Source organism: Fringilla coelebs, assembly GCF_963513975.1.
Source record: "Fringilla coelebs genome assembly, chromosome: 34".
Lineage (NCBI taxonomy): Eukaryota > Metazoa > Chordata > Aves > Passeriformes > Fringillidae > Fringilla > Fringilla coelebs.
This window is the reverse complement of record NC_140060.1, coordinates 1,144,510-1,197,204: the sequence shown is the minus strand read 5'-3', so window position 1 is coordinate 1,197,204 and position 52,695 is coordinate 1,144,510. Positions and strand designations below refer to the sequence as shown.

Genomic DNA, 52,695 nt, shown 5'->3' with positions numbered 1-52,695 from the left:
GATGAAGGGTGATGATGATGATGACGATGATGATGATGACAATGAAGGATGGATGAAGGATGATGATGATGATGATGATGATGATGATGACAATGACGATGAAGGCTGGATGAAGGGTGATGATGATGACTATGATGATGATGATGATGACGATGACGATGATGATGATGATGATGACTATGATGATGATGATGATGATGACGATGATGATGATGATGATGATGACCATGATGATGATGATGACGATGATGATGATGACCATGATGATGATGATGACGATGATGATGACTATGATGACGATGATGATGATGATGATGAAGGATGGATGAAGGGTGATGATGATGATGATGATGATGAATGATGGATGAAGGATGACAATGATGATGACGATGATGATGATGATGACTATGATGATGATGATGACGACGATGACGATGATGATGACAATGACGATGATGATGATGATGATGGTCCCTCCCCTCCCCTCCCCCAGCTGGACGGGTCCCCTCTCCCGCTGCCCTTCTGCCTCCCGGACGGCTCCGCCTGCGTCGGCCCCGCCCCCGGCCCCGCCCACGGCCCCGCCCTGCTGCTGCTGACCCCTGACCTGGGCGTGGCCGCCGGCCCCGGCGACGCCCTGCAGGTGAGGGCGGGGCCTCGGCTGCGCAACCGCACCCGCGGGCTCTGCGGGGACTTCGACGGGGACCCCCGCAACGACCCCCGGAGTGACCACAGTGACCATGAGAGTGACCACAGGGACATCAAGAGTGACCACAGTGACCACAGAGACCCCCGCAACGACCCCCGGAGTGACCGCCAGAGTGACCACGGGAGTGACCACAGGGACATCAAGAGTGACCACAGTGACCACAGAGACCCCCGCAACGACCCCCGGAGTGACCACGGGGACACCTGGAGTGACCACAGGGACATCAAGAGTGACCACAGTGACCACAGAGACCCCCGCAACGACCCCCGGAGTGACCGCCAGAGTGACCACGGGAGTGACCACGGGAGTGACCACAGTGACCACAAGAGTGACCACAGGAGTGACCACAGAGACCCCCGCAATGACCCCCGGAGTGACCACGGGAGTGACCACGGGAGTGACCACGGGAGTGACCACAGTGACCACAGGGACACCAAGAGTGACCACAGGAGTGACCACAGAGACCCCCGCAACGACCCCCGGAGTGACCGCGGGAGTGACCACGGGAGTGACCACGGGAGTGACCACGGGAGTGACCACAGGAGTGACCACAGAGACCCCCGCAACGACCCCCGGAGTGACCACAGTGACCATGAGAGTGACCACAGTGACCACAGAGACCCCCGCAACGACCCCCGGAGTGACCGCGGGAGTGACCACAGTGACCATGGGAGTGACCACAGGAGTGACCACGGGAGTGACCACAGGAGTGACCACGGGAGTGACCGCGGAGACCCCCGCAACGACCCCCGGAGTGACCGCCAGAGTGACCACGGGAGTGACCACAAGAGTGACCACAGGAGTGACCACAGAGACCCCCGCAACGACCCCCGCAGTGACCACAGGAGTGACCATGGGAGTGACCACGGGAGTGACCATGGGAGTGACCACAGGGACACCCGGAGTGACCACAGTGACCACGGGAGTGACCATGGCGACATCAAGAATGACCACGGGGACACCAAAAGTGACCACAGTGACTGGAGGAACACCGGGAGTGACCGCAGGAGTGACCGCAGTGACCGCAGGAGTGACCGCAGTGACCGTGGGAGTGACCACGAGGACACCAAGAGTGACCATGGGAGTGACCACAGGGACACCCAGAGTGACCACAGTGACCACGGGAGTGACCGCAGGGATATCAAGAATGACCACAGTGATGGCAGGGACACCCTGAGTGACCACAGTGACCGCAGGGACACTGGGAGTGACCATGGGAGTGACCACAGGGACACCCGGAGTGACCGCAGGGACACCCTGAGTGACCACAGGGACACTGGGACTGACCGTGGGGACAGCGGGAGTGACCACGAGGACACCGGGAGTGACCATGGGGACCACAGGGACACCCGGAGTGACCATGAGGACACCAGAAGTGACCACGAGGACACCGGCAGTGACCACGGGGACCACAGGGACACCAGGAGTGACCGCACGAGTGACCACAGGGACACCAGGAGTGACCGCACGAGTGACCACAGGGACACCCGGAGTGACCGCAGGGACACCCGGAGTGACCGCAGGGACACCTGGAGTGACCATGAGGACACCAGGACGTGTCCCCAGGGCCGCTGCCGTGAGTGGGACAGGGACAGGGACAGGGAGGGGGACAGGGACAGGGACAGGGGACAGGGTGGGGGTGGGGACACGGGACAGGGACAGGGTGGGGGTGGGGGCGGCTGGGCCTTCACGGGTCCTTGCAGGACCTTGATGTGGCCTGGGTGACCTTCTCGTGTCCGGCCTTGACCTCTGTGTCCATCCCAGTGTCCATCCCAGTGTCCATCCCTGTGTCCATCCCAGTGTCCATCCATGACCTCTGTGTCCATCCCTGTGTCCATCCCAGTGTCCATCCCAGTGTCCATCCCTGTGTCCATTCCTGTGTCCATCCCAGTGTCCATCCCAGTGTCCATCCCTGTGTCCATTCCTGTGTCCATCCCTGTGTCCATCCCTGTGTCCACCCCTGACCTCTGTGTCCATCCCTGTGTCCATCCCAGTGTCCATCCCAGTGTCCATCGCTGTGTCCATCCCTGTGTCCATCCCAGTGTCCATCCCTGTGTCCATCCCAGTGTCCATCCCAGTGTCCATCCCTGTGTCCATCCCTGTGTCCATCCCTGTGTCCATCCCAGTGTCCATCCCAGTGTCCATCCCTGTGTCCATCCCAGTGTCCATCCCAGTGTCCATCCCTGTGTCCATCCCAGTGTCCATCCCAGTGTCCATCCCTGTGTCCATCCCAGTGTCCATCCCAGTGTCCATCCATGACCTTTGTGTCCACCCCTGTGTCCATCCCAGTGTCCATCCCTGTGTCCATCCCAGTGTCCATCCCTGTGTCCATCCCAGTGTCCATCCCTGTGTCCATCCCAATGTCCATCCCTGTGTCCAACCCTGTGTCCATCCCTGTGTCCATCCATGACCTCTGTGTCCATCCCTGTGTCCATCCCAATGTCCATCCCTGTGTCCATCCCAGTGTCCATCCCTGTGTCCATCCCTGTGTCCATCCCAGTGTCCATCCCAGTGTCCATCCCTGTGTCCATCCCAGTGTCCATCCCAGTGTCCATCCCTGTGTCCATCCCAGTGTCCATCCGTGACCTCTGTGTCCATCCCAGTGTCCATCCCAGTGTCCATCTCTGTGTCCATCCCAGTGTCCATCCCAGTGTCCATCCCTGTGTCCATCCCTGACCTCTGTGTCCATCCCAGTGTCCATCCCTGTGTCCATCCCAGTGTCCATCCCAGTGTCCATCCATGACCTCTGTGTCCATCCCTGTGTCCATCCCAGTGTCCATCCCTGTGTCCATCCCAGTGTCCATCCGTGACCTCTGTGTCCATCCGTGACCTCTGTGTCCATCCCTGTGTCCATCCCAGTGTCCATCCCTGTGTCCATCCCAGTGTCCATCCCAGTGTCCATCCCTGTGTCCATCCCAGTGTCCATCCCAGTGTCCATCTCTGTGTCCATCCCAGTGTCCATCCCAGTGTCCATCCCAGTGTCCATCCCAGTGTCCATCCATGACCTCTGTGTCCATCCCTGTGTCCATCCCAGTGTCCATCCCTGTGTCCATCCCAGTGTCCATCCGTGACCTCTGTGTCCATCCGTGACCTCTGTGTCCATCCCTGTGTCCATCCCAGTGTCCATCCCTGTGTCCATCCCAGTGTCCATCCCAGTGTCCATCCCTGTGTCCATCCCAGTGTCCATCCCAGTGTCCATCCCTGTGTCCATCCCAGTGTCCATCCCAGTGTCCATCCCTGTGTCCATCCCAGTGTCCATCCCAGTGTCCATCCCAGTGTCCATTCATGACCTCTGTGTCCATCCCAGTGTCCATCCATGACCTCTGTGTCCATCCCAGTGTCCATCCCAGTGTCCATCCCAGTGTCCACCCTTGACCTCTGTGTCCCCCTGTGACCCCATGGTGACCCCCATTGTCCCCCTTGGTGACCCCTCTGATGACCCCTTGGTGACCCCCCTATTGTCCCCTTGCGGTGACCCCATGGTGACCCCCCTGATGACCCCTCGGTGACCCCATGATGACCCCCCGTTGTCCCCCATGATGACCCCTTGGTGACCCCTCAGTGACCCTTGGTGACCCCCCATTGTCCCCCATGATGACCCCTCGGTGATCCCCTGGTGACCCCCCGGTGTCCCCCCCCGGTGATCCCCATGGTGACCCCCCTGATGACCCCATGGTGACCCCCCTGATAACCCCTTAGTGACCCCCCTGATGACCCCATGGTGACCCCCATGGTGACCCCCATGGTGACCCCTTGATGACCCCATGATGACCCCATGGTGACCCCCATGATGACCCCCCTGATGACCCCTCGGTGACCCCCCTGTCCCTCCCTGTTGTCCCCCCCTCGGTGACCCCATGGTGACCCCTCGGTGACCCCTCGGTGACCCCCCCGCTGTCCCCGCAGCCCCCCCGCGTCCCCCGGCCCCCGGCGCCCCCCCCCGGCCCCCCCGGGAACTGCAGACAGGTGAGGAGGGGGAGGGGCGGGGCGGGAGGAAGGGCGGGGGGAGGGGGAGGGGGGGATGGGGGGAGGATGAGGATGGTGAGGGGGGGATGAAGGGGAGGATGAGGATGGTGGGATGAAGGGGAGGATGGGATGAAGGGGAGGATGGTGAGGGTGGGATGAAGGGGAGGATGAGGATGGTGGGATGAAGGGGAGGATGAGGATGGTGGGATGAAGGGGAGGATGGTGAGGGTGGGATGAAGGGGAGGATGGTGAGGGTGGGATGAAGGGGAGGATGGTGAGGGTGGGATGAAGGGGAGGATGAGGATGGTGGGATGAAGGGGAGGATGGTGAGGGTGGGATGAAGGGGAGGAGGAGGATGGTGGGATGAAGGGGAGGATGAGGATGGTGGGATGAAGGGGAGGATGGTGATGGTGGCATGAAGGGGAGGATGAGGATGGTGGGATGAAGGGGAGGATGAGGATGGTGGGATGAAGGTGAGGGTGAGGATGGTGAGGGTGGGATGAAGGGGAGGATGGTGAGGGTGGGATGAAGGTGGGGATGAGGATGGTGGGATGAAGGTGAGGATGGTGAGGGTGGGATGAAGGTGAGGATGGTGATGGTGGGATGAAGGGGAGGATGGTGAGGGTGGGATGAAGGTGAGGATGGTGATGGTGGGATGAAGGGGAGGATGGTGAGGGTGGGATGAAGGTGAGGATGGTGATGGTGGGATGAAGGGGAGGATGAGGATGGCGGGATGAAGGGGAGGATGAGGATGGTGAGAGTGGGATGAAGGAGAGGGTGAGGATGGTGGGATGAAGGGGAGGATGAGGATGGCGGGATGAAGGTGATAGTGAGGGTGGGATGAAGGTGAGGATGAGGATGGTGAGAGTGGGATGAAGGGGAGGATGAGGATGGTGGGATGAAGGGGAGGATGAGGATGGTGGGATGAAGGGGAGGATGGTGATGGTGGCATGAAGGGGAGGGTGAGGATGGTGGGATGAAGGGGAGGATGAGGATGGTGGGATGAAGGGGAGGATGAGGATGGTGGGATGAAGGGGAGGATGAGGATGGTGGGATGAAGGGGAGGATGAGGATGGTGGGACGAAGGGGAGGATGGTGAGGGTGGGATGAAGGGGAGGAGGAGGATGGTGGGATGAAGGGGAGGATGAGGATGGCGGGATGAAGGGGAGGATGAGGATGGTGGGATGAAGGGGAGGATGAGGATGGTGGGATGAAGGTGAGGATGGTGAGGGTGGGATGAAGGTGAGAATGAGGATGGTGGGATGAAGGGGAGGATGAGGATGGTGGGATGAAGGGGAGGATGAGGATGGTGGGATGAAGGTGAGGATGGTGAGGGTGGGATGAAGGTGAGAATGAGGATGGTGGGATGAAGGGGAGGATGAGGATGGCGGGATGAAGGGGAGGATGAGGATGGTGGGATGAAGGGGAGGATGAGGATGGCGGGATGAAGGGGAGGATGAGGATGGCGGGATGAAGGGGAGGATGAGGATGGTGGGATGAAGGGGAGGATGAGGATGGTGAGGGGGGGATGAAGGGGAGGATGAGGATGGCGGGATGAAGGGGAGGATGAGGATGGTGGGATGAAGGTGAGGATGAGGAGAGTGTATGAAGGCGAGAATGGTGATGGTGGGATGAAGATGATGAAGATGGTGGGATGATGAAGATGATGATGGTGGGATGAAAATGATGATGATGGTGGGATGAAGATGATGGTGGGATGATAGCTATGATGAAGGTGGGGTGGTGTGATGAAGATGATGATGATGGTGGTGCGATGAAGATGATGATGATGGTGGGACGATGATGACAATGATGGGATGATGATGATGATGGTGGTGAGATGATGATGATGAAGAAGGCGGGATGATGATGATGATGGGATGATGATGAAGATGGTGGGATGAAGATGATGGCGGTGGGACAATGACGATGATGATGATGAAGGCAGGGGGGTGGTGTGATGAAGATGATGATGATGATGGTGAGATGAAGATGGTGGGATGAAGATGATGATGGTGGTGGGATGATGACGATGATGATGAAGGCAGAGGGTGGTGTGATGAAGATGATGATGATGATGGTGGTGGTGGGATGAAAATGATGATGATGATGATGATGGTGGTGGGATGATGATGATGATGATGATGAAGGCAGGGGGGTGGTGTGATGAAGATGATGATGATGATGATAATGGGATGATGATGATGGTGGGATGATGATGATGATGATGATGAAGGCAGGGGGGTGGTGTGATGAAGATGATGGTGGGATGATGATGGTGGGATGATGATGATGATGGTGGGACGATGACGATGATGATGGAATGAAGATGATGATGAAGATGGTGGGATGATGATGATGATGGTGGGATGAAGATGATGATGATGGGATGATGATGACGATGGTAGGATGAAGATGATGACGATGATGATGGTGGGATGATGATAGTGGGACGATGATGATGATGGTGGGATGATGATAGTGGGATGATGATGATGATGGTGGTGGAATGATGATGGTGGGATGATGATGATGATGATGATGATGATGATGATGATGGTGGGATGATGATGGTGGGATGATGATGGTGGGATGATGATGATGATGATGGTGGAATGATGATGGTGGGATGATGATGAAGGGATGAAGATGATGATAATGGTGGGATGATGATGATGATGAAGGCGGGGGGTGGTGTGATGAAGATGATGATGGGATGATGATGATGATGATGATGATGATGAAGGCGGGGGGTGGTGTGATGAAGATGATGATGGGATGATGATGATGATGATGATGATGATGATGAAGGCGGGGGGTGGTGTGATGAAGATGATGATGGTGGGATGAAGATGATGAAGGCAGGGCGGTGGTGTGATGAAGATGATGATGATGGTGGGATGATGATGATGATGATGATGATGATGAAGGCAGGGCGGTGGTGTGATGAAGATGATGATGATGGTGGGATGATGATGATGATGATGATGATGATGATGATGAAGGCGGGGGGTGGTGTGATGAAGATGATGATGATGGTGGGATGATGATGAAGATGATGGTGTGATGAAGATGATGATGATGATGATGATGATGATGACGATGATGAAGGCAGGGGGGTGGTGTGATGAAGATGACGGTGATGACCACAGAGTGACCCCACCCCGTGTCCCCCCAGGCCGCCTGCTGGAACCACTGGGAGCACTGGGAGCGCCACTGGGAGCCCCACTGGGAGCACTGGGAGCACTGGGAGGACCCCTGGGAGCCCCACTGGGGGGACTGGGAGGACTGGGAGCCCCACTGGGAGCACTGGGAGGACTGGGAGGAGCCGTGGGAGCCCCACTGGGAGCACTGGGAGGGCCACTGGGGGGACTGGGAGGAGCTGTGGGGGGGCCACTGGGAGGACTGGGAGGACCCCTGGGGGGACTGGGAGGGCCACTGGGAGGACTGGGAGGGCCACTGGGGGGACTGGGAGGAGCCGTGGGGGGGCCACTGGGGGGACTGGGAGGGCCACTGGGGGGACTGGGAGCACTGGGAGGACCCCTTGGAGCCCCACTGGGAGCACTGGGAGGAGCCGTGGGGGGGCCACTGGGAGCACTGGGAGCGCCGGTGCTCCCCGGGGCCATCCTGGGGCCGTGAGCTGGGGGGGGGACTGGGAGCACTGGGAGCACTGGGAGCCCCACTGGGAGCACTGGGAGCACTGGGAGCCCCACTGGGAGCACTGGGAGCACTGGGAGCCCCACTGGGAGCACTGGGAGCACTGGGAGTCCCACTGGGAGCACTGGGAGCACTGGGAGTCCCACTGGGAGCCCCACTGGGAGCACTGGGAGGAGCCATGGGGGGGCCACTGGGAGCACTGGGAGCACTGGGATGGACTGGGAGCACTGGGAGCTCCACTGGGAGCCCCACTGGGAGCACTGGGAGCACTGGGAGCCCCACTGGGAGCACTGGGATGGACTGGGAGCACTGGGAGCTCCACTGGGAGCCCCACTGGGAGCACTGGGAGCACTGGGAGCCCCACTGGGAGTACTGGGATGGACTGGGAGCACTGGGAGCTCCACTGGGAGCCCCACTGGGAGCACTGGGAGCTCCACTGGGAGCACTGGGAGCCCCACTGGGAGCACTGGGAGCTCCACTGGGAGCACTGGGAGCCCCACTGGGAGCCCCACTGGGAGCACTGGGAGCCCCACTGGGAGCACTGGGATGGACTGGGAGCCCCACTGGGAGCACTGGGAGGGCCACTGGGAGCACTGGGAGCACTGGGAGCACTGGGAGCCCCACTGGGAGCACTGGGAGGAGCACTGGGAGCACTGGGAGGGGGGGTGGGGACAATAAAGCCACTGATGTCACCTGGAGGTCACTGGTGTCACTGGGAGGCCCCACTGGGAGGGAACTCGGATGGACTAGGATGGAACTGGGATGGACTGGGAGGGACTGGGAGGGAACTGGGATGGACTGGGAGGGACTGGGATGGACTGGGAGGGACTGGGAGGGAACTGGGATGGACTGGGAGGGACTGGGAGGGAACTGGGATGGACTGGGGGGGACTGGGATGGACTGGGAGGGACTGGGAGGGAACTGGGATGGACTGGGATGGACTGGGAGGGAACTGGGATGGACTGGGAGGGACTGGGAGGGACTGGGAGGGAACTGGGATGGACTGGGAGGGACTGGGATGGACTGGGATGGAACTGGGATGGACTGGGAGGGACTGGGAGGGAACTGGGATGGACTGGGATGGACTGGGAGGGACTGGGAGGGATTGGGAGGGAACTGGGAAGGACTGGGAGGGACTGGGAGGGGTCCCAGGTGTGGGAGGGACACCAGGTCTACCCAGGGGATTTTGGGGGTGCCAGGTGACATTTGGGGGGTGCCAGGTGACATTGGGGGGGTCCCAGGTGACATTTGGGGGGGTCTCAGGTGACACTGAGGAGTCTCAGGTGACATTTGGGGGGTCTCAGGTGACATTGGGGGGTCCCAGGTGACTTTAGGGGGTCCCAAGTGACACTGGAGGGTGTCTGAGGTGACATTGGGGGGTCCCAGGTGACACTGGGGGGGTCCCAGGTGACACTGGGGGGTCCCAGGTGACATTTGGGGGGTCTCAGGTGACATTTGGGGGCTCTAAAGTGGCTTTAGGGTGGCCCAGGTCACATTTGGGGGGTGCCAGGTGACACTCGAGGGACCCAGGTGACACTGGGGGGGTCCCAAATCACCCTAGAGGGTCCCAATTGTGGCGAATTCTGCTGTCCCCAAACCCCCCCAAATTGTCCCCAAACCCCAAATGTCCCCAAATGTCCCCAACCCCCCCAAATGTCCCCAAACCCCAAATGTCCCCAACCCCCCCAAATGTCCCCAAATGTCCCCAACCCCCCAAATGTCCCCAACCCCCCAAATGTCCCCTACCCCCCAAATTGTCCCCAAATGTCCCCAATCCCCCAAATGTCCCCAGATGTCCCCAACCCCCCCAACTGTCCCCAACCCCCCCAAATGTCCCCAGATGTCCCCAATGTCCCACCGTGTCCCCAACTGCCCCAAATTGTCCCCAAGTGTCCCCAACCCCCCAAATTGTCCCCAAATGGCCCCAAATTGTCCCCAAACTCCCCCCCAATGTCCCCAAATTGTCCCCAAGTGTCCCCAAACCCTCCCAAATGTCCCCAACTGTCCCCAACTGTCCCCAAACCTCCCCAAATGTCCCCAAATGTCCCCAAACCCCAAATGTCCCCAAACCCTCCCAAATGTCCCCAAATGTCCCCAAACCCCAAATGTCCCCAACCCCCCCAAATGTCCCCAAACCCCAAATGTCCCCAACCCCCCCAAATGTCCCCAAACCCCAAATGTCCCCAACCCCCCCAAATGTCCCCAAACCCCAAATGTCCCCAACCCCCCCAAATGTCCCCAAATGTCCCCAAACCCCCCCAAATGTCCCCAAACCCGAAATGTCCCCAAACCCCCCCAAATGTCCCCAACCCCCCAAATGTCCCCAGATGTCCCCAAATGTCCCTAACCCCCTCAAATGTCCCCAAACGTCCCCAACCCCCCAAATGTCCCCAAATGTCCCCAAACCCCAAACCCCCCAAATGTCCCCAAACCCCAAATGTCCCCAACCCCCCCAAATGTCCCCAAATGTCCCCAAACCCCCCCAAATGTCCCCAAACCCGAAATGTCCCCAAACCCCCCCAAATGTCCCCAAACCCCAAATGTCCCCAAATGTCCCCAAACCCCCAAATGTCCCCAAACCCCAGAAATGTCCCCAAATGTCCCCAAACCCCAAATGTCCCCAACCCCCCAAATGTCCCCAAACCCCAAATGTCCCCAAACCCCAAATGTCCCCAACCCCTAAATGTCCCCAAATGTCCCTAAACTGCCCAAATGTCCCCAAATGTCCCCAAACTGCCCAAATGTCCCCAAATGTCCCCAAACCCCCAAATGTCCCCAAATGTCCCCAAATGTCCCCAAACCCCCCTAAATGTCCCCAAATTGTCCCCACACATCCCCAAGTTGTCCCCAAATTGTCCCCAAGTGTCCCCAACCCCCCAATGTCCCCAAATGTCCCCAACCCCCCCAAATGTCCCCAACTGTCCCCAACCCCCAAATATCCCCAAATTGTCCCCAAATTGTCCCCAAATGTCCCCAAACCCTTCCAAATGTCCCCAACTGTCCCCAAATGTCCCCAACTGCCCCCAAATTGTCCCCAAACACTCCCAAATTGTCCCCAAATTGTCCCCAAACCGTCCCTAAACCCCCCAAATGTCCCCAAATACCCCCAAATGGTCCCCAAATTGTCCCCAGCTGTCCCCAAACCCCCCCAAATGTCCCCAAATGTCCCCAACCCCCCCAGGTGTCCCCAGGTGTCCCCAAGCCGAGGCCAGGCCCAGTTTTTAACCCTTTATTGGCGGTGGTGCCGCGCGTCCCCTCGGGGGGTGACAGCCGTGTCCCCTGCCCCTCCCCCCGCGGTGTCCCCTCCCCCCGGGGGTGTCCCCAGGTGTCCCCAGGTGTCCCCAGGTGTCCCCAGGTGTCCCCTGCCGTGTCCCCGCGCTGGCACGCTCAGATCTTGCCGGGGAAGGTGCCCTCCTCACGGGCCTCGTCCCACGCCGTCACCTGGGGACAGCAAGGGGACATTGGGGACATTGGGGACATTGGGGACATTGGGGACATTGGGGACATTGGGGACATTGGGGATGTTGGGGATGTTGGGGACACTGGGGACAGTGGGGACATTGGGGACATTGGGGACATTGGGGACATTGGGGATGTTGGGGATGTTGGGGACATTGGGGGGGTTGGGGACATTGGGGACATTGGGGACATTGGGGACATTGGGGACAGTGGGGACAGTGGGGGGGTTGGGGACATTGGGGACATTGGGGGCACTGGGGACATTGGGGACATTGGGGACATTGGGGACATTGGGGAGTTGGGGACATTGGGGACACTGGGGACACTGGGGACATTGGGGACATTGGGGACATTGGGGGGGTTGGGGACATTGGGGACACTGGGGGGGTTGGGGACATTGGGGACATTGGGGGGGTTGGGGACATTGGGGGGGTTGGGGACATTGGGGACATTGGGGACATTGGGGACATTGGGGACATTGGGGACATTTGGGGGGGTTGGGGACATTGAGGACATTGGGGACATTGGGGACATTGGGGACATTGGGGGGTTGGGGACACTGGGGACATTGGGGACATTGGGGACACTGGGGACATTGGGGGGTTGGAGACATTGGGGACATTGGGGACATTGGGGACACTGGGGACATTGGGGGGTTGGGGACAGAGAGGACACTGGGGGGTTGGGGACATTTGGGGACATTGGGGACACTGGGGACAGTGGGGACATTGGGGACACTGGGGGGGTTGGGGACATCAGGGACATTGGGGACATTGGGGACATTGGGGGGGTTGGGGACATTGGGGACATTGGGGACATTGGGGGACATTGGGGACATTGGGGACATTGGGGACAGCCATGAGGACATTGGGGACATTGGGACACTGGGGACATTGGGGACACTGGGGTCAGCAACGGGGACATTGGGGACATTTGGAGACACTGGGGACATTGGGGACACTGGGGACATTGGGGACATTGGGGACACTGGGGACACTGGGGACATTGGGTCACTGGGGACATTGGGACACTGGGGACACTGGGGACATTGGGACACTGGGGACATTGGGACACTGGGGACACTGGGGACATTGGGACACTGGGGACATTGGGGACACTGGGGACACTGGGGACATTGGGACACTGGGGACATTGGGACACTGGGGGGTTGGGGACATTGGGACACTGGGGACACTGGGGACATTGGGGACACTGGGGACATTGGGGACACTGGGGACACTGGGGACATTGGGACACTGGGGACATTGGGACACTGGGGACACTGGGGACACTGGGGACACTGGGGACATTGGGACACTGGGGACATTGGGGACACTGGGGACACTGGGGACATTGGGACACTGGGGACATTGGGACACTGGGGACACTGGGGACATTGGGACACTGGGGGGTTGGGGACATTGGGACACTGGGGACACTGGGGACATTGGGACACTGGGGACATTGGGACACTGGGGACATTGGGGACATTGGGACATTGGGGACATTGGGGACATTGGGGGGGTTGGGGACACTGGGGATATTGGGGGGGTTGGGGACATTGGGGATACTGGGGACAGCCATGGGGACACTGGGGACACTGGGGACAGCAATGGGGACAGCAACGGGGACATTGAGGACACTGGGGACATTGGGGACACTGGGGACAGACAAGGGACACTGGGGACCCTTGGGGGTTTGGGGACGTTGGGGACACTGGGGACAGTGGGGACAGCAATGGGGACACTGGGGACATTGGGGACATTGGGGACAGACAGGGGACACTGGGGGGTTGGGACATTGGGGACATTGAGGACACTGGGGGGTTGGGGACATTGGGGACATTGGGGACATTGGGGGGGTTGGGGACATTGGGGACAGACAAGGGACACTGGGGACATTGGGGACAGCAAAGGGGACAGTAGGGACAGCAATGGGGACATTTGGGGACATTGGGGACAGCAAAGGGGACAGTAGGGACATTGGGGACAGCAAAGGGGACATTGGGGACAGCAAAGGGAACAGTGGGGACAGCAATGGGGACATTTGGGACATTGGGGGGTTGGAGAGATTGGGGATGTTGAGGGGATTGGTGACATTTGGTGACATTTGGTGACATTTGGTGACACTTAGGGACAGTACTCACCCAGGAGGTGGGGCACAGGGACTTGTAGACGCGGAAGTACCACTGGCACGGGGTGGCATCGGCCCCGCGGGCGTCCATGGCGCGCTGGCACCGCTGGAAGTCTGGGGACAGAGGGGACATTGGGGACATTGGGGACATTGGGGACATTGGGGACATTGGGGGGATTGGGGGGATTGGGGACAGTGAGGTGACAATGGTGGCATCGGCCCCGCGGGCGTCCATGGCGCGCTGGCACCGCTGGAAGTCTGGGGACAGTGAGGGGACAGTGAGGGGACACTGGGGACATTGGGGACATTGGGGACACCGAGGTGACACTGGTGGCATCGGCGCCGCGGGCGTCCATGGCGCGCTGGCACCGCTGGAAGTCTGGGGACAGAGGGGACATTGGGGACAGTCAGGGGACACTGGGGACATTGGGGACATTGGGGACATTGGGGACATTGGGGGGATTGGGGACACTGAGGTGACAATGGTGGCATCAGCCCCGCGGGCGTCCATGGCGCGCTGGCACCGCTGGAAGTCCGGGGACAGAGGGGACATTGGGGACAGTCAGGGGACATTGGGGACATTGGGGACATTGGGGGCATTGGGACATTGGGGACATTGAGGATACTGAGGGGACATTGGGGACATTGGGGACATTGGGGACACTGAGGTGACAATGGTGGCATCAGCCCCGCGGGCGTCCATGGTGCGCTGGCACCGCTGGAAGTCTGGGGACAATGAGGGGACATTGGGGACAGTCAGGGGACATTGGGGACACTGAGGTGACAATGGTGGCATCGGCCCCGCGGGCGTCCATGGTGCGCTGGCACCGCTGGAAGTCTGGGGACAGAGGGGACAGTGAGGGGACAGTCAGGGGACATTGGGGACAATGGGGACAGTGGGGACACTGAGGTGACATTGGGGACAGCAATGGGACAATAGGGACATTGGGGCATTGGGGACAGTCAGGGGACATTGGGGACATTGGGGACATTGGGACACTGGGGACACTGGGGACATTGGGGACAGTGAGGGGACATTGGGGACAGCAATGGGACAATGGGGACATTGGGGACAGCAATGGGACACTGGGGACATTGGGACACTGGGGACACTACGGTGACATTGGGGACATTTGGGCATTGGGGACACCAAGGTGACATTGGGGACATTGGGGGATTAGGGACATTGGGGACACTAAGGTGACATTGGGGACACGGAGTGGCCGGAGCAGGGAAGAAAAACCCCAAATTTGGCATTTTTTGGGCATTTCTGGGACATTTTTTGGGTTTTTTTAACGGGAATTTTTAGATTTTTGTAATTTTGGGGTTCCCCAGGAGGATTTTGGGGTGAATTTGGGGGATTTTGGGGTGAATTTGGGGGATTTTGGGGTGAATTTGGGGGATTTTGGAGTGGATTTGGGGGATTTTGGGCTGAATTTGGGGGATTTGGTTATTTTGGGGTTGACCAGGAGGATTTTGGGGTGAATTTGGGTTTTTTTGGGGTTTTTTGGGTGTTTTTAAAGCCCTACCCAGGCAGTTCTGCCAGCAGTTCCTGCTCTGGTTCTGAGATAAAAACTCCAAATTTGGGCATTTTTGGGACATTTTTTGGGGTGAATTTGGGGGATTTGGTTATTTTGGGGTGAATTTGGGGTTTTTTGGGTTGAATTTGGGGTTTTTTGGGCCCTACCCAGGCAGTTCTGCCAGCAGTTCCTGCTCTGGTTCTGGCTGAGGAATCGAGATAAAAACCCCAAATTTGGGCATTTTTGGGGCAATTTTTTGGGTTTTTTTGGGTGGAATTTCAGGAATTTTTTAATTTTGGGGTTCCCCAGGAGGATTTTGGGGTGAATTTGGGGTTTTTTGGGTTGAATTTGGGGTTTTTTGGGCCCTACCCAGGCAGTTCTGCCAGCAGTTCCTGCTCTGGTTCTGGTTGGGGAATCGAGATAAAAACCCCAAATTTGGGCATTTTTGGGCCATTTTTTGGGGGTTTTTTTGGGGTGAATTTCAGGAATTTGGTTATTTTGGGGTGAATTTGGGGCTTTTTGGGGTTTTTTGGGGTTTTTTTGAGCCCTACCCAGGCAGTTCTGCCAGCAGTTCCTGCTCTGGTTCTGGTTGGGGAATCGAGATAAAAACCCCAAATTTGGGCATTTTTGGGGCATTTTTTGGGGTTTTTTTGGGGGATTTTGTAATTTTGGGGTTTCCCAGGAGGATTTTGAGGTGAATTTGGGGCATTTTGGGTTGAATTTGGGGTTTTTTGGGGTTTTTTGGGCCCTACCCAGGTAGTTCTGCCAGCAGTTCCTGCTCTGGTTCTGGTTGGGGAATCGAGACAAAAACCCCAAATTTGGGCATTTTTGGGCCATTTCTGGGCCATTTTTTGGGGCATTTTTGGGGTGAATTTGTAATTTTGGGGTTTCCCAGGAGGATTTTGGGGTGAATTTGGGGTTTTTTGGGGTGAATTTGGGGTTTTTTGGGGTTTTTTGGGTCCTACCCAGGCAGTTCTGCCAGCAGTTGCGGGTCTGCTTCTGGTTGGGGAATCGAGATAAAAACCCAAATTTGGGCATTTTTGGGGCATTTTTTTGGGGTTTTTTGGGGGGATTTTGGTTATTTTGGGGTTCCCCAGGAGGATTTTGGGGTGAATTTGGGGTTTTTTGGGGTGAATTTGGGGTTTTTTGGGCCCTACCCAGGCAGTTCTGCCAGCAGTTCCTGCTCTGGTTCTGGTTGAGAAATTGAGATAAAAACCCCAAATTTGGGCATTTCTGGGGCATTTTTTGGGTTTTTTTTGGGGTGAATTTCAGGAATTTTGTTATTTTGGGGTGAATTTGGGGTTTTTTGGGTTGAATTTGGGGTTTTTTGGGCCTACCCAGGCAGTTCTGCCAGCAGTTCCTGCTCTGGTTCTGGTTGGGGAATCGAGATAAAAACCCCAAATTTGGGCATTTTTGGGCCATTTTTGGGGCATTTTTTGGGGTGAATTTGGGGGATTTTGTAATTTTGGGGTTCCCCAGGAGGATTTTGGGGTGAATTTGGGGTTTTTTGGGTTGAATTTGGGGTTTTTTGGGCCCTACCCAGGTAGTTCTGCCAGCAGTTCCTGCTCTGGTTCTGGTTGAGAAATTGAGATAAAAACCCCAAATTTGGGCATTTCTGGGGCATTTTTTGGGGTTTTTTTGGGGTGAATTTCAGGAATTTTGTTATTTTGGGGTGAATTTGGGGTTTTTTGGGTTGAATTTGGGGTTTTTTGGGTGTTTTTAAAGCCCTACCCAGGCAGTTCTGCCAGCAGTTGCGGGTCTGGTTCTGGTTGGGGAATTGAGATAAAAACCCCAAATTTGGGCATTTTTGGAGCAATTTTTGGGGTTTTTTTTTGGTGGAATTTCAGGAATTTTGTTATTTTGGGGTGAATTTGGGGTTTTTTGGGTTGAATTTGGGGTTTTTTGGGCCCTACCCAGGCAGTTCTGCCAGCAGTTCCTGCTCTGGTTCTGGTCGGGGAATCGAGATAAAAACCCCAAATTTGGGCATTTTTGGGGCATTTTTTGGGGTTTTTTTGGGTGGAATTTCAGGAATTTTGTTATTTTGGGGTGAATTTGGGGTTTTTTGGGGTTTTTTGGGGTTTTTTGGGCCCTACCCAGGCAGTTCTGCCAGCAGTTGCGGGTCTGGTTCTGGTTTAGGAATCGAGATAAAAACCCCAAATTTGGGCATTTCTGGGGCAATTTTTTGGGGTTTTTTGGGGTGAATTTCAGGAATTTGGTTATTTTGGGATTCCCCAAGAGGATTTTGGGGTGAATTTGGGGTTTTTTGGGGTTTTTTGGGCCCTACCCAGGTAGTTCTGCCAGCAGTTGCGGGTCTGGTTCTGGTCGGGGAATTGAGATAAAAACCCCAAATTTGGGCATTTTTGGGGCAATTTTTTGGGTTTTTTTTGGGTGAATTTCAGGAATTTTGTTATTTTGGGGTTCCCCAGGAGGATTTTGGGGTGAATTTGGGGTTTTTTGGGTTGAATTTGGGGGATTTTGGGCCCTACCCAGGCAGTTCTGCCAGCAGTTCCTGCTCTGGTTCTGGTCGGGGAATCGAGATAAAAACCCCAAATTTGGGCATTTTTGGGGCATTTTTTTGGGGTTTTTTTGGGTGGAATTTCAGGAATTTGGTTATTTTGGGGTGAATTTGGGGTTTTTTGGGTTGAATTTGGGGTTTTTTGGGCCCTACCCAGGTAGTTCTGCCAGCAGTTGCGGGTCTGGTTCTGGTTGGGGAATCGAGATAAAAACCCCAAATTTGGGCATTTTTGGGGCATTTTTTTGGGGTTTTTTTGGGGGATTTTGGGTTTTTTGGGTTCCCCAGGAGGATTTTGGGGTGAATTTGGGGTTTTTTGGGTGTTTTTAAAGCCCTACCCAGGTAGTTCTGCCAGCAGTTCCTGCTCTGGTTCCGGTTGGGAAATTGACACAAAAAACCCCAAATTTGGGCATTTTTGGGGCATTTTTGGGGCAATTTTTTTGTTTTTTTGGGGGGATTTTGTAATTTTGGGGTTCCCCAGGAGGATTTTGGGGTGAATTTGGGGATTTTTGGGGTGAATTTGGGGTTTTTTGGGTTGAATTTGGGGTTTTTTGGGCCCTACCCAGGCAGTTCTGCCAGCAGTTCCTGCTCTGGTTCTGGTTGGGGAATCGAGATAAAAACCCCAAATTTGGGCATTTTGGGGGCATTTTTTGGGGTGAATTTGGGGGATTTTGGTATTTTGGGGTTCCCCAGGAGGATTTTGGGGTGAATTTGGATTTTTTTGGGGGTTTTTTGGGCCCTACCCAGGCAGTTCTGCCAGCAGTTGCGGGTCTGGTTGTGGTTGGGAAATCGAGACAAAAAACCCCAAATTTGGGCATTTCTGGGGCATTTTTTGGGTTTTTTTGGGGGGATTTTGTAATTTTGGGGTTGCCCAGGAGGATTTTGGGGTGAATTTGGGGGATTTTGGGGTTTTTTGGGTCCTACCCAGGCAGTTCTGCCAGCAGTTGCGGGTCTGGTTCTGGTTGGGGAATTGAGATAAAAACCCCAAATTTGGGCATTTCTGGGGCATTTTTTTGGGGTTTTTTGGGGTGAATTTCAGGAATTTTGTTATTTTGGGGTTCCCCAGGAGGATTTTGGGGTGAATTTGGGGTTTTTTGGGTTGAATTTGGGGTTTTTTGGGCCCTACCCAGGCAGTTCTGCCAGCAGTTCCTGCTCTGGTTCTGGTTGGGGAATCGAGATAAAAACCCCAAATTTGGGCATTTCTGGGGCATTTTTTTGGGTTTTTTTGGGGTGAATTTCAGGAATTTTGGTATTTTGGGGTGAATTTGGGGTTTTTTGGGGTGAATTTGGGGTTTTTTGGGCCCTACCCAGGTAGTTCTGCCAACAGTTCCTGCTCTGGTTCTGGTCGGGGAATCGAGACAAAAACCCCAAATTTGGGCATTTTTGGGGCATTTTTTTGGGGTTTTTTGGGGTGAATTTCAGGAATTTTGTAATTTTGGGGTGAATTTGGGGTTTTTTGGGTTGAATTTGGGGTTTTTGGGGTTTTTTGGGCCCTACCCAGGTAGTTCTGCCAGCAGTTGCGGGTCTGGTTCTGGTTGGGGAATCGAGATAAAAACCCCAAATTTGGGCATTTTTGGGGCATTTCTGGGCCATTTTTGGGGGTGAATTTGGGGCATTTTGGGGTTTTTGGGGTTCCCCAGGTGGATTTTGGGGTGAATTTGAGGTGAATTTGGGGTTTTTTGGGGTTTTTTCAGCCCTACCCAGGCAGTTCTGCCAGCAGTTCCTGCTCTGGTTCTGGTTGGGGAATCGAGATAAAAACCCCAAATTTGGGCATTTCTGGGCCATTTTTTTGGGGTTTTTTGGGGTGAATTTGGGGGATTTTGGTTATTTTGGGGTTCCCCAGGAGGATTTTGGGGTGAATTTGGGGGATTTTGGGGTTTTTTGGGCCCTACCCAGGTAGTTCTGCCAGCAGTTGCGGGTCTGGTTCTGGTTGAGAAATTGAGATAAAAACCCCAAATTTGGGCATTTTTGGGGCAATTTTTGGGGTTTTTTTGGGTGGAATTTCAGGAATTTTGTAATTTTGGGGTTGCCCAGGAGGATTTTGGGGTGAATTTGGGGTTTTTTGGGGTTTTTTGGGCCCTACCCAGGTAGTTCTGCCAGCAGTTGCGGGTCTGGTTCTGGTCGGGGAATCGAGATAAAAACCCCAAATTTGGGCATTTCTGGGGCAATTTTTTGGGTTTTTTTGGGTGGAATTTCAGGAATTTGGTTATTTTGGGGTGAATTTGGGTTTTTTTGGGTTGAATTTGGGGTTTTTTGGGCCCTACCCAGGTAGTTCTGCCAGCAGTTGCGGGTCTGGTTCTGGTTGGGGAATCGAGATAAAAACCCCAAATTTGGGCATTTTTGGGGCATTTTTTTGGGGTTTTTTTGGGGGATTTTGGGTTTTTTGGGTTCCCCAGGAGGATTTTGGGTTGAATTTGGGGTGAATTTGGGGTTTTTGGGGCCCTACCCAGGCAGTTCTGCCAGCAGTTCCTGCTCTGTTTCAGGTCGCTAAATCAAGATAAAAACCCCAAATTTGGGCATTTTTGGGGCATTTTTGGGGCATTTTTTTGGGTTTTTTTGGGGGGATTTTGTAATTTTGGGGTTGCCCAGGAGGATTTTGGGGTGAATTTGGGGTTTTTTGGGGTTTTTTGGGCCCTACCCAGGTAGTTCTGCCAGCAGTTGCGGGTCTGGTTCTGGTTGGGGAAGCGGCTGTCGAACGGCGCCGTCTTGTAGCGGCAAAGCTTCAGCTTGATGTCCTCTGCCATGGCTAATTAGCCTAATTAACGACACTAATTAACACCCCCGCTCGTTAATCATCCCCCTAGAGATGTTAATTAGCAGCCTGAGGGGGTTAATTGGGGGTAAGGGGCGCTAATTGCTGAAAAAACAGGAAAAAATTCGAATTTTGGAACCTCTTTTGTGCTGTTAATTAAATTAATTAATGACTAATTAATTAGTTATTACATCCTTTAAGACCTATTTTACTAATTGCCACTACCTAATAAGTATCACTATTTATTGCCTATTTATTATTAGTATTTATAAACTAATTAACTCAATCTAACCACTTAATTAGGTAATTAATTATTAATTAAGCCCTCTTGCTACTGAAAACCAAATAAATAATTGATAAATATAATTAGAAGCTAATTAACCACCTACATAGCTAATTAGCACCTGCTTACTTAATTATCCACCTGCTTAATTAATAAATTCCTTAATTGTTAATTAATTCCTCCCTGTGATGATAAATAAAAGAAATAAAAACAGCAAAAAGATTGAAAAGTCATCAGTGATGCTAATTAGCAGCTAATTAATTAGTCAGCTGGCTGTTTAGCTGTTAGTTAATTAATTACCAGCCCAGCCTGTTAATTAGTTCATTAATTGTTAATTAATTTCTCCCTACAACGATAAATAATGGAATAATGTGGAGATCAAAATAACTGATTAAAAAATCATTAAGTATGCAAATTAGCAGCTGATTAATTAGCCAATACACTGGCTACAACCTAATTAGTTAACTACTAACCTAACCTGGTAATTAACTAATTGATTTATTAGTAATTAATCACTAATAAGCCCCACCCAGCAACGCCAAATAAGGAAATAAAAGAGGAAGGAAATCGACACAAGGAGAAATTAAAAGCTCATTAATTATGCAAATTAGAACCTGATTAACAAGTAGAAGCACTCATTAGCATCTGGCTAATTAATTAGTCTCCTAGCCTATTAATTAGCTGATTAAGCTGTTAATTAACCCCGCCCTGCAAGGACAGGAAGGGACTGGAACAGAAATGGGAGTGGCCAAGGCTTAATGAGCATTAATTATGCAAATTAGCGGTTAATTATTTAAATCCCAGCCTGAGCGGCGTGGAATTAATTAGCGACCTAACGAGCTGATTAATGAGCTCATTAATTATTAATGAGCCCCGCCCCACCCTGCCCAATGAGGGGATGAAGCAGAGGCGGGAGGGGCGGAGCTCGTTAATTATGCAAATGAGCAGCGGATCCATTCCTGCCCTCCCGGTGCTCCCAGTATAAACCAGTTCATCCCAGTTCAAACCAGTTCATCCCAGTTCAAACCAGTCCATCCCAGTAACCCCTTCAGACCCCTCCCAGTGCTCCCAGTATAAACCAGTTCATCCCAGTTCAAACCAGTAACCCCCCCAGACCTCTCCCAGTTGCTCCCAGTTCCCTCCCAGTTCCATCCCAGTCCATCCCAGTTCAAACCAGTATCCCAACCAGGGCTCCCAGTTCATCCCAGTAACCCCCCAGACCCCTCCCAGTCGCCTCCCAGTTCATCCCAGTCCCTCCCAGTTCAAACCAGTAACCCCCAGACCCCTCCCAGTGCTCCCAGTTCATCCCAGTCCCTCCCAGTTCAAACCAGTAAACCCCTCACTCCCATCCCAGTCCATCCCAGTAAGCCCTCAGACCCCTCCCAGTGTTCCCAGTCCATTCCAGTCCATCCCAGTGCTCCCAGTTCATCCCAGTTGCTCCCAGTCCCATCCCAGTAACCCCCCAGACCCCTCCCAGTTCATCCCAGTGCTCCCAGTTCATCCCAGTCCCTCCCAGTTCAAACCAGTAACCCCCTCACTCCCATCCCAGTCCATCCCAGTAACCCCTCAGACCCCTCCCAGTGCTCCCAGTCCATTCCAGTCCATCCCAGTTTGATCCCAGTTCATCCCAGTTCCTCCCAGTCGCATCCCAGTAACCCCCCAGACCCCTCCCAGTTCATCCCAGTCCATCCCAGTAACCCCTAAAACCCCTCAGACCCCTCCCAGTCCCTCCCAGTTCATCCCAGTAACCCCTCACAGCCCCCCCAGTCCCTCCCAGTCCCTCCCAGTCCCTCCCAGTTCCCCCCAGTTCCTCCCAGTCCGGCCCGCCCCGCCCCCACCGCTCCCCTCACGACCCTCACACCCCCCCCAGTCCATCCCAGTCGCTCCCAGTCGCTCCCAGTCCCTCCCAGTCCATCCCAGTACCCTCCCCAGCGCTCCCAGTCGCTCCCAGTCCCTCCCAGTCCATCCCAGTAGCCCCCCCAGCGCTCCCAGTCGCTCCCAGTCCCTCCCAGTCGCTCCCAGTTCTCCCAGTACGTCCCAGCTCTCAAAGTCACTTTCACCCCCGCTCGCCGCTCGCCGGAACCAACGAGTCACGCCGGAAAGGACGGAGCGCCGCCGGAAATGACGTCACTAAAGGCCATAGAGAGCGGCTTTCGGGCCGGAGCGTCTCCTCTCGGAAAAAAAATGGCGGCGACGCCGACCCGCGAGTCCGCCGGAACTGCCCCGAAACGGCGCCAAAACGCCGCGAGCCGCCAGAAAAAACCGTTAAAGCCCCAAAATCTCCATTTTTTACCCCCAAATCGCCGCTTTCCACCCCAAAATCTCCATTTTTGTCCAAAATCTCCATTTTTTACCTCAAAAGTCCCCTCGCGATCCTCCTTGGGGCGCTCTGAGGGAACTTCCGCCCAAAAGTGGGCGGGGCTTGAGCGTCAGGAGCGGGAGGCGCATGCGCGGTGCTGGGAAAGGCGGAAGTAGCTGGTGGCGTCATTTCCGGTTCCGGCCGAGGCGCGGGAGCCACGCGTGGAGAGAGCGGCGCAATGAGGCCGGGTGGGAACTGGGATGGACTGGGGGGAACTGGGAGGGACTGGGATGGACTGGGAGGGACTGGGATGGACTGGGATGAACTGGGAGGGACTGGGATGGACTGGGAGGGACTGGGAGGGACTGGGATGGAACTGGGATGGACTGGGAGGGACTGGGAGGGACTGGGACAAACTGGGAATGGGGCTGGGGGGTAACTGGGATGGACTGGGACAAACTGGGGTGGACTGGGAGGGACTGGGGGGAACTGGGAGGGACTGGGATGGAACTGGGATGGACTGGGGGGGAACTGGGATGGACTGGGGGGAACTGGGAATGGGGGTGGGGGGAACTGGGATGGACTGGGACGGACTGGGATGGACCGGGAGGGACTGGGATGGGACTGGGAGGGAACTGGGATGGACTGGGAGGGACTGGGAGGGAACTGGGAGGGACTGGGAGGGAACTGGGGGGAACTGGGAGGGAACTGGGATGGACTGGGGGGGACTGGGACGGACTGGGACAAACTGGGATGGACTGGGGGGGACTGGGAGGGACTGGGAGGGAACTGGGATGGACTGGGAGAGGTTGGAGGGGTTACTGGGATGGACTGGGAGGGACTGGGAATGGGGCTGGGGGGGACTGGGGGGAACTGGGATGGACTGGGAGGGACTGGGACAAACTGGGAATGGGGCTGGGGGGGACTGTGAGGGGACTGGGAGGGACTGGGATAAACTGGGAGGGAACTGGGATGGAACTGGGAGGGGACTGGGAGGGAACTGGGAGGCACTGGGATGGACTGGGAGGGACTGGGAGGGGTGAAAAGGAGATTTGGGGTTACTGGTTTATACTGGGAGGGAACTGGGTAAGATTATGGGGGAACTGGGATGGACTGGGAGAGGGTTTGGGGGGGAGCGGGATAAACTGGGATGGACTGGGAGCAACTGGGAGGGACTGGGAGGGACTGGGGGGAACTGGGACAGACTGGGAGGGACTGGGAGGGAACTGGGAGGGACTGGGATTGAACTGGGAGGGACTGGGAGGAGATTGGGATGGACTGGGAGCAACTGGGAGGGACTGGGATTGAACTGGGACAGACTGGGATGAACTGGGAGAGGATGGAGGGGTTGCAGGCTGGGACTGGGTTATACTGGGAGGGACTGGGACAAACTGGGAGGGAGCCAGAGCTGAACTGGGACAGACTGGGAGGGAACTGGGAGAGGATTTGGGGGTGACTGGGATATACTGGGACAAACTGGGATGGACTGGGTTATACTGGGAGAGGCGTTGGAGCCAAACTGGGAGCACTGGGAGCCTCCTGGGCTGCTCCCAGTCCATCCCAGTATAACCCAGTTCAATCCCAGTTTGTCCCAGTCCATCCCAGTCCCTCCCAGTTTGTCCCAGTTCATCCCAGTCCATCCCAGTCCCTCCCAGTTCCCTCCCAGTCCATCCCAGTTCCCTCCCAGTCCATCCCAGTTCAATCCCAGTCCCTCCCAGTCCCTCCCAGTCCATCCCAGTCCCTCCCAGTTCAATCCCAGTCCCTCCCAGTCCATCCCAGTCCATCCCAGTTCAATCCCAGTTCCCTCCCAGTCCCTCCCAGTCCATCCCAGTTCAATCCCAGTCCATCCCAGTTCAATCCCAGTTCCCTCCCAGTTCCTCCTAGTCCATCCCAGTCCCTCCCAGTTCAATCCCAGTCCCTCCCAGTCCTCTCCCAGTCCCTCCCAGTATATCCCAGTATATCCCAGTCTGACCAGTTCCCCGCAGGTTTCAGCCCCCGGGGAGGACGCGGCGGCTTCCGAGGCAGAGGTGAGTCCCAGTATAAACCAGTATGGACCAGTATGGACCAGTATGGACCATTAACCCCGGGCTGCCCATACTGGGAGCCCCAGTCCCTCCCAGTATAAACCAGTATGGACCAGTAATCCCAGGGCTGCCCGTGCTGGGAGCCCCAGTCCCTCCCAGTATAAACCAGTATAACCCAGTCCCTCCCAGTATATCCCAGTATCCCAAGTCCCTCCCAGTACATCCCAGTATAACCCAGTCCTTCCCAGTCTCCCCAGTTCCCATCCCACTTCCTCCCAGTATAAACCAGTATAACCTAATTTCCTTCCCAGTATAACCCAGTATATCCCAGTATCGCCAGTTCCCCTCCCAGTATAACCCAGTCCCTCCCAGTGTATCCCAGTTCCCCTCCCAGTCGCTCCCAGTATAAACCAGTATAACCCAGTTTCTCTCTCAGTATAATCCAGTATATCCCAGTATCTCCAGTTCCCCTCCCAGTATATCCCAGTACATTCCAGTATAACCCAGTATATCCCAGTATCCCCAGTTCCCCTCCCAGTCCCCCCTGTTCCCCTCCCAGTATATCCCAGTACAAACCAGTATAACCCAGCTTCCCTCCCAGTATATCCCAGTATCCCCGGTTCCTCTCCCAGTATATCCCAGTACATCCCAGTATAACCCAGTTCCCAGTCCCTCCCGGTACATCCCAGTATAACCCAGTATAGCCCAGTTTCCTTCCCAGTTCCTCCCAGTCCTTCCCAGTACATCCCAGTATAACCCAGTTCCCTTCCCAGTCCCTCCCAGTCCATCCCAGTATAACCCAGTTCCCTTCCCAGTCCCTCCCAGTACATCCCAGTATAACCCAGTTCCCTTCCCAGTCCCTCCCAGTACATCCCAGTATAACCCAGTTCCCTTCCCAGTCCCTCCCAGTCCCTCCCAGTCCATCCCAGTATAACCCAGTTCCCTTCCCAGTCCCTCCCAGTCCATCCCAGTATAACCCAGTTCCTCCCAGTACATCCCAGTCCATCCCAGTCCCTCCCAGTATACCCCAGTACACCCCAGTATAACCCAGTTCCCTTCCCAGTCTCTCCCAGTATATCCCAGTCCCTCCCAGTACATCCCAGTATAACCCAGTCCCCTCCCAGTCCCTCCCAGTACATCCCAGTATAACCCAGTTCCTCCCAGTACATCCCAGTCCATCCCAGTCCATCCCAGTATAACCCAGTTCCCTTCCCAGTCCCTCCCAGTATAACCCAGTTCCTTCCCAGTCCCTCCCAGTCCCTCCCAGTATAACCCAGTTCCCCCCCGCAGGTTCCGGTTTCACGCCCCGCGGAGGGGGCGTGGCCCGCGGAGGGGGCGGAGCCAGAGGAGGGGGCGGAGCCAGGGGCGGACCCCGTGGGCGTGGCCGAGGCCGAGGGGGCGGGGCCAGGGGCGGAGCCCGCGGTGGCTTCAAAGGCGGGAAAAAAGTGACGGTGGAGCCGCACCGGCATGAGGGTAACTGGGAGGGACTGGGATGGACTGGGAGGGACTGGGAGGGGACTGGGAGGGACTGGGAGGGACTGGGATAAACTGGGAGGGACTGGGAGGGACTGGGAATGGGGCTGGGGGGACTGGGAATGGGGCTGGGAGGGACTGGGGGGGACTGGGAGGGACTGGGATATACTGGGAGCGACTGGGGGGACTGGGATGGACTGGGGGGGACTGGGAGGGACTGGGGGGGACTGGGAATGGACTGGGAGGGAACTGGGATGGATTGGGTTATACTGGGGGGACTGGGATGGACTGGGGGGGACTGGGATATACTGGGAGGGACTGGGAGGGTAACTGGGAGGGACTGGGATGTACTGGGAGGGACTGGGATGGAACGGGGCGGGACTGGGATGGACTGGGAGGGAACTGGGATGGATTGGGTTATACTGGGATGTACTGGGAGGGACTGGGATATACTGGGAGGGACTGGGAGGGACTGGGAGGGACTGGGAGGGACTGGGGGGGACTGGGAGGGACTGGGATATACTGGGAGCGACTGGGGGGACTGGGATGGACTGGGGGGGACTGGGAGGGACTGGGGGGGACTGGGAATGGACTGGGAGGGAACTGGGATGGATTGGGTTATACTGGGGGGGACTGGGATGGACTGGGGGGGACTGGGATATACTGGGAGGGACTGGGAGGGTAACTGGGAGGGACTGGGATGTACTGGGAGGGACTGGGATGGAACGGGGCGGGACTGGGATGGACTGGGAGGGAACTGGGATGGATTGGGTTATACTGGGATGTACTGGGAGGGACTGGGATATACTGGGAGGGATTGGGATGGACTGGGGGGGTAACTGGGTTATACTGGTTTGTACTGGGAGTGACTGAGGATGGGGCTGTGAAGCAGCTGAGGGTCCCAGGTGTACCCCAGGTGTATCCCAGGTGTATCTCAGGTGTGTCCCAGGTGTACTCACCTGTCTCAGGTGTATCCCTGTAGTATCCCCAGAGTATCCCAAGTGTACTCACCTGTGTCAGGTGTGTCCCAGGTGTACTCACCTGTTTCAGGTGTACTCACCTGTCTCAGGTGTATCTCAGGTGTATCCCAGGTGTACTCACCTGTCTCAGGTGTATCCCAGGTGTACCCCAGGTGTATTTACCTGTCCCAGGTGTATCCCAGGTGTACTCACCTGTCCCAGGTGTACCCCAGGTGTATTTACCTGTCCCAGGTGTACCCCAGGTGTACTCACCTGTCTCAGGTGTATCCCTGTAGTATCCCAGGTGTACCCCAGGTGTGCTCACCTGTCTCAGGTGTGTCCCTGTTGTACCCCAGGTGTACCCCAGGTGTATATTCTCCTGTCCCAGGTGTATTCACCTGTCCCAGGTGTGTTCACCTGTCTCAGGTGTGTCCCAGGTGTATCCCAGGTGTACCCCAGGTGTATATTCACCTGTCTCAGGTGTATTCACCTGTCTCAGGTGTACCCCAGGTGTGTTCACCTGTCTCAGGTGTATCCCAGGTTTATTTACCTGTCCCAGGTGTATATCAGGTGTACTCACCTGTCTCAGGTGTACTCACCTGTCTCAGGTGTGTCCCGGTTGTATCTCAGGTGTGTTCACCTGTCTCAGGTGTACCCCAGGTGTATCCCAGGTGTACTCACCTGTCCCAGGTGTACCTCAGGTGTATTCACCTGTCTCAGGTGTATCCCTGTACTATCCCCAGAGTGTCCCAGGTGTATTTACCTGTCTCAGGTGTACTCACCCGTCTTAGGTGTGCTCACCTGTCTCAGGTGTATCCCTGTACTATCCCCAGAGTGTCCCAGGTGTATTTACCTGTCTCAGGTGTACTCACCCGTCTCAGGTGTGCTCACCTGTCTCAGGTGTATCCCTGTACTATCCCCAGAGTGTCCCAGGTGTATTTACCTGTCTCAGGTGTACTCACCCGTCTCAGGTGTGCTCACCTGTCTCAGGTGTATCCCTGTACTATCCCCAGAGTGTCCCAGGTGTATTTACCTGTCCCAGGTGTACTCACCTGTCTTAGGTGTGCTCACCTGTCTCAGGTGTATCCCTGTACTATCCCCAGAGTGTCCCAGGTGTATTTACCTGTCCCAGGTGTACTCACCTGTCTTAGGTGTACCCCAGGTGTATTTACCTGTCTCAGGTGTACGTACCTGTCTCAGGTGTGTCCCGTTTCCCCCCCCCGCCCAGGTGTATCCCAGGTGTACCCCAGGTGTACTCACCTGTCCCAGGTGTGCTCACCTGTCTCAGGTGTGTCCCGTTCCCGCACCTGCCCAGGTGTGTTCATCTGCCGGGGCCGCGAGGACGCGCTGGTGACGCGGAACCTGGTGCCGGGGGAGTCGGTGTACGGCGAGAAACGCATCAGCGTCGAGGTACTGGGAGGGACTGGGAGGGACTGGGGGGGACTGGGAGGGACTGGGGATACTGGGAGGAACTGGGGGGAACTGGGAGGGACTGGGAATGGGACTGGGAGGGAACTGGAATGGGACTGGGGGGACTGGGGATACTGGGACGGACTGGGAGGGACTGGGAATGGGACTGGGAGGGACTAGGAGTGGGACTGGGATGGAACTGGTTTGTACTGGTTTGTAGTGGGAGGGACTGGGAATGGGACTGGGCATACTGGTTTGTACTGGTTTGTAGTGGGAGGGACTGGGAATGGGACTGGGCATACTGGTTTGTACTGGTTTGTAGTGGGAGGGACTGGGAATGGGACTGGGCATACTGGTTTGTACTGGTTTGTAGTGGGAGGGACTGGGAATGGGACTGGGCATACTGGTTTGTACTGGTTTGTAGTGGGAGGGACTGGGAATGGGACTGGGCATGCTGGGAGGGACTGGGAATGGGACTGGGGATACTGGGACGGACTGGGAGGGACTGGGAATGGGACTGAGGACACTGGTTTGTACTGGGAGGGACTGGGAATGGGACTGGGAGGGACTGGAAATGGGACTGGGGGGGACTGGGGATACTGGTTTGTACTGGGAGGGGCTGTGAATGGGACTGGGAGGGACTGGTTTGTACTGGGAGGGACTGGTTTGTACTGGGAGGGACTGGTTTGTACTGGGAGGGACTGGGGTTACTGATCCACACTGGTCCGTACGGGTCCATACTGGTCCATATTGAGTTATACTGGTGTATACCTGTTTATACTGGTCTATACTGGTTTGTACTGGTCCGTACTGGTTCATACTGGTTTATACTGGTCCATAGTGGTTCATACTGCTCCGTACTGGTCAATACTGGTCCGTACTGGTCCATACCGATCAATACCTGTCTGTACTGGTCCGTACCAGTCCATACTGGTCTATACTGGTTCATACTGGTTTATACTGGTCCGTACTGGTGCCTACTGGTCCGTACTGGTCTGTACTGGTCCATACTGGTCCATACCGATCAATACCTGTCTGTACTGGTCCGTACCAGTCTATACTGGTCTATATTGGCCCATACTGGTCTGTACTGGTCTGTATTGGCCCATACTGGTATGTGCCATTCTAAATCTGTTTACGCTGGTCCATACTGGTTTATACTGGTTTATAGCGGTTCATACTGTTTCATACTGGTGTGTACTGGTGCAGGAGGGCGAGGCCTCGGTGGAGTACCACGCCTGGAACCCGTTCCGCTCCAAACTGGTTTATACTGGCCCGTACTGGTTCATACTGGGTTATGCTGGTTTATAGCAGTCTATACTGGTTCATACTGGTTTATACTGGTCTGTATCATTCCAAACTGGTTTATACTGGTGTGTACTGGTGCAGGAGGGTGAGGCCTCGGTGGAGTACCGTGCCTGGAACCCGTTCCACTCCAAGCTGGTTTATACTGGTTTATAGTGGGTTATACTGGTTCATACTGGTTTATACTGGTTTATACTGGTGTGTACCATTCCAAACTGGTTTATACTGGTGTGTACTGGTGCAGGAGGGCGAGGCCTCGGTGGAGTACCGCGCCTGGAACCCGTTCCGCTCCAAGCTGGTTTATACTGGTTTATAGTGGGTTATACTGGTTCATACTGGTTCATACTGGTTCATACTGGTTTATAGCGGGTTATACTGGTTTATACTGGTTCATACTGGTTTGTACTGGTGCAGGAGGGCGAGGCCTCGGTGGAGTACCGCGCCTGGAACCCGTTCCGCTCCAAGCTGGTTTATACTGGTTTATAGCGGGTTATATTGGTTTATAGTGGATGATACTGGTTTATAGTGGTTTATACTGGTTCATACTGGTTCATACTGGTTCATACTGGTTTGTACTGGTGCAGGAGGGCGAGGCCTCGGTGGAGTACCGTGCCTGGAACCCGTTCCGCTCCAAGCTGGTTTATACTGGTTTATAGCGGGTTATACTGGTTCATACTGGTTTATAGTGGTTTATAGCAGTCTGTACCGGTTCATACTGGTTCATACTGGTTCATACTGGTCTGTACTGGTGCAGGAGGGCGAGGCCTCGGTGGAGTACCGCGCCTGGAACCCGTTCCGCTCCAAGCTGGTTTATACTGGTTTATAGCGGGTTATACTGGTTTATACTGGTTTATAGCAGTTTGTACTGGTTTACACTGGTTTATACTGGTTCATACTGGTTTATACTGGTTTGTACTGGTGCAGGAGGGCGAGGCCTCGGTGGAGTACCGCGCCTGGAACCCGTTCCGCTCCAAGCTGGCCGCCGCCATCCTGGGCGGCATCGACCGCATCCACATCCGGCCAGGTGCCAAGGTGCTGTACCTGGGCGCCGCCTCGGGCACCACCGTCAGCCACGTCTCCGACATCGTGGGGCAGGTACGGCACACCTGGGCACACCTGGGCACACCTGGGCACACCTGAGTACAGGTACAGACACACCTGGGCACACCTGGGCACACCTGGGCACAGGTACGGCACACCTGGGCACACCTGGGTACACCTGCATACAGGTACAGACACACCTGGGCACACCTGAGCACAGGTAACACACACCTGGGCACACCTGGGCATACCTAGGCACAGGTACGGCACACCTGGGCACACCTGGGCACACCTGGGTATCGCTAACACACACCTGGGCACACCTGGGCACACCTGGGCACACCTGGGTATAGGTAACACACACCTGGGCACACCTGTGCCCATGCCCATCCGGCCAGGTGCCAAGGTGCTGTACCTGGGCGCCGCCTCGGGCACCACTGTCAGCCACGTCTCCGACATCGTGGGGCAGGTACGGCACACCTGGGCACACCTGGGCACACCTGGGCACACCTGGGCACACCTGGGCACAGGTAACACACACCTGGGCACACCTGGGCACACCTGGGCACAGGTACGGCACACCTGGGCACAGGTAACACACCTGGGCACGGGTACAGACACACCTGGGCACAGCTGGGCACAGGTAACACACATCTAGGCACACCTGGGCACACCTGTGCCCATGCCCATCCGGCCGGGTGCCAAGGTGCTGTACCTGGGCGCCGCCTCGGGCACCACCGTCAGCCACGTCTCCGACATCATGGGGCAGGTACGGCACACCTGGGCACACCTGGGCACAGGTAACACACACCTGGGCACACCTGGGCACAGGTACAGACACACCTGGGCATACCTGGGCACACCTGGGTAGAGGTACAGACACACCTGGGCACACCTGGGCACACCTGGGTACAGGTACAGACACACCTGGGCACACCTGGGCACACCTGGGTACAGGTACAGACACACCTGGGCACACCTGGGCACACCTGGATACAGGTAACACACATCTGGGCACAGCTGGGCACACCTGTGCCCATGCCCATCCGGCCGGGTGCCAAGGTGCTGTACCTGGGCGCCGCCTCGGGCACCACCGTCAGCCACGTCTCCGACATCGTGGGGCAGGTACGGCACACCTGGGCACACCTGGGCACAGGTAACACACACCTGGGTACAGGTACAGACACACCTGGGCACACCTGGGCACACCTGGGTACAGGTAACACACACCTGGGCACAGGTAACACACACCTGGGCACACCTGTGCCCATGCCCATCCGGCCGGGCGCCAAGGTGCTGTACCTGGGCGCCGCCTCGGGCACCACCGTCAGCCACGTCTCCGACATCGTGGGGCAGGTACGGCACACCTGGGCACACCTGGGCACACCTGGGCACACCTGAGTACAGGTACAGACACACCTGGGCACACCTGGGCACACCTGGGCACAGGTACGGCACACCTGGGCACACCTGGGTACACCTGCATACAGGTACAGACACACCTGGGCACACCTGAGCACAGGTAACACACACCTGGGCACACCTGGGCATACCTAGGCACAGGTACGGCACACCTGGGCACACCTGGGCACACCTGGGTATCGCTAACACACACCTGGTCACACCTGGGCACACCTGGGCACACCTGGGTATAGGTAACACACACCTGGGCACACCTGTGCCCATGCCCATCCGGCCAGGTGCCAAGGTGCTGTACCTGGGCGCCGCCTCGGGCACCACCGTCAGCCACGTCTCCGACATCGTGGGGCAGGTACGGCACACCTGGGCACACCTGGGCACACCTGGGTATCGCTAACACACACCTGGGCACACCTGGACACACCTGGGCACAGGTACAGACACACCTGGGCACACCTGCTGACCTTGGGTGGCCATCGCTGACCTTGGGTGGCCCTTGGTGACCTTGGGTGGCCATTGGGTGACCCTTTGGTACCTTGGGTGACCGTTGGTGACCCCTTGGTGACCTTGGGTGGGCAATGGTGACCTTGGTGACCCTTGGTGACCCTTGGTGACCCTTGGTGACCTTGTGTGGACACTGCTGACCTTGGTTGACCTTGGTGACCCTTGCTGACCTTGGTGGCCCTTGCTGACCTTGGGTGGACACTGCTGACCTTGGGTGGCCATTGGTGACCTTGGGTGGACATTGGTGACCTTGGGTGACCCTTGGTGACCTTGGGTGGACACTGCTGACCTTGGGTGGCCATTGGTGACCTTGGGTGGACATTGGTGACCTTGGGTGACCCTTGGTGACCTTGGGTGGACATTGGTGACCTTGGGTGGTCGTTGGCGACCTTGGGTGACCTTGGGTGACCTTGGGTGGACATTGGTGGCCCTTGGTGACCTTGGGTGGCCATTGGTGGCCCTTGGGTGGCCATTGCTGACCTTGGGTGACCTTGGGTGGTCATTAGGGACCTTGGGTGACCTTGGTGACCTTGGGTGACCATTGGTGACCTTGGGTGGCCTTGGTGACCTTGGGTGACCCTTGGTGACCTTTGGGTGGACACTGCTGACCTTGCTGACCCCTGGTGACCCTGGGTGACCCTTGGCTGACCCTTGATGGCCCTTGGGTGGCCTTTGGTGACCTTGGGTGACCCTTGATGACCTTGGGTGGCCATTGGTGACCTTGGGTGGCCTTGGTGACCCTTGGTGACCTTGGGTGGACATTGGTGACCATTGCTGACCTTGGGTGACCTTTGCTGACCTTTGGTGACATTTGCTGGCCTTGGGTGGTCATTGGTGACCTTGGGTGACCCTTGGTGATCTTGGGTGGTCCTTGGGTGGACACTGCTGACCCTTGCTGACCTTTGCTGACCCTTGCTGACCTTGGGTGGCCATTGGTGACCTTGGGTGACCATTGCTGACCTTGGTGACCCCTGCTGACCTTGGGTGGCCATTGGTGACCCTTGATGACCCTCGGTGACCCTTGGTGACCCTTGGTGACCTTGGGTGGACATTGGTGACCTTGGGGACCTTGGGTGACCTTGGGTGGACACTGCTGACCCTTGGGTGGCCCTTGCTGACCTTGGTGACCCTTGGTGACCTTGGGTGGCCGTTGCTGACCTTGGTGACCCTTGGTGACCTTGGGTGACCATTGGTGACCCTTGGTGACTTTGGGTGACCCTTGGTGACCCTTGGTGGACATTGGGTGACCCTTGGTGACCCTGGGTGGACACTGCTGACCTTTGCTCACCCTTGCTGACCCCTGCTGACCCTTGGTGACCTTTGCTGACTCCTGGTGACCCCTGGTGACCCCTGGTGACCCTGGGTGACCCCTGCTGACCCCTGCTGACCCCTGGTGACCCTGTGTGACCCCGCTGTCCCCGTGTCCCCAGGAGGGCGTGGTCTACGCCGTGGAGTTCTCGCACCGCTCGGGGCGGGACCTGCTCAACGTGGCCAAGAAGAGAACGAACGTGGTGCCGGTGATCGAGGACGCGCGGCACCCCCACAAGTACCGCATGCTGATTGGTCAGTGTGCCTGAGGGGGCGGGGCTTACCGCTGGGACACGCCCGGGGGCGGGGCTTAGGGAACGAACGTGGTGCCGGTGATCGAGGACGCGCGGCACCCCCACAAGTACCGCATGCTGATTGGTCAGTGTGCCTGAGGGGGCGGGGCTTACCGCTGGGACACGCCCGGGGGCGGGGCTTAGGGAACGAACGTGGTGCCGGTGATCGAGGACGCGCGGCACCCCCACAAGTACCGCATGCTGATTGGTCAGTGTGCCTGAGGGGGCGGGGCTTACCGCTGGGACACGCCCGGGGGCGGGGCTTAGGGAACGAACGTGGTGCCGGTGATCGAGGACGCGCGGCACCCCCACAAGTACCGCATGCTGATTGGTTAGTGCGCCAAAAGGGGCGGGGCTTGCACCGGGGACACGCCTGTGGGCGGGGCTTACACCTGGGACACAGCCGGGACACGCCCGGGGGCGGGGCTTAGGGAACGAACGTGGTGCCGGTGATCGAGGACGCGCGGCACCCCCACAAGTACCGCATGCTGATTGGTCAGTGTGCCTGAGGGGGCGGGGCTTACCGCTGGGACACGCCCGGGGGCGGGGCTTAGGGAACGAACGTGGTGCCGGTGATCGAGGACGCGCGGCACCCCCACAAGTACCGCATGCTGATTGGTCAGTGTGCCTGAGGGGGCGGGGCTTACCGCTGGGACACGCCCGGGGGCGGGGCTTAGGGAACGAACGTGGTGCCGGTGATCGAGGACGCGCGGCACCCCCACAAGTACCGCATGCTGATTGGTTAGTGCGCCAAAAGGGGCGGGGCTTGCACCGGGGACACGCCTGTGGGCGGGGCTTACACCTGGGACACAGCCGGGACACACCCGGGGGCGGGGCTTAGGGAACGAACGTGGTGCCGGTGATCGAGGACGCGCGGCACCCCCACAAGTACCGCATGCTGATTGGTCAGTCACAGCCAGGGGGCGGGGCTTACCGCTGGGGGCGGGGCTTACACCTGGGACACACCCGGGGGCGGGGCTTAGGGAACGAACGTGGTGCCGGTGATCGAGGACGCGCGGCACCCCCACAAGTACCGCATGCTGATTGGTCAGTGACAGCCAGGGGGCGGGGCTTGAACCGGGGACACGCCCGTGGGCGGGGCTTACACCTGGGACACAGCCGGGACACGCCCGGGGGCGGGGCTTAGGGAACGAACGTGGTGCCGGTGATCGAGGACGCGCGGCACCCCCACAAGTACCGCATGCTGATTGGTCAGTGTGAACAAGGGGGCGGGGCTTGAACCGGGGACACGCCCAGGGGCGGGGCTTACACCTGGGACACAGCCGGGACATGCCCGGGGGCGGGGCTTAGGGAACGAACGTGGTGCCGGTGATCGAGGACGCACGGCACCCCCACAAGTACCGCATGCTGATTGGTCAGTGTGCCTGAGGGGGCGGGGCTTACCGCTGGGACACACCCAGGGGCGGGGCTTACCGCTGGGACACACCCAGGGGCGGGGCTTACCGCTGGGACACGCCCAGGGGTGGGGCTTAGAGAACGAACGTGGTGCCGGTGATCGAGGACGCGCGGCACCCCCACAAGTACCGCATGCTGATTGGTCAGTGTGCCCAAAGGGGGCGGGGCTTACAGCCGGGACACGCCTGTGGGCGGGGCTTACCTCTGGGACACAGCCGGGGGCGGGGCTTAGGGAACGAACGTGGTGCCGGTGATTGAGGACGCGCGGCACCCCCACAAGTACCGCATGCTGATTGGTCAGTGCGCCAAAAGGGGCGGGGCTTACCGCTGGGGGCGGTGCCACGTGCACACATGGGGTGGGGACACACCTATACAAATACCGCATCCTGATTGGTCAGTCCCAAAGGGGGCGGGGCCTCACCCCAGGTGGAGCAGGCCACCTGCGCAAGTATTGCATGCTGATTGGTCAGTGCCAAAGGAGGCGGGGCCACACCTGGGGTGGTGGGAGGAGCTTCTGGAGAAGATTTGGAATTTCTGGAGAAGGTTCTGGAGGTTTTGGGGCGTCCTGGGTGGGACTTGAGGTGGTTTTGGGTTCCTGGCTGGAGTTTTGGGGAATTTCATGGGAATTTTGGGGGATTTCCTCTGGAATTCTGGAATAATCCGAAATAATTTGGGATAAATTTGGGCTAATCCCGTTTTTTTTGGAATTTTATGGGAATTTTTGAGTTCTTGGTTGGAATTTTAGAAGAGTTTTGATGTTTTTGGTTGGAATTTTTGAATTTTGTCTGGAATTCCGGGATAATTCGGGATAATCCGGGATAAATTTGGGATCATTTTGGGCTAATCCTGGGTTTTGCCTCCCTCACCCGGGTGTGGTGGATGTGATCCGCAGGAATGTGGAATTTTATGGGGATTTTTGTGTTCCTGGCTGGAATTTTGTGGGAATTTTGGTTTTTTTGTCCAGAATTCTGGGATAATCCAGGATTATTTGGGTTAATCCCAGCCTATCCCGGGTTAATCCCGGTTTTTCCCCCTCTCCTAGGCATGGTGGACGTGATCTTCATCAATGTTGAATTTTGGGGTTTTTTTTCCTTTCTGGCTGGAATTTTGTGGGAATTTTGGGTTTTTTGTCCAGAATTCCAGGATAATCCAGGATTATTTGTGTTAATCCAGGCCTATCCCGGGTTAATCCCGGTTTTATCCCCCCTCTCCCCAGGCATGGTGGACGTGATCTTCGCCGACGTGGCGCAGCCGGACCAGACGCGGATCGTGGCGCTGAACGCGCATCACTTCCTGCGCTGCGGGGGGCACTTCCTCATCTCCATCAAGGTACAGACCAGTATAAACCAGTATAAACCAGTATAAACCAGTATGGACCAGGACAGACCAGTTAGAGACCGGTATGGACCAGTGCAGACCAGTTAGAGACTGATACAGACCAGTACAGACCAGTACAGACCAGTACAGACCAGTCCAGGCCATCACTTCCTGCGCTGCGGGGGGCACTTCCTCATCTCCATCAAGGTATGGACCAGTATAAACCAGTATGGACCAGTACAGACCAGTTAGAGACCGGTTAGAGACCAGTTAGAGACCAGTACAGGCCAGTACAGCCCAGTACAGACCAGTACGGACCAGTACAGACCAGTACGGACCAGTGTAGCCCAGTACAGACCAGTACAGGGCAGTGCAGACCAGTACGGACCAGTACGGACCAGTATGGACCAGTACGGACCAGTACGGACCAGTATGGACCAGTACAGACCAGTACAGCCCAGTACAGCCCAGTACGGACCAGTACAGACCAGTACGGACCAGTGCAGCCCAGTACAGACCAGTACAGCCCAGTACAGACCAGTACAGACCAGTATGGACCAGTACAGCCCAGTACAGACCAGTACGGACCAGTACAGACCAGTACAGACCAGTGCAGCCCAGTACAGGCCAGTACAGACCAGTACAGACCAGTATGGACCAGTACAGCCCAGTAAAAACCAGTTAGAGACCAGTACGGACCGGTGTGGACCAGTACAAACCAGTTAGGGACCAGCATGGACCAGTACAGACCAGTACAGACCTGTATGGACCAGTCAGGGACAGTAGAGGGCACTGGGTGGCTGGAACCAGTTTGGAACTGGAATTGAACCGGTTTGAACTGGTTCTGACTGGTTTGAGTTGGTTTTTAGCTGAAGTTCAACTGGTTTGAACTGGTTTGACCTGGTTTAAACCGCTTTGAACTGGTTTGAACTGGTTCTGACTGGTTTGTGTCGGTTTATAATTGTTCTTAACTGGTTTTAACTGGGTTGAACTGGTTCTAACTGGTCCTAACTGGGATTTAACTGCTTCTAACTGGTTCTAACTGGTTTCAACTGGTTCTCACTGGGATTTAACCGGTTCTAACTGGTTTCAACTGGTTCTCACTGGGATTTAACCAGTTCTTACTGGTTTCAACTGGTTCTCACTGGGATTTAACCGGTTCTAACTGGTTTCAACTGGTTCTCACTGGGATTTAACCAGTTCTAACTGGTTTCAACTGGTTCTCACTGGGATTTAAACGGTTCTAACTGGTTTCAACTGGTTCTCACTGGGATTTAACCAGTTCTAACTGGTTTCAACTGGTTCTCACTGGGATTTAACCAGTTCTTACTGGTTTCAACTGGTTCTCACTGGAATTTAACCAGTTCTTACTGGTTTCAACTGGTTCTCACTGGGATTTAAGCAGTTCTAACTGGTTTCAACTGGGATTTAACCGGTTCTAACTGGTTCTAACTGGTTCTAACTGGGCTCTAACCATCTCAAACTGGCTCTAACCATTTCAAACTGGTCCTAACTGGTCTCCAACCAGTTTTAACTGGGATCTAACTGGTTCTAAGCATTTCAAATTGGTTCTAACCAGGCTCAAACCGGTTCTAACTGGGATCTAACAAGATCTAACCAGTTCTAACTGGCTCAAACCAGTTCTAACTGGGTTCTTACTGGTTCTAACTGGTTCAAACCAGTTGTAACCAGGCTCTAACCATCTCAAGCTGGCTCTAACCATCTCAAACCGGTTCTAACTGGGATCTAACTGGTTCTAAGTGTCTCAAACTGGTTCTAACCAGCCTCAAACCGGTTCTAACTGGGATCCAACAAGTTCTAACCAGTTCTAACTGGCTCAAACCGGCTCTAAGAGTCTCAAGCTGGCTCTAACTGGTTCAAACCGGCTCTAACCATCTCAAACTAGTTCTAACCAGCTCAAGCCGGTTCTAACCGTCCCAAACCGGTTGTAAGTGGTTGTAAGTGGGCTCGTACTGGTTCTAACTGGTTGTAACCGGGCTCAAACCAGTTCTAAGCGTCTCAAGCCGGCTCTAACTATCTCAAACTGGTTCTAACGGGGCTCAAACTGGTTCTAAGTGTCTCAAGCTGGCTCCAACAGGTTCAAGCCGGCCCTAACAGTCTCCAGCCGGTTCTAACCGGGTTCAAGCCAGCTCTAACCGGTTCAAGCGGGCTCTAAGCATCTCAAACCGGTTCTATCAGGGCTCAGGCTGGCTCTAATTAGTTGGAACCGGTTCTAATAGGGCTCAAGCTGGTTCTATCGGGGTTCAGGCTGGCTCTAACCAGCCGGAACCGGTTCTAACCGGTCTCTGACCGGCTCTGACCGGCTCTAACCGGTCTCAAACCAGTCTCAAACCGGTCAGAACCGGCTCTAACCGGCTCTAACCGGTCTCAAACTGGCTCTAATCGGCTCTAACTGGCCCTAACCAGCTCTAATCGGCTCTAACTCCGGTCAGAACCGGCTCTAACCGGTTGGAACCAGCCCTAACCGGTTCTAACCAGTTGGAACCGGCCCTAACTGGTTCTAACTCTGGTCAGAGCCGGCTCTAACCGGCTCTAACCGGTTGGAACCAGCTCTAACCGGCTCTAACCGGCTCTGACCGGCTCTAACTGGCTCTAACTGGCTCTAACTCTGGTCAGAACCGGCTCTAATGAGCTCTAACCAGCTCTAACTGGCTCTAACTGGCCCTAACCGGCTCTAACTGGCCTCAGACCGGCTCTAACCGGCTCTAACCAGTCAGAACCGGCTCTAACCGGTCAGAACTGGCTCAAACCAGGTTCAAGCTGGGTCTAACTGGTCAGAACCAGCTGTAACCGGTCAGAACCGGCTCAAAGCGGGTTCAAGGTGGCTCTAACCTGTCAGAACCGGCTGTAACCGGTCAGAACTGGCTCTAAATGGGTTCAAGCTGGCTCTAACTGGTCAGAACCGGCTCAAACCAGGTTCAAGCTGGCTCAAACCGGTCAGAACCGGCTGTAACTGGCTCAAACTGGCCTTAACCAGCTCTAACCGGCTCTAACTGGTCTCAAACCGGCTCTGTCCGGTCTCAAACCGGCCCTAACCGGCTCTAACCGGTCTCAAACCGTCTCTGACCGGTCTCAAACCGGCTCTGTGCAGTCTCAAACCGGCCCTAACTGGCTGTAACCGGTCTCAAACCGGCTCTAACCAGCCTCAAACTGGCTCTAACCGGCTCTGACCGGCCTCAAACCGGCTCCAACTAGTCAGAACCGGCTGTAACCAGCTCTAACTGGCTCTAACTGGCTCTGACCGGCTCTAACTGGCCGGAACCGTCTCTAACTGGTCAGAAGCGGCTCTAACCGGTCGGAACTGGCTCTAACCGGCCCGAACCGGCTCTAACCAGCCTCAAACCGGTCAGAACCGGTTCTCACCGGCCTCAAACTGCCTCAAACCAGCCGGAACTGGCTCTAACCAGTCGGAACTGGCTCTAACCGGCTCGAACCAGCTCTACCCGGCTCTAACCGGCCTGAAGCAGCTGTAACCAGCTCTAACCGGCCTCTAACCGGCTCAAGCCAGCTCTAACCAGCCGGAACCGGCTCTAACTGGCCTCAAACTGGCTCTAACCGGCTCTGACCGGCCTCAAACCGGCCAGAACCGGCTCTAACTGGTCAGAACTGGCTCTAGCCAGTCAGAACTGGCTCTAACTGGTCGGAACCAGCCCTAACCAGCTCTAACAAGTTCTAACCAGCTGTAACCAGCCCTAACCGGCTCTAACCGGCTCTAACCGGCTCTAACTGGCTGTAACTGGCCAGAACCAGCTGTAACCGGCTGTAACTAGCTCTACCCGGCCAGACCCGGCTCAAACTGGACAGAACCAGCTGTAACCAACTCTAACTAGCTCTAACCGGCCAGAACCAGCTGTAACTGGCCTCAAACCGGCTCTAACTGGCCGGAACCAGCTCTAACCGGCCCTAACCAGCTCTAAGTGGTCGGAACCAGCTCTAACCGGTCTCAAACCGGCCCTAACCAGCTGTAACTGGCCTCAAACAGGCTCAAACCGGTCAGAACTGGCTCAAACCGGCCCTAACCGGCTCTAACCAGCCTCAAACCGGCCCTAACCGGCTGTAACTGGCTCTAACCGGCTCTAACCGGGTTCAAAGTGGCTCAGACCGGTCAGAACCGGCCCTAACCGGCTGTAACCGGCTCTGACCATCTCTAACCCGGTTCAAACTGGCTCAGACCGGTCAGAACTGGCCCTAACCGGCTGTAACTGGCTCTAACCGGCTCTAACCGTGTTCAAAGTGGCTCAGACCGGTCAGAACCGGCCCTAACCGGCTGTAACTGGCTCTGACCATCTCTTACCCGGTTCAAACTGGCTCAGACCGGTCAGAACCGGCCCTAACCGGCTGTAACCGGCTTTAACCGGCTCTAACCGGGTTCAAAGCGGCTCTGACCGGCTCGAACCGGCTCTAACCGGCCGTAACCGGCTGTAACCGGTCTCAAACTGGCCCTAACCGGCCGAAACCGGCCTCAAACCGGCCCTAACCGGTCTCAAACCGGTCTCAAACTGGCCCTAACCGGCTCTAACCGGTCTCAAACCGGCCCTAACCGGCTGTAACCGGTCTCAAACCGGCTCTGTCCAGTCTCAAACCGGCCCTAACCAGCCCTAACCGGTCTCAAACCGGCCCTAACCAGCTCTGACCGGTCTCAAACTGGCCCTAACTGGTCTCAAACCGGCCCTAACCGGCTCTAACCGGTCTCAAACTGGCCCTAACCGGCTCTAACCGGTCTCAAACCGGCTCTAACCAGCCTCAAACTGGCTGGAACTGGCCCTAACCGGCTGTAACCGGCCTCAAACCGGCTCTAACCGGCCGTCCCCGCTCCCTTCAGGCGAACTGCATCGACTCGACGGCGCCGGCCGAGGCGGTGTTCGCGGGCGAGGTGAGGAAGATGACGGCCGAGAGGATGAAGCCGCAGGAGCAGCTGACCCTGGAGCCCTACGAGAGGGACCACGCCGTGGTGGTCGGCGTCTACCGGTGACTGGGACAAACTGGGAGGGACTGGGAGGGACTGGGATGGAACTGGGAGGGACTGGGAGGGACTGTGGAGGGAACTGGGACCAACTGGGAGGGACTGGGAGGGACTGGGAGGACGCTGCAGTTCCCAAAGCCGCCACCAGGGGGAGAAGGGGAGACACTGGGAGTTCATAGAGAGGGATTGGGAGGGACTGGGAGGGAACTGGGAATGGACTGGGAAGGACTGGGAGGGACTGGGATGAACTGGGAGGGACTGGGAGGGACTGGGATGGACTGGGAGGGAACTGGGATGGATTGGGAGGGAACTGGGATGGACTGGGAGGGGATTGGGACGGACTGGGACCAACTGGGAGGGACTGGGAGGAAACTGGGAGGGACTGGGAGGAAACTGGGAGGGGACTGGGATAGACTGGGAGGGACTGGGAGGGGACTGGGAGGGACTGGGTTATACTGGGAGGGACTGGGAGAGACTGGGAGGGACTGGGAGGAAACTGGGAGGGACTGGGGGGGACTGGGAGGGACTGGGAGGGAAAAACTGGGAGGTTTCGGCACAGAAATGGAGATTTTGGGGGTGAGAAAGGGAACTGGGATGAACTGGTCCATACTGGTTTGTACTGGTCTATACTGGTTTATACCGGTCCGTACTGGTCCGTACTGGTTTGTACTGGTCCATACTGGTCCGTACTGGTCCGTACTGGTCCATACTGGTCCGTACTGGTCCATACTGGTCTGTACTGGTCCATACTGGTCTGTACTGGTCCATACCGGTCCATACTGGTCTGTACCGGTCCATACTGGTCCATACTGGTTTTTACTGGTTTTTACTGGTCCATACCGGTCCATACTGGTCCATACTGGTCCGTACTGGTCCATACTGGTCCGTACTGGTCCATACTGGTCCATACTGGTCCATACCGGTCCATACCGGTCCATACCGGTCCATACTGGTCATACTGGTTTGTACTGGTCCATACTGGTTTCCTCCTCTCACGCTCTCCCCCCCCCCCGCAGGCCCCCTCCCAAGGAGAAATGACGTCATCGCGCCGCCCGCCCGCCAGGGGGCGCCAACAGCGGGGGCGGGGCCTAACCCGGAAGTCATCGCTGATGTTCACGAGTGGGCGTGGCCTGACACGGAAGTGGGCGTGGCTTAACCCGGAAGCGGCTGCGGGGTTCGGGGTGGGGGCGGGGCCCGGGGGGGTTTTGTTAAATAAACGCAAATTGATTAATTAGCGTCGTTAATTGGCTCATTAGCGCCTAATGAGCGGCTGGGGGGGGTTAATGGGGTAATGAGCGGGGCTCGGGGTGATTAACGGGGTTATTAATTAATGGGTAATTAATTCGGGCTCATTAATGCCTGGGTATTAATTAGATGGGATTAATTAATTAATATGAGCGGTTAATGAGCTCCTGGCTATGCTAATGAGCAGAACGGATAATTAGAGGGGGTTATTAATTAATTAATTGGGTTTGTGCAATTAGTAAGGATGGATAATTAGGAGCATTAATTGGGGCTAATTGATTTAATAATTAATTAGGATTTAATTAATTATATGCATAATTAGGAGTTTAATTAATTACCGGGGTTGGGCCGTGGAGTGGGCGCTGTTAATTGGGGTCATTAATTAATGGCTGCTGCTAATTAGCTGTGGCATTCATTAATTGGCGCTATTAACGGGGTTAATTAATAGTGGAGTTAATTAATGATGGGTTAATTGATGATTAATTACAGTTAATTAATGATGGGGTAAATAATGCCAGGGTTAATTAATGGGGGTTAATAAGGAGGGTTAATCATGGGGGTTAATTAGTTCTGGGGTTAATTAATAGGGTTAATTAATGAGAGGTAATTAATGGAGCTAATTAATGGAGGTTCTTTTGTGCCAGGGCTAATTAATGAGGGGGTTTAATTAATGGGGTTAAGTACTGGGGGTTAATTAATGGCAGAGTTCATTAATGGGGTTAATTAATAGGATAATTAATTATGGTTAATTAACAGGGGTTTATTAATGGGGTTAATTAATGAGAGATAATTAATGGGGGTTAATTAATGGGGTAATTAATGACGGTTAATTAATGGGGTCTATTAATGGGGTTAATTAATGAGGGATAATTAATGGGGGTTAATTAATGGCAGAGTTCATTAATGGGGTTAATTAATAGGGTAATTAATGATGGTTAATTAACAGGGGTCTATTAATGGGGTTAATGAGAGGTAATTAACGGGGGTTAATTAATGGAGGTTAATGAATGCTGAGTTGATGGGGGGTTACTGGTTTGAACTGGTTTGAACTGGGAGCACTGGGAGGGGTTACTGGGACAAACTGGGACAAACTGGGAGGGAACTGGGAAGGCACTGGGGGGCTACTGGTTTGAACTGGTTTGAACTGGGAGGGAACTGGGAGGGACTGGGAGGGAACTGGTTTGAACTGGGATGAACTGGGAGGGAACTGGGATGAACTGGGAGGGAACTGGGATGGACTGGGAGGGAACTGGGATGGACTGGGATGGACTGGGAGGGAGCTGGAAGGGACTGGGATGAACTGGGATGAACTGGGGGGTTACTGGTTTGAACTGGTTTGAACTGGGAGCACTGGGAGGGATACTGGGGTGAACTGGGATGAACTGGGAGGGAACTGGGATGGCCTGGGAGTTACTGGTTTGAACTGGGAGCACTGGGAGGGGTTACTGGGACAAACTGGGACAAACTGGGAGGGACTGGGAATTACTGGTTTGAACTGGGAGGGACTGGGAGGGATACTGGGATGAACTGGGACAAACTGGGAGGGACTGGGATGGTACTGGGGGGTTACTGGTTTGAACTGGTTTGAACTGGGAGCACTGGGGGGGTTACTGGGGTGAACTGGGATGGACTGGGAGGGAACTGGGAGCACTGGGAGTTACTGGTTTGAACTGGGAGGGAACTGGGATGGACTGGGAGGGACTGGGAGGGAACTGGGATGGACTGGGGGGGTTACTGGTTTGAACTGGTTTGAACTGGGAGCACTGGGGGGGTTACTGGGGGGAACTGGGACAAACTGGGAGGGACTGGAAGGGACTGGGAGTTACTGGTTTGAACTGGGAGGGAACTGGGATGGACTGGGATGGACTGGGAGGGACTGGGATGGCACTGGGGGGGTTACTGGGGTGAACTGGTTTGAACTGGGAGCACTGGGAGGGGTTACTGGGATGGACTGGGACAAACTGGGAGGGAACTGGGAGGGACTGGGAGTTACTGGTTTGAACTGGGAGGGACTGGGAGGGAACTGGGATGGACTGGGAGGGAACTGGGAGTTACTGGTTTGAACTGGGAGGGAACTGGGATGGACTGGGAGCACTGGGAGGGAACTGGGAGCACTGGGAGGGGTTACTGGTGTTTACTGGGATGAACTGGGATGAACTGGGAAGAGGCTGGGGGTAACTGGGAGCACTGGGAGGTGACTGGGGAGTTACTGGGGGTTACTGGTTTGAACTGGGATGAACTGGGAGGGCCCTGAGAGGGAACTGGGAGGGGTCTGGGGGTTACTGGTTTGAACTGGGATGAACTGGGAGGAGTTACTGGGCTGAACTGGTCTGAACTGGTCTGGACTGGTTTGAACTGGGAGGTTCCCAGTCCCGGCCCTGGAGCTGCTGACTCAGCACCGCCCCTCCCAGTAACTCCCAGTTTGGGACTGGGGCCAGACTGGGACTGGGAACTGGGAGGGACTGGGAGGGACTGGGAGAGACTGGGAGGGACTGGTTTGAACTGGGAGGGACTGGGAGGGACTGGGATTGAACTGGGACTTACTGGTTTGAACTGGGATTGGACTGGGACAAACTGGGATTGAACTGGGATGGGACTGGTTTATACTGGGATGGACTGGGATGGGACTGGGATGGGACTGGGCCTTACTGGGATGAATTGGTTTGAACTGGGATTGAACTGGTTTGAACTGGGATAGACTGGGATCAGACTGGGCCATACTGGTCCATACTGGGCCTTACTGGTTTATACTGGTCCGTACTGGTTTATACTGGTCTGTACTGGTCCGTACTGGTCCATACTGGTCCATACTGGTTTATACTGGTCCCTTACTGGTCCATACTGGTCCATACTGGTCTCTAACTGGTCCTTACTGGTCTCTAACTGGTCCATACTGGTCCATACTGGCCCATACTGGTTTATACTGGTCCGTACTGGTCCATACTGGTTTATACTGGTCCGTACTGGTCCATACTGGTTTATACTGGTCCCTTACTGGTCCATACCGGTCCATACTGGTTTATACTGGTCCGTACTGGTCCATACTGGTCCATACTGGTTTGTACTGGTTTGTACTGGTCCATACTGGCCCATACTGGTTTATACTGGTCCGTACTGGTCCATACTGGTTTATACTGGTCCATACTGGTTTATACTGGTCCGTACTGGTCCATACTGGTCTCTAACTGGTCCATACCGGTCCATACTGGTCCATACTGGGCCTTACTGGTCCGTACTGGTCCATACTGGTTTGTACTGGTCCATACTGGGCCTTACTGGTCCATACTGGTCCGTACTGGTCCATACTGGTCCATACCGATCCATACTGGTCCATACTGGTCCATACCGGTCCATACTGGTCCATACTGGTTTATACTGGTCCATACTGGTCCGTACTGGTCCATACTGGTCCGTACTGGTCCATACTGGTCCATACTGGTCCATACTGGTCCATACTGGTCCATACCGCTCCATACTGCTCCCTGATTGGTCCCCGCCCCTCTCCCATCAGCCAATCAGGAGCCGAGCCCTGGCCCCGCCCCCGCCCCATTCGGGGCCATTTTCCCCAATTTTGGGCCAATTCCCCCCAAATTTTTTGGGATTTTTTCCCAATTTTTTTTTGATTTCTCCAAAATTTTGGGGAATTTCTCCCAATTTTTGACATTTCTTCCCAAATTTTGGGGATTTCTCCCAAATTTAAAGTTTTGCTCCCAATTTTTTGGGGGAATTTTTCCCAAATTTTGGGGATTTCTCCCGATTCAGGGACAATTTCTCCCCAATTTTTTGGGGAATTTCTCCAAAATTTGAAGAGTCGATCCCAAATTTTGAGGAAATTCCTTCCAATTTTTGGGGATTGAACCCAAATTCAGGGAATTGTTCCAATTCCTTGTGAAATTCTCCCGATTTGTGGTGAATTTCTCCCAAATTTTAGGGATTTCCCCCCAAATTTTTTCCCAAAATTTTTTAGGAATTTCTCCCGTTTTTCCCTCCATTTCCCCCCAGTTTTGGTTTTTTTTAGGAATTTCTCGGGTTTTTTTCCCATTTTTGGGATTTTTTGGGATTTTTCCTATTTTCCCCAATTTTTCCAGGATTTTCCCCCATTTTTTTAGGACTTTTTTGGGGCATTTTTTTGATTTTTCCCCATTTTTAGGATTTTTTGGAGACATTTTTAGGGAATTTTTCAGGATTTCTCCCCCAATTTTGGATTTTTTTTTTTTATTTCTCCACATTTTGGGGGATTTTGGGGAGGATTTCCCTCCCAATTTGGGATTTTTGGGGATTTTTTGGGGGATTTTTCCCCCAATTTTTGAGGGATTTTTTGGGGGATTTTTGAGGATTTTTTTTATTTTTTCCCCCAAATTTTGAGGATTTAAAAAAAAATTTTTCCCCATTTTTAAAGGATTTTCCTCCCAATTTTTGAGGATTTTTCTCCCATTTTTTGAGGAATCTTTGGGAATTTTTGAGGAATTTTTTGGGATTTTCCCCCCAATTTTTGAGGAATTTTTTGGGGATTTTTGAGGATTTTTCTGGGGAATTTTTGAGGAATTTTGGGGGATTTTTTTTCCCAATTTTTGAGGAATTTTTTTGTGATTTTCCCCCGAATTTGGGGGGATTTTTTGGGGGAATTTCCCCCAAATTTTGAGGAATTTTGGGGGATTTTTTCCCCATTTTTTTTAAATTTTTCCCCCAAATTTTGAGGATTTTTTGGGGATTTTTTCCCCATTTTAAAATGATTTTTCTCCCAATTTTTGAAGAATTTTTTGGGGATTTTTGAGGATTTTTCTGGGGAATTTTTGAGGAATTTTTTGGGAATTTTTGAGGAATTTTTTGGGATTTTTTCCCCAATTTTTTTTTAATTTTTCCCCCAATTTTTGAGGAATTTTTTGGAATTTTTTAGGCTTTTTTTTTTTAATTTTTTGAGGAATTTTTTGGGATTTTTCCCCCAATTTTTTTTTAAATTTCCCCCCCAATTTTTGAGGAACCTTTTGGGAATTTTTTAGGAATTTTTGGGAATTTTTGAGGATTTTTTTGGGAATTTTCTCCCCAATTTTTGAGGAATTTTTTTGGAATTTTTTAGGATTTTTTGAGGAATTTTGGGGATTTTTTTCCCCCAATTTTTTTTAATTTTCCCCCCAATTTTGAGGAAATTTTTGGGAATTTTTTGGGAGTTTTTTTGGAATTTCTGAGGAATTTTGGAGGGATTTTCCCTCCAATTTTTGAGGAATATTTTTGGGAATTTTTGAGGAATTTTTTGGGATTTTCCCCCCAATTTTTGCGGAATTTTTGGAGGAATTTCTGAGGAATTTTTGGGATTTTTCCCCCCAATTTTTGAGGAATTTTTGGGGAATTTTTGAGGAATTTTTTTGGATTTTTTTCCCCCAATTTTTTTTTAAATTTTCCCCCCAATTTTTGAGGAACTTTTTGGGATTTTTTTAGGAATTTTGGGGAATTTTTGAGGATATTTTTGGGAATTTTCTCTCCAATTTTTGAGGAATTTTTTTGGAATTTTTTAGGATTTTTTGAGGAATTTTTGGGATTTTTTTCCCCCATTTTTTTTTAATTTTTCCCCCAATTTTTGAGGAATTTTTTGGGATTTTTTAGGCTTTTTTTTTTAAATTTTTTGAGGAATTTTTTGGGATTTTTTCCCCAAATTTTTTTTAATTTTCCCCCCAATTTTTGAGGAATTTTTTTGGATTTTTTGGGAATTTTTGAGGAATTTTGTGGGATTTTTTGGGAATTTTTGAGGAATTTTGGGGGATTTTTTGAGGAATTTTCTGGGGAATTTTTGAGGAATTTTGGGGGGATTTCTCCCCAATTTTTGAGGAATTTTGGGGGATTTTTTGGGGATTTTTTGGGATTTTTGGAGGAATTTTTTGGGATTTTTTCCCCCAATTTTTTTTTTAATTTTTCCCCAATTTTTGAGGAACTTTTTGGGATTTTTTTAGGAATTTTGGGGAATTTTTGAGGATTTTTTTGGGATTTTTCCCACAATTTTTGAGGAATTTTTTTGGAATTTTTTAGGATTTTTTGAGGAATTTTTGGGGATTTTTTCCCCAAATTTTTTTTAATTTTTCCCCCAATTTTTTAGGAATTTTTTGGGATTTCCCCCATTTTTGGGCCGTTCCCGCCCCTCCCTCCCGCGCCGCTCCCGGAAGGATTTCGGGGCTCGGGCGGCGCCTCCGCCCCTCCCCCACCCTCCCCTCCCCTCCCCCCCCGCCCTTCCTCCCCTCCCCCCCCTCCTCCTCCTCCGGCTCCGGCTCCAGGTGGGACCCGCGGCGGCTCCGGGAATTTCGGGATTTTTCCCGCGAATTTCGGGATTTTTCCGGGAGATTTTGGGATTTTCCGGGAATTTCGGCTTTTCCCGGGAGATTTTGGGGCTTTCCAGGGAATTTTCCGGGAGATTTTGGGATTTTCCGAGGGAATTTTGGGGAATTTTCCGGGAGATTTTGGGATTTTCCCGGGTGATTTTTGGGATTTTCCAGGGAATTTTGGGGATTTTCGGGGGATTTTTCAGGAGTTTTTGGGATTTTTCCGAGGGAATTTTGGGGAATTTTCCGGGAGATTTTGGGATTTTCCCGGGAATTTTGGGGATTTCCAGGGAATTTTCCGTGAGATTTTGGGGTTTTCACGGGAGATTTTTGGGATTTTCCCGGGAATTTTGGGATTTTTCCGGGAATTTTCCGGGAGGTTTTGGGATTTTCCCGGGAGATTTTGGGATTTCCCGGGAATTTTTGGGATTTTTCCGGGAATTTTGGGGCTTTTCCAGGGAATTTTCCGGGAATTTTGGGGATTTTCCCGGGAATTTTGGGGCTTTCCAGGGAATTTTCCGGGAGATTTTGGGATTTTCCGGGGAATTTTTTGGGTTTCCTGGGAGATTTTGGGATTTTCTGGGGATTTGGGGCTTTTTTTCCAAGGGAATTTGGGATTTTCCAGGAGATTTTGGGATTTTCCCGGGAATTTTGGGGTTTTCGGGGGATTTTTCAGGAGGTTTTGGGATTTTTCCGGGAATTTTGGGGCTTTCCAGGGAATTTTCCGGGAGATTTTGGGATTTTTCCGGGAAATTTTTGGGATTTTCGGGGAATTTTCTGGGAGATTTTGGGATTTTCCCCGGAGATTTTTGGGATTTTCCCGGGGAATTTTTGGGATTTTCGGGGGATTTTCCGGGAGGTTTTGGATTTTCCCGGGAATTTTTGGGATTTTCGGGGGATTTTTCCCGGAGGTTTTTGGGTTTTTCGGGAATTTTGGGATTTTCCATGGAAATTTGGGGATTTTCGGGGGTTTTTCCAGGGAATTTTTGGGATTTTTCCGGGAATTTTGGGGCTTCCAGGGAATTTTCCAGGAGATTTTTTGGGATTTTTCTGGGGAATTTTGGGATTTTCCCGGGAATTTTGGGGCTTTCCAGGGAATTTTCCGGGAGGTTTTGGGATTTTTCCGGGAAATTTTGGGGATTTTCGGGGAATTTTCCGGGATTTTTTGGGATTTTCCCGGGAGCTTTTGGGATTTTCCAGGGAATTTGGGGAATTTTCGGGGGATTTTTAGGAGGTTTTGGGATTTTCCCGGGAATTTTGGGGCTTTCCAGGGATTTTCCGGGAGATTTTGGGATTTTTTGGGGGATTTTTGGGGTTTTCCGAGGAATTTTGGGGATTTTCCCAGAAATTTTCGGGGTTTTTTGGGGGATTTTGGGATTTTCCCGGGAATTTTGGGGCTTTCCAGGGAATTTTCCGGGAGATTTTTAGGATTTTCCAGGGAATTTTGGGGATTTTTCCAGGGATTTTGGGGCTTTTCCAAAACTTTTGGGTTTTCCGGGAATTTTCCGTGAGATTTTGGGATTTTCCCGGGAATTTTGGGATTTTCCGGGAATTTTTCAGGATCTTTTGGGATTTTTCCGGGAGATTTTTGGGATTTTCCAGGGAATTTTTGGGATTTTCGGGGGATTTTTCAGGAGTTTTTGGGATTTTTCCGAGGGAATTTTGGGGAATTTTCCGGGAGATTTTGGGATTTTCCCGGGAGATTTTTGGGATTTTCCCGGGAGATTTTTGGGGTTTTGGGGGAAATTTTGGGGATTTTCGTGGGATTTTCCTGGGAATTTTGGGATTTTCCCAGAAACTTTGGGGGTTTTCTGGGGGATTTTGGGATTTTCCCGGGAATTTTGGGGCTTTCCAGGGAATTTTCCGGGAGGTTTTGGGATTTTTCCGGGAGATTTTTGGGATTTTCCAGGGAATTTTTGGGTTTTTTCCGGGAATTTTAGGGCTTTTCCAAAACTTTTGGGCTTTTCCAGGGAATTTTCCGGGAATTTTTGGGATTTTCCCGGGAGATTTTTGGGATTTTCCCAGGAGGTTTTGGGATTTTCCCGGGAATTTTGGGGCTTTCCAGGGAATTTTCCAGGAGGTTTTGGGATTTTCCGAGGAATTTTTGGGATTTTCCTGGGAATTTTGGGGCTTTTCCAAAACTTTTGGGCTTTTCCAGGGAATTTTCCGGGAGATTTGGGGATTTTTCCGGGAGATTTTTGGGATTTTCCCGGGAATTTTGGGGATTTTCGGGGGATTTTTCCCGGAGGTTTTGGGGGTTTTCCCGGAATTTTTGGGATTTTTTCGGGAATTTTGGGGATTTTCCAGAACTTTTGGGGATTTCCAGGGAATTTTCTGGGAGATTTTTGGGATTTCTGGGAGATTTTTTGGCATTTTCAGGGGATTTTTCCGGGAATTTTGGG

The 52,695-nt window shown here is 54.3% G+C and overlaps 2 protein-coding genes across 3 annotated transcripts; one reads left to right on the top strand and one right to left on the bottom strand.

The window, feature by feature from the left end:
• Window positions 1-11,544: 11,544 nt before the first annotated feature.
• Window positions 11,545-23,118, bottom strand: COX6B1 (cytochrome c oxidase subunit 6B1). Of its 2 annotated transcripts, none has more exons than XM_084224181.1 (4): window positions 23,028-23,118; window positions 20,592-20,709; window positions 13,935-14,035; window positions 11,545-11,770 (listed from the first exon to the last, which is right to left on the bottom strand). In XM_084224181.1, exons 2-4 carry the CDS (start codon window positions 20,695-20,697, stop codon window positions 11,717-11,719), a joined length of 261 nt encoding a protein of 86 aa, XP_084080307.1. In that variant the 5' UTR covers window positions 20,698-20,709; window positions 23,028-23,118; the 3' UTR covers window positions 11,545-11,716. The 2 variants fall into 2 exon arrangements, with proteins under 2 accessions (XP_084080307.1, XP_084080308.1); XM_084224182.1 differs by having other exon boundaries at window positions 20,592-20,700; window positions 23,028-23,091.
• A 353-nt stretch (window positions 23,119-23,471) lies between these two features.
• On the top strand, window positions 23,472-43,905 carry FBL (fibrillarin). Its single transcript, XM_084224214.1, has 9 exons — window positions 23,472-23,535; window positions 25,273-25,314; window positions 26,602-26,784; window positions 29,059-29,153; window positions 31,383-31,553; window positions 34,853-34,985; window positions 37,656-37,768; window positions 42,600-42,745; window positions 43,757-43,905. Exons 1-9 carry the CDS (start codon window positions 23,526-23,528, stop codon window positions 43,776-43,778), a joined length of 915 nt encoding a protein of 304 aa, XP_084080340.1. The 5' UTR covers window positions 23,472-23,525; the 3' UTR covers window positions 43,779-43,905.
• Window positions 43,906-52,695: the final 8,790 nt, after the last annotated feature.

Coding starts and splice junctions, on each gene's coding strand:
- FBL (XM_084224214.1), top strand. Junction 26,785..29,058: donor GGAGCCGCACCGGCATGAGG/GTAACTGGGAGG, acceptor GCACCTGCCCAG/GTGTGTTCATCTGCCGGGGC. Junction 42,746..43,756: donor GTGGTGGTCGGCGTCTACCG/GTGACTGGGACA, acceptor CCCCCCCCGCAG/GCCCCCTCCCAAGGAGAAAT.
- COX6B1 (XM_084224181.1), bottom strand. CDS start 20,697: ATGGCAGAGGACATCAAGCTGAAGCTTTGCCGCTACAAGACGGCGCCG. Junction 14,036..20,591: donor CTGCTGGCAGAACTACCTGG/GTAGGGCCCAAA, acceptor CTCTGTCCCCAG/ACTTCCAGCGGTGCCAGCGC. Junction 11,771..13,934: donor CCCTGTGCCCCACCTCCTGG/GTGAGTACTGTC, acceptor TGCTGTCCCCAG/GTGACGGCGTGGGACGAGGC.